Source organism: Lissotriton vulgaris, chromosome 1_1, assembly GCF_964263255.1.
Source record: "Lissotriton vulgaris chromosome 1_1, aLisVul1.2, whole genome shotgun sequence".
NCBI lineage: Eukaryota > Metazoa > Chordata > Amphibia > Caudata > Salamandridae > Lissotriton > Lissotriton vulgaris.
In genome coordinates this window covers 145,379,413-145,451,501 of record NC_141685.1, presented here as the reverse complement: position 1 = coordinate 145,451,501, position 72,089 = coordinate 145,379,413, and the positions used below count along the sequence as shown (strand labels likewise).

Here is a 72,089-nt window from a genome sequence, read left to right as displayed (position 1 = left end):
AAAAAAATAATGATACTTACGTTGTTAAGACTTGCGTTGTAATAACATCTGTGTTGTAATAGCATGCGTTGTAATAGCATGTGTTGTAAAAGCACTTGCGTTGTAAAAGTTTCGTTATAATGGTAGTGCGTTGTAAAAGTTGCGTTGTAAAGGATGTTCCCTCACTCTCACAAATCCCAGAGGACCTGCCTGCCTTCACTTTCAAGACTGTTTCTCCTGTGAACACCGGACGTGTTTAAACTGCAGCTTCTGGTGCCAGCCAGAAACCGAGAATCCAGCCCACTCCACACTCGCCGAATCCGACCCGAGCTCTAGTCGAAAAACACCACAAGGACGTCCCCCCGGCGATCCTGACCCGAGATCCGGCGACCCTCCAAAAGACATCTGTAGCCTCAATTGAGAGGACCCCCCTACCGTGACCGGAGCGGGTAAGAAAATCCGACGTCCAAAGGCACCCCTACATCCGACGCCCCACGGCCTTGTGTGCCCAACCCAGCAGTGCCTAACCAACCTTCAAGATCCCAACTTACCACGCAAAGTGGTGGTCGCTCCTGGAAGATCCTCGTCCACAAGCCTGCAGTGTTTCTTTGTCCCGGAGAATCTCCATTGAAATCAACAGGGCACCCGACCTCAAAACAGCCCCTGCCCCCGGCCGCCCTAGTGCCGCTGAGGGTGCACCTTTGGTCCCCAACTTGCCCCGAGCTAAACCCCAGAGCTTTGCTCCCACAATCCTGTGGCCTGCTTGCCAGCTGCCAAATGAAGCCCCCCTATCCTCCATAGGATAACAGTGGACCTCAACACTCTGCACCCGCCGTCCTAGTGACACTGAGGTTGCAACAACAGTGCATCACTGACCCTGGGTGACCCCCTGAGTCTAACCCCAGAACCTTAACTCCCACAGTCAATTACTTACCTGAGACCTGTTAACCTGTTTTCCCTCCATAGGATAACATGGACACTTTTTCTCCAAAATGTTTCGAAGTGTGGAGTTTTGAAATCTAAAAATATTTTTTTTAATTGCACAAATAACCAAAACGTGTTTACTTACCTGTTTCAAGGGAATGTCCCAGTGCTGAATCTAGGTATCCAAAGCGATACAAAAGCGGATGATGGAGATGATGGACAGAGCGTTTGAGCAAATCAAACACTCACCCCCAGTCAACTGATCTGGGTTTAATCCATCACCATTCTTTAGCTCACTCCGCCGCCCCAGTTCAGACATGGCCATATGCAAATCAGTCTGACCCTGTGCCTCATGGGAACAGTCCAGCCCGAACTGCCAAGCCATATCTTGCCTGGACTGGAAACAAGCATCCTGGGACCGGTTTCGGGTTGATAACCCTCATCAGCCAGGCTATCAAGTGGCAAAGTGAGCAAGGGACTCACGTCTGAGCATACCCTGCCAACTTAGGGCGAACAAAGCGATACAAAAGGGGATGATGGACGGAATCTAGGTATCCAGCACTGAGTTAGAAAAGTAACACGAAAGTAAATTACCTGCAATTTATTGTAGAAGCCCATTCATTTCAATGTACTGCTCCAAAAAGTTTCCAAGTGTGGAGTTTTGAAAACTGAAAATATTCTATAAAAATCATGCGAATAACCAAAACGTAATTACTTAGCTGTTTCTAGGAAATGTACCAGTGCTGAATCTAGGTATCCAGCACTGAGTTAGAAAAGTAACGTAAAAAGTAACTTACCTGCAATTTACTGTAAAAGTCTATTCATTTCAATGCACTGTATTTGCTAAGAGTTGCATACTACTGCTCCCCTGTAAATCAAGCAAAGTACAATTTCTACTGCATAATTGAACTGTGTTCATACAAGTAAATGATTACTGCAAAGTATTTTTATGCTTTCCTGTGCCAGGCTTGCTTGGTTCTAGAAATAAAACAACAATATATTTTGTTATACAAAAACAATTGGCCTAGAGTTCAGTTCTTGAGTGTGTGAATTCATTTGCTGACTGAGTGTGTACATCAAATGCTTAACACTGTCCTCTGATACTGCCTTACTGCTCGACCAAGCTACCACTTTAGAGAGTAAGCTTCTATCTAACTTTAACTGCCGACCTCTGGAGACCCTTGGACTCTATACACACTATACCTCACTTTGGTGCAGTATACAGAGCCAGTTTCTTACAATACCTCACAGTATGTCTTTCTCAATTTACATGTGATGTTGTTGCCCAGTGGAAGGAGCAAGCTGCTCTGGTAACTTCTTCAATGCTGGAGTTACACACCCAGATGAGGGAAATATAACTGCTGGGGTCTGTACTTCAGCATAGCATTGTGAAAGGTCAGAGTTATCACCAAAAAATTTTAACAGGGGATTTTAACACTCATGTGTAGGGACATCATGCAAGGAGTGGAAGATATAGGCTGTGCACGACAAGCAGGCTTACACATGGAACATACTCCCAAGGGTGTTGAGCTTAACTTCATCTTCCTTAAATTTGATCTAACATCTGTAATAAATAAGCTGCCTGTGGGGAAAACAGACATTACTCTCACCTTTATTGGGAGAGGGTGTGTGACAGTTATTGATTTCACCTTTGTATATACCCCCTTTTACTCTCTGGTTACCGATTTTTCTGTGCAGGCGAGTGAATGCAGTGACCACAACCCCATTTGTGTCTCAACAGGCTGACCCTAACACTCGGACACACCAAGGTGGGCGCGGGGCTGGTGTCCCACTTAAAGAGGTGGAAGCGGGAAGGAGCGTAAAGTGGGGGTGTATTGTCCCAGAGCTACTCCACGGGTCCATTTTAACTCGGTGTCTCAGCGAGTTTGCCACCTGTCTCGACGATGAGGCAAGTGCTCCGGACATCATGGGTGCATTTGGATCCATGTCTACTGTCATAAGGAACTTTCTACGGGGCCTGTTAGCAACCAGGTCCACGATGGTTTGACTCGGCGTGCTCCCAGGCTTCCAGGAACCTGAGAAAGGCCTTGGGTGTTAAGCCCCAAGACTGGGTGGCAGTCAAAGGACTAAAAAGAGCATATAAGGCTGCTCTAGCAACTCGCGAGTATGTCCTGAAGGAGGCCTGGATCAATTTTTTTATTTATTTATTTATTTTAGGTTTTTCTAGAGCACGTAGTCACCCAGAAGGTATCCCAGCGCTGAACCTCTTACTCACAGGGGGAGAAAGTCAGGAGAGATAATGGCTCAGGGGAAGAGTAGGGTTTTGAGAGATTTCCTGAATCGCAGGTGGTTTGGTTCTGCTCTGAGGCTCAGGGGGTGTGCGTTCAATTTTTTCCCGTGTTGACCGAAAAACGGCGGCCACCTATACGGGCCTTCTTCACCTTGGGGATCGTGACGAAGTTTCCATGTTCAGAACGAAGCGCTCTCGTGGGTCTGTAGGGTTTGATCCAGTTATTTAGGATTGGGGGGCCAGTGTTGTGAAGTACCTTGTGGGCAAGACAGAGGGCCTTGAAAGTCACCCTTTCCCTGATAGGGAGCCAATGCAGCGTCCTCAGTGCGGGCTTGGCAGATGTTCTGGCCGGGGTGTTCGTTAGAAGTCGGGCTGCGGCATTTTGAGCTTTTTGCAGAGTTTGGAGAGTGGATTCTGGAGATCCCAGGTAAATGGCGTTGCTGTAGTCCAGCCTGGATAAAATTAGGCCTTGGATCAGCAGGAGACGCGACTGGAAAGGCAGTAGAGGGATCACCTTCCTGCAAGATCTAAGTAGTCCGTAGCATGTGCCGGCCGTCTTTCTTGCCTGTGTCCTGAAGGTGAGATCAGTCTCCAGCCACACTCCGAGACTCTTGACCTCCGTCTTGGGGGTGGGGGGTTCACCCATGCAGGCGGGCCAGATGTTAGGGGGGAGGTTTGTGGTGTTATGCCCTAGGAGCAGGATTTCTGTTTTGGAGCCGTTTAATTTCAGGGCAGAGTCACTTATCCACTGATGTACGTTGGAGAGGCAGTCGTGGAGATTGGAGGGCTCTAGCTTGGGGTGGGAAAGCGTCACCACCAGCTGTGTATCGTCGGCGTAGCTGACGATAGTGACTCCAAAGGGTGAGACCAGTTCCTCCAGTGGGGCCATGTACACGTTGAACAACGTGGGGCTCAAGGATGAGCCCTGTGGCACACCACACTGGAGGGAGATGGAGGGGGAGCGACTTTCACCTTCCCAAACTTGGAAGGAGCGTCGGGAGAGGAAAGATGAGAGCCATTTCAACGCCCTGTCTTTTACCCCGATGTTATCGAGACGTTGGATTAAGACCTGGTGACTGACCGTGTCAAAGGCCGCGCTCAGGTCTAGGAGGACCACTGCCACTGATCCTCCTGTATCAATAATTTCCCTGGTCTTTTCTACTGCTGCGAGGAGAGCAGTGTCCGTACCCTGACCTGGTCTAAAGCCTGTCTGTGAGTCATTGAGGAGTTGATTTGACTCCAGGAAGTGTGACAGTTTTTTGTTCGCAAGTTTTTCGGCGACCTTACCTATCCAGGGGAGGAGTGAGATAGGTCTATAGTTGGATAGATCTGCCGGGTCTAGAGAAGGTTTTTTGAGGAGCCCTTTTACGACAGCCTCCTTCCAGTTTGAAGGGACCTCTCCCTGTGCCAACGAGATGTTAATGAGGGCTGTCAATTGGGAGACTATGGTCTGAGAGATGTTTTTGACGAACCGTATGGGGACTGGATCGCTAGGGGCTCCACTCTTGGTTGATGTGAGTGTAGCAATCACTTCCTTTTCTGTAACTGGTCCGAACGACGCCAGATAAGGCTTGTCGGGTGGGGGCGGCGGTTCCTTAGCTCTCTCTATGGAGTCAGGGTTAGCGGCAGGAAGGGAGGTGAGGATTTTTTTGATTTTTTCGTCAAAGAAGGTGGCCAACTTGACGCATTTTTCCTCCGCTGCTTTGGGGTCCATGGGTTTCTGCGAGGGTCAGGGACATGGAGGAGCTCTTTGAGGATGGAGAAGGTCTCCTTGGCTGAACAAGAGGAGCTTTTTATTTTTTCCTCGTAGAAGGCACTTTTTGCGTCGTGTAGGGCTCGTTTGTACGCTTTCATGGAGGATTGATAAGCACTTTTCTCTGCCGTTGACTTGTTTTTCCTCCAAGTGCGTTCTGACTTTTTGCATTCCTTCTTAAGGGCGTTGAGGGCGGGTGTATACCAGGGAGCGGGGTTGATTCTTTTAACGTGTTTTAAAGTATTGGTAAGTGGGATGAGACTGTCTAGGGGGTGGGCTAGCCAATCGTTGAATTCTCTGTCCGCGGTGTTTGGGTCCGTGGATAGAGGGCCGATAGTTTCACGTAATTTGGCTTCCCATTCCTCTGGCACTAACTTGTACCACCGTCTAGTTCGTATCCTTGTTTTCTGTTTGAGTGCTGTTGTCGTTTTGAGTGACCAGTGCATAGGGATTAGCATATGGTCTGTCCAAGGTAGAGGGGTGGGATCCTGGGCGTTTAGGTTTTTGATGTTGGTGAAGATTGGATCAAGGAGTTGTCCTTTCTCATGGGTGGCCTTAGAATTTCGAAGATGGAGATCAGCTGTAGTGAGATCAGCCAATAAGTTGGCTGCGGCATTGTCCGCGGGGTCAAGAAAGTGCATGTTAAGGTCCCCTAGGAGGAGAAAGTTAGAGACTGAGATAGTCTTGAGTGAGATGTGATCCATCAAAGTACTGGTGAATTCTCCTAGAGAGCCTGGCGGACGGTACACTAACAGTCCCGAGAGGGAGATTGATGGTGAGATCTGGATGGTGAAATTACAGTTTTCACAATCTTTGACGGTTCCACATTCAATTCTACATTTAAGATGGTCTTTGTAGAGTATGGCTAGGCCGCCACCTCTACCGACTGGTCTATTCAGGCAGCAAATTTGGTAGCCGGGAGGTGTTGCATTGACCATGGCGAAGTCACTGTGCGGGGTCAGCCATGTTTCAGTCAGAAACAATATGTCTAGCATCAAATCCTGGACGAGGATGTTGGTTTCGTGGGCGTGTTTTACTAAGGATCTGCAATTCAGGAGGCCAAGCCGAAGTCCTTGGTGGCGTTCCGTTTCCTCGGGTTTGTTACAGAGGATACATCCTGCAAAGGGGGCGTCTTCCTTGAGGATGTATTTGCACTGGGGATGTTTTTTTGGGTTCCAGGCAAGCAGTGTATCTTGGGTGTAAGAGATACGTTTCTGCAGGTTGGGCATAGTGTCTAGGCCTGAGGCCGTCTGGGCCCGGACGGGCTTGCCTTTGGCGCGCCTTCGCCGCGCTGACGGCGCGCCCGCTGCGCCCGTCCGCTGTGCGTCCGGTGGTTGCACATCTTTTCTAGATGGAAAAGGGGCGGGAGGGCGTGGCCTAAGAGTAGGCGTGGCCTCGTTCCTCGCCGTCAATGGCGGCAGAATAGTTTGCTTTTTGCCGTTTGGTGCAGCGAAGAGTTCGCTGTTTTTAGGCGGTTCTGGAGCACGCTCCGGTGGTGCCAGACGGGTAAGTGTGGTTAAAATACAAGATTTTCTATAAGTGACACAGGAAATACAATTTTTAAAATCAAAAGATCTCCCGGCTTCCGCCTCAGGAGTGTGCAAGGTTGTGATCAGTTGCGCTGTCGGCAGCGTTTTATACTGCGGTGGGCGGGAGGGCGTGGCCTAAGAGTAGGCGTGGCCTCGTTCCTCGCCGTCAATGGCGGCAGAATAGTTTGCTTTTTGGCGTTTGGTGCAGCGAAGAGTTCGCTGTTTTTAGGCGGTTCTGGAGCACGCTCCGGTGGTGCCAGACGGGTAAGTGTGGTTAAAATACAAGATTTTCTATAAGTGACACAGGAAATACAATTTTTAAAATCAAAAGATCTCCCGGCTTCCGCCTCAGGAGTGTGCAAGGTTGTGATCAGTTGCGCTGTCGGCAGCGTTTAATCTGCGGTGGGCGGGAGGGCGTGGCCTAAGAGTAGGCGTGGCCTCGTTCCTCGCCGTCAATGGCGGCAGAATAGTTTGCTTTTTGGCGTTTGGTGCAGCGAAGAGTTCGCTGTTTTTAGGCGGTTCTGGAGCACGCTCCGGTGGTGCCAGACGGGTAAGTGTGGTTAAAATACAAGATTTTCTATAAGTGACACAGGAAATACAATTTTTAAAATCAAAAGATCTCCCGGCTTCCGCCTCAGGAGTGTGCAAGGTTGTGATCAGTTGCGCTGTCGGCAGCGTTTTATACTGCGGTGGGCGGGAGGGCGTGGCCTAAGAGTAGGCGTGGCCTCGTTCCTCGCCGTCAATGGCGGCAGAATAGTTTGCTTTTTGGCGTTTGGTGCAGCGAAGAGTTCGCTGTTTTTAGGCGGTTCTGGAGCACGCTCCGGTGGTGCCAGACGGGTAAGTGTGGTTAAAATACGAGATTTTCTATAAGTGACACAGGAAATACAATTTTTAAAATCAAAAGATCTCCCGGCTTCCGCCTCAGGAGTGTGCAAGGTTGAGTGGAGGCTAGTACAATGTGTAATAGCTCAAAGTTCTGGGGCATTATTAACAGCCCATTTCGATCTGGAAATAATGCTAATTTACTGAATGTCCAAATGACAGAGGACGATTGGGTACATAATTTTGAGGGTATCTTCCAGTCGGATATCCCTCCAATTGAGGGGCAAGAACGGGTGGAAGGCAAGTCTATTTTCACCACGCAAGAGGTGAGTGCAGGTATTCTGGGTCCATCTAAAAACAAGGCCCCCGCGCCAGATGGGATCCCACCAGATCTCTACATCGTCCACTTAAGAACCTGGGTGCCTGTCCTCACAGCTGTCATCCATACTGCAGTCCAGATTGGCCGCACAAATTCTTCGGCTTTATCGATTATAGTCCCGGCATTTAAAAAGGATTACCGGGACAGTAACTATTGTTATAGGCCAATTTCTCTGCTGGACTCTGTGGTGAAGGTGGTGGGCCCCATGGTACTTGATACACTAAAATCATGGGTTGAGGAAAACAAATAGTTTATTACCTGTTGGTGTAGTTTTGCAGCTTGAAGATCTTTCTGGATTCACTATGCTCTACATTATTCCGCTGTCTTGTGGTTGGGTCCGGAATCGTAGTCTTTTTTAATGTTTTTTTTGTTTTTGTAGCCCAGGTGGGCGTCGACGTCCCATCTTTTGGTGTATTTCCGGTGACGTCGGCACGCTTCCTGCGGAAGCACCCACTCTTGGGTGCCCTCTTCGGGTTCTTTTTTCTCGTGCTCGTTCTGTTACCGAAGTTATGGCAATGTTCCAGTAAGTCATTCACCACTTTAACCTCCAAGGTTCGTTTTTCAAGTATTTGTCCATGTTTTAACCCCATTCCTCTCCAGCCTCATCTTTCTGGCGCAGGTGGGTGGGTTCGCTAGTGAATCCAGAAAGATCTTCAAGCTGCAAAACTACACCGACAGGTAAGAAACTATTCATTTTGCAGCGTGAATCTTTCTGGATTCACTATGCTGTCCATAGACTTTGTAGCTGTTTCTCATGTTTGTGGCGGCTGGGTGGAAGATGAGCGTTGGTTATTGAATATGTGTTGAAGCACCTTTTGTCTGACTTGTGCTTCCTTGTTCATCTGTATGTCCACACAGTAGTGCTTCGTGAACGAGTGCACTGAAGCCCATGTTGCTGCCAGGCATATGTCCTGAATGGGTGTGTTAGCTAGGAAGGCTATTGTAGCTCCCTTTTTCCTGGTAGAGTGGGCACATGCCCCACCTGCTAGTTCCTGTCCTGCCTGCCTGTGGCAGAAAAGTATTGTTTCTGGTATCCATTGCGCAATTGTACCTTTAGTTACTGGTCTCCCCATGAAACTTTTAGCGAAGGACACAAAGAACTGCTTTGTTTTCCTGTGTTTCTCTGTCCTCTCAATGTAGTGCATGACCCTCCTTCTGACGTCTAGGGTGTGCAGAGCTCATTCAGCGCTTGTGGCCGGCTTCTGGAAGAAACTTGGTATCTGTATAGTCTGGTTCATGTGGAACCTGGACACCACCTTTGGCATGAAGTGTGGGTCCGTTCTCATTACCACCCGCTCGCTCACTCTGCGCAGCGAGGTGATCGCTACTTGGAAGGCTGTTTTCATGGTCAGCTTCTCTAGGGATGCTTTGTGCATCGGCTCGAAGGCCCTTTCATGAGCTCCGTTAGGACTAGGTTAAGGTTCCATGCGGGTAGCGGCACTCTCCTGGGTGGTGCAACCCTCTTTGCTCATTCAAGGAATCTCTTAACTACCTGTGATGTGAAGAAACTCCTATATGTTTCTCCTCTTGTGTAAGAGACTACCGCTACCAAGTGAACTCTCAATGAGGATGAGCTTAGTTTCTTTTCGAGCAGGTGCGTGAGGTATCTTAGCACCGTCGAGTACTTCGGCATCTTATGGTGTAGCTTTTCTCTCCTGCACCACAGTGTAAGTCTCTTCCACTTTGATACATAGCATTTTCGTGTGCTGGGCCTTCGCGCCTCCCGAAGCACCCTCAGGGTGCTCTCCGGCAGTTTCAGGTGCACAAACTCTATGTCTTTAGGAGCCACGCTACCAGGCTCAGGGTCTCTGGTTCTGGGTGAAGCACCTCTCCGTTTTGCATGGAGTGTGGGTTCTTCCTTCTCCCGAATCTGTGGGGTGCACACTGTGCCATCTCCATGATTTGTGAGTACCATTTCTGTCTGGCCCACTGCGGTGCGACCAGTATCAGTGTCATGTTGCTCGCTCTGCACTTGCTGAGCACTCTTTGCATCAGAGGTATCGGGGGAAAAGTGTAAACAAATGTTCTCGACCAGTCTATCCATAGGGCATTCCCCAGGGACCCCTCCCCTGGCAGTCTGGATGCGAAGCTTTGGCATTTTGCATTTTGGCGTGTTGCAAAAAGGTCCACCGACGGTGTCCCCCACCTGTGGAACAGCCTCCTCGTCTCTTGTGCATTGAGGTCCCACTCGTGGGATGCCGATGTCTGTCTGCTGAGCCAATCTGCTTCTAAATTGTCCTTCCCTGGCAGATGTATGGCTAGCAGGTCTATGTTGAGCGGGATGGCCCATGTCTATATCTCCTGCGCTAGATTCGAAAGTGGGGCTGACTGTGTTCCGCCTTGCTTGTTGATGTAGAACATCGCTGTTGTGTTGTCTGTTGGATCAGCACTCTCTGGTTGTACAGCCTTGTCTGGAAGGCTTTTATAGCGAGGAAAACTGTTTTTAACTCCAGATAATTGATGTGTCTGACCGCATCTGCTGGTGTCCACAGACCCCTCACTCTGAGTTTCTCCATGTGAGATCCCCATCCCTTCTGGGATGCATCTGTGGTTATGGTCACCGGTGGCGTCAGGGGCTTTCCCATTGTTTTGTTCCTCATGTTCCACCATGCCATTTCTTTCTGCACTGAGTGCGTTACAACCACTAGATCCACCTGCCTTGTAAGGTGTCGATCTGTGCTCCCAGGAAGATTTTTATCTGTTCTGGCTCCATAGAGGATTTCCCCCAGTGGATGGAAAATCCCAGGTCCATCAGTGTGCTTGTCACTCTCCGTGCGTGTTCCTTGCACGTTTTGTATGAGCTTGCTTTTATTAGCCAGTCGTCCAGGTAAGGGTATACGTGTATTCCCTCCCTTCGCAGGTGTGCTGCAACTGTTGCTAGGCACTTTGTGAAGACCCTTGGTGCTGATTTGAGTCCGAACGCCAGGGTTGTGAACTGGTAATGGTCTTCTCCGATGGTGAATCTGAACAGATGCTTGTACCTTCTGTTCATTGGGATGTGCAGGTAGGCGTCTTTTAGGTCTATGGTGACCATAAAGTCCCCGCTTTGTAACTGAGGAAGTACCTCTTGTAGGGAGGTCATTTTGAACTTTTGCGTTCTTATGAATTTGTTTAACAACCTTAGGTCCAGGATAGGTCTCATTGTTTCGTTTACCTTTGGTACCAGGAAGTATGTTGAGTACACGCCCCTTTCTCTGTAATGTACTGGTTCTATGGCCTGTTTTTGCAAGAGCTCTTTGGCTTCCTCTTGAAGTAGCTCTAGCTCTTTCCTTGCCAGCTGCCTTCATTTCGGCTTTCTGTTTGCTGGTTTCCCTTCCAACTCTATGCAGTACCTGAACTGAATGTTGTTGAGAACCCATTTGTCTGTAGTTATTGCTCTCCACTCCTGGGAGAAGTGTTTCAGCCTTCCGCCCACGGGCTTTGCATGCTCACAGGTGTTTAATTCGTGTAACTTCTGTTTCTTGTGTTTTTGCTTCACCCTGGGAGGACTTGCTTGGGTGGGCACCAGGTGCTTGAGCAAGTCACTTGGAGGGGGGTTGCTGTCCCCCTCTCCTGTTCTGACCACGTCCATTCCCGCTCCCGCGAAAGGACTGGCCTCTCTGCTGGTACTGCCAGGACTGTTTTTGTTGCCCATGCTGTGTCTGGGTGTCTGCCTGGTGGGCCTGTTGGAATGCCTGGTGCGATGTTCCCGGTTGGTTTCCACCTCTCCCGTTAGGTCTCCGTGACGGGGTGCCTCTTTTAGTACCCCTGAACTGCAATGCCGCCATGGATCTTGCAGTCTCATTGTCCTTCTTCAGCTGGCTGAGCTTCTCATCTACCAGGGCCCCAAACAATGTTTCTCCGTTGAGCGGGGTGTTGAGGATGCTGTGTTGTACCTCTGGTTTGAAGCCTGAAATCTTGAGCCAGGCTTGTCTCCTTTCCATGATGCCCATTATCATGAGCCTGCTGGCGGTGTCTTCTCCGTCCAGGGCTGTCTTTTTTTTTTTTTTTAAATTTTTGGAAACCTTTATTGTGCATGAAAAAGGAGGACAAATACGGGCCTACAACCGTCAGGCCGGCCACGAAACAGTCGAGCACGAGAGCAAACAATTCAAACCCCCCCAGCGGTATCAGGCAATGTAGCGACAAATAACAGCAGTTACACAATATCGAATCATGCCGCCAAGGAGAAGGAGCAGTGAAGGTTAATTTTAAAAGATTTTTTTCAAAACATAAATCGGTAAAATTAAGTCAAGGAGAACTGAGTCCATACAGTCCGCTTACAGTACATACAGGCAGCAAGAAACATGGCAATAGTGACAACACCCATCGGTTAGGCGGCACAATTCCAAACAACAGGAGCATCAGTCCGTTTCTGCATACCACCCACAGCGCTACCCGCACCTTAGAATCCTCATTACAGACCCAGAACAAGAAAAGAAAAAAGTATAAAGAGGCCATAAATAGGTACCATAGAAATTAACGAAACTAAAACATACCCCCCCACCCTACACACATGCAGAGGCTATGGCCTGCCCCCCCCCCAGCAGAGTGTCTGTCGCCCCATAAACCCGAAATATAGGAAGAAAGAGAAAAGGAGAAAGAAAGAGAAAGTAAAGGCCAAGATAGGAAGAAAGGCAGAAAAGAAAAAAAGCGTCTCATTTGACATATAGGGAGGAAGACAGTTGTGCAACCTAGTCTATAACCCCCCAATAACGAAAAAGGTGGGGAGGAGCCAATAATTATCAAGCTCGCTAACTAGCGAGTAAGGCAGTGGTTAATATCCCAAACGGGCATCGAAATTAAAAGACCTCGCAACAGGTATAAACATGTAGCCCACCTCCAGACCCTCGTGCCGCCCAGGACCAAGATCCTAACAACGAAAACTAGCAAAAGGGTATTTGTACTGCGGTCGTGAAAGAAAGAAACCATCGGAGGTGCCACAGTGTTGAGCCGGAGGCAGCAGGCAACTAAGATGGCCGCCTCGGAACGAGAAAGACAAAGAGTTAAGATGGACGCCACCCGTTACAGACAACCCCCCGTCCCAGTAGTCATTATCGGCAAGTCAGACACCCCAAAAATGGACAGAGCCGATGGCTCGCTAGGTATAAGGATAGTCAATTGAGGCTCCGACCGTGCCGTGAGCCATAATGCAGTAACACTAGGGAGGCGTCGAGGGCGAGCGCTAATCGCTATCCAATAGGTCCCAGCCTGCTGGAAGATTCAACGTGCACTCTGCGGGCGGTCCACACATTCCCCCACACAGCATTCCGAACCCGACCCCCCTCAGGTAGGAGAGCAATGCAACAAGCAAATCGAAATAGAAAAAAGAGCAGTACACGTTATAGCAGTTGCAATCCCGAAATGGGGAGGCGGTGCATGTAGAACGCGACCATTATATCAAACAGTGTGCCAGTCCGGGTGTCAGCCAGCCAGTCAATCAGAACCAGTGAGAGAAACAGCATCAACCTTGTCCTGAACGTCGAAACCCAAGCAGTCTCGGCCACCGCTGTGGGCGCTCTTCATGCAGGACAAAGGAGTAAAATGGCCGCCCTCGGCATAGAAGAAACGGAGGAAGAAGAAGGGAGTGTCCCCAATCGGCGGCCAGAGAAGCGTCCAAGGTGACGGGCTCTACTTCTCCCGCAGGGCGGCACACACTCCGATAGTAAAGAAAGGATGATGGCAGCATTCCCGCAGGCAAAGTCTCAATAAGCAGAGTGGAGGGAAACTTTGTAGCTGCAGCCTCGTCAGTAGGGAAACACTCGACACTGTAGCCAGGGACATGGCCGACCTCCGTGTACACATATTGCAACATTGTATCCTTCTCGGGAGCAGTGAGAGGCAGCAAAGGGTCCGCCAGCCGTGAGTGCCCCATGTCATGAGCAGCGCTGTCGATCTTTCGTGCCAGCTCTCGGGCATTCCTTCGCCACGTCGCCCATAGGTCTACAAATGCCGCCAGGATGTCTCTGTTAGTCAGGGCACTCAGCGGTAGTGGCCGGTCAGGTCTGTTCAACGACACCCTACGCGTAGCCTCAAGCCCCAGGAGAGGCAGGGCAGCAAGTACTGGAGACCGGGGATCGTTCCGGTAGGCAGGCACCATTATCACCCTTACAAGCAGCCTACCATGGGGGGGGGTCGACTCTGTTACCTGACGAAGTAGGGATGAAGACCACCAGAGGCAGCGCGGCTCACAGTCCGGGGGCTGAGCGAGTGAAAGCCCCCTCAGCGGCTGTTGGTGCAAGCGTCCCACGGCGGAGAAAGCGCCTTAAGATGGAGTCCGCTCAGACGGTCCGTCTCAGAACAAAGAAAAGCGTCGCCAGCATAGTCGCCGTCCCACAATTAGACACTCCGTCATGAAATGGGGTCTCGTCCCAGTGGTGAAAGCAATTCCGCTCGTCCCATCCGTCGGTCGCGCTCCGCTCAGGATCGGCCCTACCGCAGCCCTGCCACAGCTCGTTCCATCTCCCCAGTCCAGCAGCGTCAGGCGGGGAACATCGGAGCAATTTCCAGGGGCAGCGTCGGAGGTCGGCTAACTCCACAAGACCACCACCAAATCAGCCGAAAGAGGCCTCAGGAGAACGCAGACTTCCCCAGCGCGTTCGTGACTCAGTTTAAGCTAATGCAATCGAGGATATTTATCAGGATTTGAAGGCGAAAACCAGACGGATCGCGGAGCCACAGACTCACACGTCCGTCCCGTCCGCCATCTTGGCTCCTCCCCCGTCCAGGGCTGTCTTGATGCAGGAGTTTGCCACATTCTTCCCTTCCTCGACCAGGTTTTCAGCTCTCTCCTTGAATGCCTGAGGCATGTTCTTAATTAACTGGCCCAGTTCTTCCAGGATCTGGTACTGGTGTCTGTTGAGCAGCGCGTTGGAATTTGCCATGCGCCAGTGCATTGCGGCATTCCGTTCAATTCTCCTCCCCACGAGGTCCATTCTCTTGCTCTCCTTCTCTGGAGGTGGCCCTGAAGTAGTAGGCACATTGGCCCTCTTTCTTGCTGTGGCTGCAATGATGAAGTCTGCTGAGACCGAGCCCTGGATGTAGGGTGGGTCCTTTGATGAATGTTTATACTTTTTCACCGCCCTGGGCGTGACTGCTTTGCAGGTTGCAGGCTTCTCGAAAGCCTCCTTCCACGTTGCCATAACGCTTTCGAGCATGGGCAGGTACTGGCCCCAGGTTTGCGTGGGGAGCATTGTCTCTAGAAGGAAGTCTGCCTTCTGCTTGTCTTCATCAAGTTTTACCTTTAAAACTGCGGCTGCATTCCTGATGACTGTGTTGTAAGCCCCAATGTCATCGGGCGGCAAAGGCCTCGAGGGATACGTGTCGACGCTTTCCTCAGGGCTCTCAGTGTCGACGTCTTGCCATTCTATCTCCTGAGTCTCCGAAGATGCAGACCCGAGGAGCATCCTGCGGTCGTCGTCCCCTTCATAGTCGTAGTAGGAGGCCTCTTCCTCTTCTGCATCGTCGAAAATCTCGACGTTCTCCGACTGTCCTTCGATGTCGTACTCCTCCTCCTCCGTTATCTCGACCACCTGTTGCTTGGGCTTCGCAGGGATTATGAAGTCTTTCATCCTGGCTACGAACTCCTTCCGCTGCAGGATATTTTCCATCTCAGCCTCGAGCCGTCTCTTCTTTTTCTCCATTTCGGCAGCGTGGTCGGCGTCGAATGGTTCGGCCGGTCTTTTCGGCGGACAGGTCGGCGCCGTCGTCGAAGGCTTCAGTGTCGAGTTGGCTTTCAGGTCCTTCGTCGGCACTGAAGATCTCTTCGGGTCTTTTTCCCTCGGCGTCGAACGCTCCTTTTCGGGGACATTTTTCGACGTCTTTTGCTGTTCTTCAGCTCTCGGCGCCGGGTACTCCTGCTCAGAGGATCCGCTGGGCCTCGGTTTAGCAGCAGGCGCGAAGTCTTCGGCGTCAGCGCTTCGAGGCTTGGCCCTCATTTTTCCAAGACTCAGGGTCTCTCGGGGGTCTAGGGGCCGTAGAGTCTCCTACCTTCTTTGGAATCTTCGTATTATCGGTCTCTACGACCGTGTAGCTATCGTTTTCTGCGGCAGCGTTGTTTTCTTCGTCTGAAGATAGCCCCAGGTCTCGAAGGGACGGAGGCTGACCCTTGCCCTGCATGGTGGCGTTGGCTACCCTCTGCCTCGCTCTGACTCGAAGAGTCTTCGGTGTGAAGGCGGAGCAGGCGTTGTAGTCCTCGCTCTCGTGGTCGATCGGTAGGCAAAGGTTGCAAACCTGGTGCTCGTCCTTCTGCGCGTATTTGTGGTGGCAGTTACGGCAGAATTTGAAAGGAGTGTTGTACATCTCATGCGTTCAGGGGTCCCCCTGAGCGTGCATTGCCCGATGGATGTCTACGTTTTTTCTTCCTTCGTCGTCCTCCTCGATGATTTAGTCTTCTCAATTTCTTCTGGTCCAAAACTTGCGTGTTTTTCTTCTTCTTTCTCCAAAAAAGTCTGGAGCCCCTTCAGGAACGATCCAGACCCAACCGCGGAAAAAGAATCTAAAGATGGCGCCCAAGAGTGGGTGCTTCCGTAGGAAGCGTGCCGACGTCACCGGAAATACACCAAAAGGTGGGACATCGACGCCCACCTGGGCTACAAAAAAAAACAACAAAAAAAAAAAAACACTACGATTCCGGACCCAACCACAAGACCGCGGAATAATGCAAAACAATTTTTTATCCGATATCCAAAACGGCATTCGCCCAGGTCGTTCCACTGTGGAAGTATTTAAACCTGTACATGGTTCTGAACAAATACACTGTGGCTCGTTCCAGCCCCATATACCTAGCCTTCATGGACCTGTCCTCAGCATTCAACTGTGTTAATAGGTCAAGCTGTGGCAGTTGATGTCCTCCATTGGCATTGACAGTAACATCATTTTATTCACCATGATTAAACTGCGGTTGTCCGCTATTTAAAGGACCTGAACGTGTCCTGTCAGCTTGACATCAAGAGAGGGTGCATCTTAGCACCCTTTCTTTTTAACCTTTTTATTTATTCCTTAGAGAAGGCCCTTTCGGCCACAAATGCGGATTGTCCCCAGGTAGGCAAGCATAGCCTGCCAGTCCTCCTATACGCTGACGATGCAGTCCTCTTGGCGAGGACAGCTAGGGGCCTACACCTTCTTCTGAATTCTTTTGCCCTTTTAATGGAGGACTTGGACCTGTTGTTACATTATTCCAAGTCGTTCATTATGCAGGTGGGACCTCATAAAGCTAAGCAGTTCACTTTTAAATTCTGACTTTCATCAATACCAAAGACCAATGTTTTCTCCTATTTGGAGTTGTGTTTGACGATTCCTTGAGTTGCTTACTTGGAAGAAAGGGGATCTAGTGAAAGATTTTGCAGCTGTTTTTAACTTTGCCAGCAGAGGGGGGGAGAAGCCAATAGGGGCTCATTTGAAGACGTATGAAGACAAATATATCTCGAAGGTTAGTTATGGGAGTGAGATTTTGGGCCACATTGGGGTAGGAGCATTGCAAAGTACTGAAAACTCTTTCCTGCGAAGGGCCCTTTCTGTCCCACAAAGCACTTTGTTTCATGTTGTTCACAAAGAGTTGGGAATACCTTTCCCCTCAAATGTACTGGCTTTCTGTCCCCTGGCTTTGTGGCTTAATATTTGGGCTAAGCAAGAAAATACACTTAGCAAAGACATCCTATGGGAATGCCTTTCATTTGACAGTGTCTTACACATCCAGTGGCTCCAGTATATAAGAGTTGGCCTCTCCAGGGTAGGTAGGAACTATTTACTAACCCTGAGCGCAGATGTAAGAGTGAATTTTCACTGGTCAAAGAATGTTTTTTAGGAATGAGCCACTGTGATAGAGAGGGAAATGAGCTGTGTAAGCCTAGTGTGCGTATGTACATCGTGTTAAAAACCGTACCAACCAGCGAACCTTATCTTCTGGGGCTTAAAAGCATCCATAATCATTTTCAATGACCCGGTTTCAGCTCAACCTCATACGCGTTACGTTTTACGGTTCGCTGTTATCTGTACCTTGTACCTTGGAAAATGTTTTATCATTTTATGTATGACTTTTATGGTTTTCTTTTATAAAACCGAATAAAGTTTGTTGATAATGATCACTAGCGGATTAATTTACAGGGTAGCACGGTATCCCTCACAATAACTCCAGGAGGCACAGTCCACACAATGTACATGCGTTGTTTCCCGTACTTCCAACTTTACATGTATCCCCAATCACCTGCCCAAACCTCTCCCTCCTGATGCCAATGTGGTACTCCGTCAACCCGCAGACCATATTTTTGGCCCCTTTGAAAGTGCCCATACAATAAAAATGCTGCAGTTGTAAATACATATCAACTACCATTTGTTGTGTTTGAAACATTTTATTGAATAATAAAACCTAATAAACATAAGCCGATTATTAAAGCAAAACATAACATCAGTTGCCATACACATAAGAGACGGAAGCTGTACACAAAAATCAACAAACTGTAACACAGCAAAGTTATGTAGAGCACAATTCTTAATTTCGGGCAGTCTTTAAAGTTCAACAATAGAAACATTCAAAAAGAACAGAAAAGGAAAGAAAGAAGGTGGGATACAGTGGTTTCATTGTAATGCTTCCTACATATAGAAAAACAAATACTAATTATTTTCCTTAAGCAATAAAGTCCTCACATTAAAATACTAAGAGAAATATATTGAACAATGAACATTTCATGTGTAATTAGAATTTAATTTGAATATTTTAACCTTCTCAGCATTATTTGACTCATGATTACAACCTGAATGCTTTCTGGACAGGAACCGCCTCACATGGGGTTCAAAATCAAATCTTTTCCAACAATAGGATTAAAATTATAAACTTGAATTTCAATTCGATTTATTGATTTAGGCCTTTTTGGAGATCAACAATTTTAAATACATACAAAATCCATACACTTTTGTAAAATTGTCACCTAAACCTGAATTCAATCCACCTTTTGATTAAACACTTCCCATTCCAGCAAGCATCACAGGACCACTTGTTGCTATCTTCCCAATTAGTGATAATGTGTCAGATGGCAACAACAATAAACATGTTTAGAATTTTACCTCCAAAAGCAAAAACATGCCATTTCTGAATCATGGTGCACAATAAAATGTAGGAACAGAAGGGTATCTTTAGGTATAGCATTCATTAAGGTTTGACCAGGCTTGAACCTAGAATTCCTGAACTTTTGGACATTTAAATGTCATATTTTAAAAGAATTCACACACACCCAGCATGAGCTCCGTGAAAAATTGAAGATGATTGAATTGTACTTAGACAATATGTGCGGATTAGTAATCTATTGATGTAAAATACAGTGGTCAGGCAATGCTTGTGGATCTAATCTAATCAGATTTTAACTCCATAGTTTGTTCAATAAAGACTGAGCATAATACTTGAAGGTCCATCTCTCAGATCAGTTCTATTACAGTTTTATTGCGATAACACTAAAAGAGATCAATGATAAATTGGTTTTAAAAGCCATGGGTGGAATTGATCCTTGGTCTAAATCTAAATCATTGTCTGCAATAGAAACCAGTACAAACAGATCAAATCTAAAAGCATTGAATATGTTTATTATAGTGGTTTAGAGTAAACACAGATGACACACATTGTTCCTGAAACTCAGAAAATGTATTGAAAGATTATGATTACAACCTATTTTATGTCCAGAAACCGGTTTAGATTCTTTCCTGTTTAAGTGACAACATTTGCAAACATATTTAACAAAACATTAAAGCTGGATGTCAGAAATTCTGTCTTTAAGCATTGTGTAAGTTATGTGTGATGGTTTTTATTTGATCTGAAGCAACACTAACACTAAATAGGTACGTGCACCGGTTATCATTCAACTAACATTATTAGCAAACTTAATTTGGAGGGAATTGAGAAAAATTGACTCATGTACCAAGCGTTTTAATTTTCAAAAATCCACTGGTTCGGTAATTCACAGAGTTTGCAAATGTTAAACCCCTTTTAGAAATGTACTAAGCCAATTAACAATTAAGAATTTTTAAGGGGAATGTTAATAGTGTCCCTTCTAAATACGTCATACATCCTTAAGGTATGTATTAAGCTTTGAAACCATACGTGAGCTGAAAAAAAGTAACAGGAGGTAGTAACCAAAGGGGAAATTTGTGAATCTGAAAGTAAAATGGGGTGCATTAAATATGCCTTTATTTAAAAGCCATCACAGACACAGTAGTGTGCTGACTCCACAAGCAACCACTTTTAACAAATGGATTATTAATACATGAACCTCAGTATTTCCAATATTGCTGAAATGTAGTCTCTAATATTTTTGTCATGTGGTGTAAATATTTGTTTCTATTACTTTATTTTTCATTTCAATATGGTCATGAAATATACCTATTATTTTTGTCAAACATATTGAAATATCTTTGTCACAATTGTTGGGGCATTCTAAAAAAGTGTTTTCACTCTCTAACTTAAAGCTTCCTAGGAAAAATACTGAAGCGCAGTCCTGCTTTCTCCTAGATCATTTAGCTTTCTCACTAAACCAAGCACAATATTGATTTGAGAGAGGTGGCTGTTGTAGTCATACGCACTGGGGTTAGTTTAGAAAAGACAAATATAGAACTTCCTTTATCTTTAGAAATAATACTTGCAAAAGTTTATGTCCAATAATTTCAGATAATTTACTGATAAAGATATCAGATAAAGATCCCCTTATTTCTTATACCTTGTGGTTTCAAAAATCTGCTAGAATTAACAGACTTCTCTTCTAGATAAATCCAGGTATGAGAAGGTATTAAATGCAATTATCAACTTTCCATTATTTTAACACATTTTCTCAGTGCACAGAGTATTTTTCCTACATTGATCACAACATTTCAAGCAATGGTCTGTGCTTAAACGTACAATGAAGGGGTAAAAATGTATTTCTACCACAATCAAGAAACCCTTGTGTCTATGAGGATTATTGCTGCAAATGAAGACTTACCTAGGATGAAATATCCCTCACCCACCATAGTTGGCATGCTTCCTCATTCGGAATCTCCTCCCACCATTATACCTAGTTACAGTACAGGGTACAGCCCCCTCACTGAGAGGGAGGAGTTCAGGCATGGTTTGTTATAGAGAATGGTATACGAAATACCACATAAATGAGCTCAGGGTAGTGGGGGCAGCAGAGTGAAAGTTAATAAGAGGTCAACATGTTTCAGCCAATGAACCCTCCAAACAGGTGTTTGCGGCTTTCTTCAGGACCTAATCAAAAGTGTTGCTGCTCATTGTACTCACTCAATAACTAGCATTGGCATAGCCAATAGGTCTCGCCTTTGGGACCTTATAAGTGTTTAGCCATGCAGGTCCAGTAACAATGTGAAATAACTTCTCTTAAAAAAAGAAGACTATAAACTAACTAAGTTGGACGTGACTTTATTACTGGTTAATCAAATGTTTCTAGAGGTTTAGTATATATAAAGAAATCCTTTTTTCTATGGCGTGTCATATAAAATTGATGCTCTAAATTTTGGTAAGAGTACACAATATAAAAAAATTCCATACTGCTTTTATATCAATTTACTTTTGAAAGCTTGAAGTGAAAGAGAATTCTAAATGTCATTTGCTTATGAGTAGGCGCTAATTACTATTTCCGGATGACAATGTAGTTAACATTTTTTTGAAAAAGATGCGTTAGAAGTATGGGTAGGGAAAATGGCTATTTTGGCCAAAGGCTCCCCTTTCTATATGCATGCTAGTTTTAATTTGTACACAGAATCAAAATTTTGGCCATGCCCAATTCAAAGGAAAGCATGCCCGCTGAGTATCTCTCCAACATGATCCACACTTCATAAAGGGCTATGTAAGTGTCTGCAGCCTCTTCTGTAGAACAACAGCCAAAATGCCCAAGGGACGCAGAAAGAGGGTGCACTCTGATGCTTCATCATGTACGAAGCCTTTGGCGTTCGTCTGTACTAAGCTAGTGACAGAGTAAGTGGAGTGTTTATTGCCCTCTGTCACTCTACTTCTAAGCACCTACTACAGCTTGTACATTGGTTACTGTAATCTGTTCACCTACATTATGCTTAATATAAAGAGTGCACAATTTCGGCGTTTGTGTCTGCCTACAATGTGGACATGATACAAACAACAGTACCTACTGCAGTGTAGTTCCTATATTCCCAATAGGCTCTGCGCATTGGAATAACATAAACAATAGTTTAAACGTAGGACTGAAGTCGGCTAGGTCTCTATTGAATATGTTAGACTAAATTGTGAATGCCAGCTAGCTCAGAGGTCACTAGAAACTTTCTCGAATTCACAAGAAGGGATTAGTTTCTGACAACCGCATAAACATGACAACTTTGTTCCCCAAGAATAAGAAATATATCTCTAGAGTCGTGGAAATAATAGATTGCTATTTCCCTCAGTCAATTGTGCATGCTTCGTTTCACCAGGATTTGCAGAGAAATAGAGAGACGGGTGTTTTCAATAAAAAAGGTTATTTATTGAGCAGTCTTCTTTCTCATGCAAGAGAAGTGAATTTCTACAATGGCAATGCTTGTTATAAAGTAAAGTGTGTACAGTAAAAAGAGTATTATGAAATAATACTGTAAAGCATGATATGGTTTCTAAGCCATAAGATACATAAAACGGAAAAAATACATATAATGATAAATAACGACTAAAAGTACTCAACTGGTGCTTCTAAAATACGCCTACCCCGGTGTACCTAACCTAAGTCTAGTACGATGGAAGAAGTAAGTGAGGTGTAGCTTAAGTTCAGTATTTTTTGCCAAGAATCTATCCAAGATATCTCTAAGGGTCTAATGAGCTCCGTACCTTGGTTTTAGAATGAAGGAGGTCTTGTATCTCTCTCTCAGGACTCGATCTCCCAGTAACCCGCAAGGGTAGCAGGGTAACACTGGAGCTGGATTTCTCGGCAGGAGAAAAGACAGTGTCTTTTTCAGTGCGTCAGCTGGAGGGTCGGCTTCCTTCGGCACTCGCTACAGTAGGGCATCGGGCAAGTAGTTAGTCGATCTGCTCCAAATCACTGTGTGTTTGCTAGGGCAGATGTGGGTATATTTATACCTGGGAGGTGCCGAGTTTGACGTAAGATTGGACATAATAACGTCACTAAGAACTTGCAGTTTTTTGAAAACTCCATGAATTCTTGGACAAATCAATACTTAAGCAGGGGGAAGTCCTGGACTGCTGAAGTTTAGTTTCTCCAAGAATTTGTTGTGGATTCTAGGAACTTGTGGAAGTAGCCATGCCATATTTGGACTGCATTGGCTATGTCTAAATATGGTTATGATTCTTATGCCTATATAAGGATATAATAAGTTATACCTATATAAGGGCATGAATCGGGAAAAATTACACTAGGGTCCTACATTCGTCTACAACACTACAAGGTGGATGTTACAATTCAACAAGAGTCTAAAATACTTCAGCACAACTGACTTTGCATAAATTTTGTGTGGCATCAGTCTTGATGGCAGGCCAACTTTGTATACATTATTATCAGAGACTATACTTGCCACTTGGATACAACTTTACAAGAGAATTTTATGAATTTTCGTACAGTTGTATTTATATAATAAAACAACCTACCCACAATAATTGATCTATCTATTCATCTTTTTGGGTTCTGGAGTAGCATGCTACTCCCTTAAAAGCGCTTCAACACTTCATCAGGGGTAGCAAGCGCAATATAAATGCAAAACCTTCCCTCTCCTATTCCTCCAGTCTCTTTTTCAACCCAACTAACAGACCAACATGTCCAGCTCACAAATACATTTTATATTTCCCTACACTAATTCACCACTAATCATTTTGGGATCCTGGAGTAGCGTGCTACTCGCCGAAAAAGCGGTTCAAATTGACCCTAATGCACTCTGCTGCTTGCAGAACTCCGCGTTGAGTGGTTGAGTTTTTTTGACACTTTGCCGAGTTCTTCATTGAGGAACACCGCCTAGGCCTAATCTTAGCATGAAAATCTAGATTTCAGTCATATGTTAAGAAACAAGTGTGAGTAGAAACCTTTTGGGTGGAGAAAATTTAAGACATTAATATTGTGAATCTTTTGTTAATTAGTTGATGTTTGCAAGTACTAACACTTCTCTGTGTCAAGTAAAGACCTTGAGAGTTTTGTAACTTTCAGATACTCAAATTGTAGATTTTGTTGCAATTAAAACATTTTCAAGGCCTGAAATTTCTTTGGAGGTTGCATGCGGGCAGCCTAAGTTATCCTGCAAGAATTTCTTGATTAAATCTATTGCAACTACAATATGTGCTCTCTCATGTAAAGTCAGGTTGTTAGAAGCTTTTCTGCAACTCTCATGTGAATTGACAATGTATTTGTGATTAAACCTTATCTGACATTCAGAACACACATACAGCTTTTTTCTCCCGTGTGAGTTTGCTCATGACAAGTGAGACGTAATTTGTGACGAAAACTTTGCTTGCATTTCGAGCACTCATAAGATTTTTCCCCAGAGTGGGATCTCTCATGAAGCATAACTCTGTCTTTCAGATTCAAGCTTTTATGGCATAAGTATTTCTTCAGTGTGGAGTTTCTGGCATTCAGAGCACTCATACGGTTTTCATCAGTATGGAGTAGATTATGGTTAGTGAGGCTGTGCCTATCAAAAAATAGGAATTTCTGGCATTCACAGAATAGGTCATGTTTTTTCCCTGTGTGCGTCTGCTCATGTAGGTGAGATTGCATTTAAAATGGATGCCTTTCTGGCACTTGGAGCACTGAAGTATTTATGATGGTGTGTTTTCTTATGGTGCATGTAACCATCACTACCTCTGAATCTTTTCTGACAATTAGAACACTGATGTTTTTCCCCCAGTGTGGATTCTCAAATGTGCAGTGAGATCAGATTTACGGCTGAAACATTTTTGGCATTCAGAGCACTGATAAGGCTTTTCCCCAGTGTGGGTCCTTGTATGTGTAGTGAGTATTCTTTTTTCACTGAATCATTTCTGGCATTCAGAGCACTGATAAGGTTTTTTCCCCAGTGTAGAATCTCACATTTCAGTCAGGTCAGTATAGCTCTAAGCTGGCCCTGTACGGGGACGACTTGATTTTATATACGGGTGATCTAGGTACAGCTATTTCTCGGATCGAGGAACTGACAGCAGAGTTTGGGGCATTATCAGGATACAAGGTGAACAGATCCAAGACTGAGGTCATGTGTTGGAACATAGATCAATGGTATGGCACTGAGAGTCGGGAGTTTAGATATCTGGGAATATATATTGTGGGGAATTGGATCGAATTCCTAAGTTAAATCTGGACAGAACAACTAGGGAAATGGACCGTTGGTTTAGAAGATGGAAGAACCTCCCATTGTCAATCTATGGGAAAGTGAATCTAGTGAAAATGGTCATTCTCCCCAAGCTCTCCTACCGGTTTTCCACAATACCGCTAACATTCCCTAAGAAAGACATAAATAAGATACAGTGTAAAATAGGTAGTTTTGTGTGGGGGGACAAAGGGGTGCGCCTGACCTGGAAGAAACTCAGAAGAAGGTTATTAAAAGGTGGGTTAGCTCTCCCCGATATTAGTCTATATGTAGTGGCATTCCAGTTTAAGAGCCTACACATTCTACTTACTAAGCTAGACGACTCATCCTGGAGCAGATTGCTGGGAGAGATGGTGAGAGCAGAAGGGGGAAGCGATACCTTTATGTATAAATGTAGATCTCCTAGATTCTTCAAGCGGGTTTGTTTGAAGATACTAAAAACCGCCCTAGAGACATGGTACAGGGTAAGGGTAAGCAGTGGGATTGGGTACTATTCAGACTCAGCTCCAGTTTGGGATTCACCTGGTACCCCGGACTGCTTGAACGATGCCTTGGCAGTACCTATTAAAAGAGCTGGGATTACGAAATGGAAAGAGTTAATGGATGAGGAAGGGATATACCCATGAGAGTACTAGAGGGCAAAGGTAGGGACAGATTTATCAAGATTTAAATATCTTCAATTGGTGTCTTGGCATACAGCGGAACGTGAGGAAATAAAAAGTAATGAGGAAATAGAAAGGTTAAGTGAATCCTTCACAACCATTATAAAAGAAATTTCGGTATGGTATCAACATCTACTAAAGGGTGAAGACACTGGAATAGCTTTGGCAGAGGGGGTTTGGAACAATTCCTCCTTGGCACCACAGGCAGAGGGCATGCTTGAACCATCTTTGAAGACACTATACAAACATTTAAAGCCTGCCTGTCTGAAAAAGAACCATTTTTTCGTGGTCAATAGGCTTTACTAAACTCCTTATAAAATCGGGAAATTCGCCCCCTCACCGCCACCAAAATGCCCTAGATGTCAAGAATTGCTGGCAGATGACATCCACATGTTTTTTGAATGTTTTTGAAACAGTTCTGACATTCAGAGCATGGATAAGGTTTTTCCCCAGTGTGGAATCTCACATGTGCAGTTAGAAGTGATTTACGGTTTAAATGTTTTGGGCATTCAGAGCACTCCTAAGGTTTTTCCCCAGTGTGGGTTTTTATATGCAGTGTGAGATGTCTTTTTTCACTGAAACATTTCTGGCATTCAGAGCACTGATAAGGTTTTTCCCCAGTGTGGGTTCTTATATGGTGAGTGAGATTGATTTTTTCACTGAAACATTTGTGGCATTCAATGCACTGATAAGGTTTTTCCCCAGTGTGGATTCTTATGTGCCGTGTGAGACTACTTTTTTTACTGAAACATTTCTGGCATTCAGAGCACTGATAAGGCTTTTCCCCAGTGTGGGATCTTATATGCACCGTGAGATTGCGTTTTTCAATGAAACATTTCTGGCATTCAGAGCACTGATAAGGATGATCCACAGAATGGGTTATTGAATGTTGAGAAAGACTTTGTTGGTTACAAACCCTTTTCTGGAATTCAGAGCACTGATGAGGGTTTTCCCCAGTGTGGAATCTTATGTGCCGTGTGAGACTATATTTTTTAATGAAACATTTCTGGCATTCAGAGCACTGATAAGGTTTTTCCCCAGTGTGGGTTCTTATATGCACCGTGAGATTGCGTTTTTCATTGAAACATTTCTGGCATTCAGAGCACTGATAAGGTTGTTCCACAGAATGGGTCACTGCATGATTAGAAAGACTTTGTTTGTTACAAAACCTTTTCTGGCATTCAGAGCACTGATATGGTTTTTCCCCAGTGTGGATTCTTGTATGTTGAGTGAGTCTGATTTTTACACTGAAACATTTCTGGCATTCAGAGCACTGAAAAGGTTTCTCCCTAGTGTGGGTTCTTATATGATGAGTGAGACCGTTTTTGTCAATGAAACATTTCTGGCATTCTGGGCACTGATAAGGTTTCTCTCCAGTGTGGGTTCTTCTATGCCGAGTGAGCTCGTTTTGGGTAATGAAACATCTCTGGCAATCCGTGCACTGATGAGGTTTTTCCCCAGTGTGGATCCTTGTATGTACAATAAGTCCTATTTTTTTACTGAAATATTTCTGACATTCAGAGCACTGGTAATGTTTTTCCCCAGTGTGGGTTAATACATGTAGAGAAAGACTTTGTTTTTTACAAAACCTTTTCTGGCATTCAGAGCACTGATAAGGTTTTTCCCCAGTGTGGGTCCTTGTATGTACAGTAAGGTCTCTTTTTTCAATGAAATATTTCTGGCATTCAGAGCACTGGTAAGGTTTTTCCACAGAGTGGGTTAATACATGTCGAGAAAGACTTTGTTTGTTATAAAACCTTTTCTGGCATTCAGAGCACTGGTAAGGTTTGTCCCCAGTGTGGATTCTCATATGTTCAGTGAGATAAGATTTACAGCTGTAACTCTTTTGGCATTCAGAGCACTGATAAGGGTTTTCCCCAGTGTGGATTCTTATATGTTCAGTGAGATAAGATTTACAGCTGAAACTTTTTTGCCATTCAGAGCACTGATAAGGGTTTTCCCCAGTGTGGATTCTTGTATGACGAGTGAGTCTACTTTTTAAACTGAAACATTTCTGGCATTCAGAGCACTAATAAGGTTTTTCCCCAGTGTGGGTTCTTATATGCACCATGAGATTGTGTTTTTTATTGAACCATTTCTGGCATTCGGAGCACTGATAAGGTTGTTCCACAGAATGGGTCACTGCATGATTAGAAAGACTTTGTTTGTTACAAAACCTTTTCTGGCATTCAGAGCACTGGTAAGGTTTTTCCCCAGTGTGGATTCTCATATGCGCAGTGAGATAAGATTTACTGCTGAAACTTTTGTGGCATTCGGAGCACTGAGAGAGGATTTTCCCAGTGTGCATTCTCTCAAATTCAGTGAGATGAGATTTATGGCTGAATCTTTTTTGGCACAGGTACCTTTTTCCCCAACTTGGGTTATTTTGCTTTGATTGAGGCGGGTTTGAACACTGAAATTGTTCTCACAGCCCGTGTTTTTAAAAGGTGTATTCCTAGAGTTAATATCTCTACATTTAGTTTTCTCTTGCTTATATGCCACGGTAAGAGTGAATCCGATTTTAGAGTTGGGCTTGTTTAGATAATGTTCAGCATTTATCTCTAAAAGATATTGTGTGCAATCTTCTTAACACTTGAATTGAGCAAAATATGTCTGGATGCAGCCCTGCAACACCAGTCGAAATGTTTGTAGCAGATAATAGTCTTTTGGTTATAGCCTCTCCGGCAGCAACTTATTTTGTGACTGAAGTTTTTCTCAAATCTATTTGTATAGGTTCTTAGCAATGCAGTGATAAGGTGTTAGTCTGATATTTAATGATTAAACTGAGAAGTACCTTTTTGCACTGGCATAATGGCAGTAACTGAGAACGTTAAAACATGCAGAGTAATATTGTGGCTCATCAGTCGCAGAACAACAGTTCCTTTTACCCATTCTGTGTTTGGTGTAAGGTTAAGGATTGTAGTTCTGAAGACAATGATTTATTTACATTAGCTAGCGCAATGGTGCTCATTTAATCCATTTTTATATTTAACAGTTTTAAATATCACTCCTGCACAACAGATAAGGTTGAGGTGATTTACATAGAATTACAGAACAGTACACAATAAAAAGGAAACAATCTGAGATGGTCATGAACACAATAAAGTGGTGAATTTTTAAGGTTTTCGCCAGAGTAAGCAGAGTGGGTCGAGGTGTTATATCCCGAAGCAGATAGTCTCAAACTTGCGTAACTGGTTAAAAACGGTTGTTGAACAAAGGTGATTTTCCAATCTTTTGGTTGTTAGCGTGTCAGCTTCGGAGTCTTCTTTCAGTGTCTTTTCTTTGATGGTTTGCAGAAGAAACCTTTTGTTATATCTTTCTTTTATGCAGTGTGTGCTTCCTCTCTAGAATTACATGATGCTTTAGATAATGCGACCCTCTGGGTGAGTAGTGCGCTAGGTAAATTTTTTTGACTTGACTTGTTATTCTGTCATGCTGAGGCAATTTGTCTTTCTGATAATATTTCGGATGAGGATGTGGTGATTGGTCTTTCTGGCACTATTTTGGATGCTTTGTGGACAGATATGACTTTGCTCTGGGTTAATGAAATGCAACATTAGAGACTTCACTTACAGGTATAATACTTTCCTCAGCTCCCACTTCCTCGCTACACCTAGATTTTGGAAATTGTTTAAACTTAGAATGCCGGATGTCCTTCAGTTTTTCAAAATAATCCTTCTTATGGCACTAACATTCAGATGGCTGGTGCTAAATCTTGCTTTCTTCGTCCGTAATTTCAATCACCTGTAGTATTAAAATTAAATAGTTAATACATGTAAATATCTCCAAAAATAATTTACAAGCCATATCAAAGCAGAATTGCAGAATTTTGAAAGTGTTTAGCTGTTCTTCAGACAGAGCAGAGTGAAGAATGGTAGCCTGAGAGACCTTGGATCTAGGAGTGAGGATTTGTAGAATTTCCAACATTTTATTAAACTCAGAAAGGATACATGTACCCTATGGACTTGTAACATAGAATCCCAAAAGCAAACATTAAAGCCATATGGACTGGCACCAAAAAGATATTTAAAATAGAATACTATTAATTCATTTTTAATGTAGATATTTAGGATGGGAATTTCCCCCCCACGGACAACAGGCGTTTCCCCCTGTCCTGAGTTACCACCTACTTGTATCTGGTAACCTGACTTTTTCGCTCTGCCGCACGTAAACCTATTGTGTGTTGCGAGGACTATGCCTAGACCTATCCCTCAACTATGGTCCAGAGTATGAATCAAGAGCAACGAAATTAAGGAGTACTTTCATGTGTTCATTTTATTCCCCCTGATAATAATTTTTTAGGCTTTTCTGCACCTGGATTTACCGGGTGCAGAAAAGCAGGACACCATTTTTTTCCAGACAGAAAAATTAGACTGAAAAGACACACAAGACTCTGGGTGCAGCAGAAGCAGCCACGACTTATGCTGTTTTTTTTTTACTAACTGGGAGAAACACACAATTCTTCCCTCTGTTATAAAATGCTTTCCTCTTCCCTCCCCTGCTTCACCCATCTCCCCCCAACCAACCACATGCATATAAATACCACCTGCTTAAAACAAGTGGTTAATAAAAGAAGAAAAACACTATGAAATAGTGAATGGCATGTGGTTTGACAGACAGAAGAATCTGTTCCTTGTGCAACTCCCCAGTCCATGGCGTCAAACTTGTAACTGGACGTTACTGGGGTAAATCTACCACAAAACAATTACATGAGATTTTTCTGCCACCCCAGTACTGTGCAACTTCTAACAAGGGACTATGAGAGGTCTTGGACGGGTCCTGTGACCTGGAGGGTCACACCAAGTGTGCCCTTATTTAAGGCAGAGGACTGCCATGGGTTTACCAGATAGAGCGGTGGTGGCAATGCACCCTGTTGTAAGGATCAATAGCCTGATGAGATCTTTGCACCATGGTCAGTGGAGTGGCTTTCTACTGACACACCCATGTAATGCTCCATTTCTATACCTGTGCCCAAACTTTGCGCTAACATCAAGTGCATGTTTAGGGTGTTGGTGTGCGTAGCATAAATGCAATGTGAGAGTGCGACAGAGTAAACTGCATCTCCTGCCTGCCAGTTGTGTATACAAGTGGGACCATCTATACCTCTTTTATACCCTAGTTCAAAGTCCTCTGTTACCAAGTAATAAAGTGCTCTACAAATTACTCAGGTGTCTGCTGTGACACCAGGGATGGTGTCAGCCTGACAGTTTATCTAAGTTGAAGGGACATCACCTGCAGGCTGAATTACTTAATGGAGAAGCTGTGTACCTGTCCTGATGAGCCTAGAAGTCTGCCTAGAAGCCTGCCTGTCCGGTAAGAAAGGGAAGGGAGTTTGACTATCCAGCAGGAGGACAAGGCTGTCCTGGAAGAAGCAAGGTCTGACACATCCCCGTTATCTGTAGGGCGAGCCGGAAAGCCATCCAGAAGGACCAGCTAGTATGAGGGACACCCACCCCCCCACCCCAAGACTCTCCTAACAGTTCAAGGCAGAAAATAAAAGTATACGACAACGTGATTGTTGAGGCCCAGTAGGACGATTGCGTGCTGCCAACAGGCTGTTCAAGGTTGCACTTGTCAAATTCCTAACACAACAGGGTCTGAATCTACTGACTTCCTGGAGAGCCTGTGTTGGGCTTTTAGCTGCTGAATTTCTGACTACTCTGTGTCAGAGGCCCATGAGGGACTACAACTACTCCAGTGTCTATCACCCTGTCTGAGCTTATGCCTGTGGTCCAGCCGGCCACAGTGTGGGCTCAATTGCTGACGGTTTGGCCTCCAGAGGGGCTGCACTTACCGACAGGCCAGGTGTGACTGCTACCTTGTGACTGCTGATCTTCAGGCAACTGCAAAGAAAAGACAGAGTGGGTGCCCTACTGAATGCAGCCCTACATCCAGGACAAAAGCACTCCACAAAAGCCTGCTGGTGGGTCATTGCTCTCTCTCGAGTCTTCGGGCGTGCCATTCAAGTGTCGTGAAACAGGAAAGAGACCCAGACAAGACTGACTCATCCAGTGAAAGGGTAAGACACTTACAACAGAGCATATACACATTGGGGTGACTGGAGTGACAGAACTGACCCTATACTATATTCATGATACCCCTTAATGCCGCTAGAGGGGAAGAGGGGCTCAGAACCGGACACACCTGTCTGTAGCACATGGTAGTCTGGCATGCCTGCACTATCTTTTCAGCCAGACTGTCCATAAAGATGATTTTAGGGCCACTACGCACATAGCAGGGGGAATCACAGACCATCCGCTGGTGGAGGTGCAACTCGATGGTCTGGTAGTGGACTTCATCCTACCCCGAAGGGTTGATCCGTGATATTTAAAAGACAAGACGTTCAAAGCTTGTATGAGAGATGGAGCAGACCTCTATTTTAAGGAGAACGGGCGGCCTGTTGAATCAGCTTGCGTGCTATAGGATGAATTCAAGCCAGAGATCCTTGAGGACACTGACAACAAGGGGATGGAAATACTGGGAGAGACTTCCTGAAAGACCTGACCCTGCCAATGCTAACGAATGAGGATCGAGACGCACTAGAGCAAGACCTGACAGTAGACTAAATAAATAAGACAATAAGAACCTTGCAAACAGGGCACGCGACGGGACCTAATGAGCTCCCCTTAGAATTATATACAAGCATGATGGATAAAATAAGGGAGTGCCTCCAGAGTAGGTTTCGGACTACCTGAAAATAAGGGCGTCTCCCAGAGGACCAAAGAACGTCTGAGGTGGTGGTCATCCTAAAAAAGGAAGAACTAGCAACTGAGTTTGGGTCTCATAGACCTATCACTCTGCTTAATTTTGAGACTAAGGTCCTTGCGTAGGCCCTGGTGATCTGCCTGCGGACAGTAGCTTTATGCCACACCAGGGAACGCGCTTAAATCTCCCGACACCTTAATGGAGTACCACATGCAGCAGGGGATTCCTTTGCTCGTGTATGTGGCCCCTCTAGTGTGCATGCACGTCAATAACACAGTCACCCGAGTCTTTGCCGTCCAACAGGGATGTTCCTTGTCTCCTATGCTCTTCACACATGCGTAGGTTCACCAGGACCTCTCATAAGGGGTATTCCAGTTGATCAGGAGTGGGATGAGAGAATCTCCCTCTATGCTGACGTTTTGCTGTAGGACACGTAATCAGCCTTCTTGAGTGAACAAATCCTACACATTTTTCACATATTTGGAGAATATTCAGAATATAAGATCAATTGTAAGAAGTCCTTAATATTCCTGCTGGTGGCAGGGACCCTGCGGCTGCACTCTAGGTGCACAGTTCGGTGGCACTACATGGCTTTAAATATTTGGTTGTGTTCATTACAAGAGAACCACAGGCAGGAACATACTCCCGAAATTAGACTGGCTTCGCAGGGATGCTCCACAATTGCGGGCGCTCCAGCTCTCCTTATTGGGTGGGGTGGCCCTATGTAAAGTGATGACCCTCCAGGGCCTCCTGTACATCATACAAAAAACGTCCTTTAAGATCCCACCAGACATTTTCTTTCAAAAGATAGGGTGAGAACTTTTGCTCCTGTTGTGGGATGGTGGCATGTCACGCTGAGTAAGGTGCAGAGGGGAGTTTATTAAGGTGGGCTGGCGGTTCTGAGCATTCTCAAGTATTACTGGCCCACGCAGCTGGTGGCAGTCAACAACTGGGTTTTTGCGGACCGTGAGGAACCTGCTTACCGGGTAGATAGATTGGCCATGGGCAAGAGAGGTTACCCCACCCCGGTGTTGTATTGAAGAAAGCTTGAGGGCACCCTACCTACTCGTAGCCAAACAGTGGTAAGGGTGTGGAGAGAGGCACCCAACCTTCGGAGAAGAGGGAGCGTCCGAAGACGAATCAGCGATTCGACGCCTGTCCGGCACCTTAGAGTCCGCCGCCTGAGGCAGGATGTCATCACCATTGGCACCGAAGGAGACGCCGGACAGGGCTCCTCCAAGTCACGCAGCGCCGGGGACCGGAGCCGAAGTGGCTAAGGGGCGGTGCCGGAACGGCACCAACTCGACCTCTGACGAGGCAGCCGCCTGCGTGGAGGGACGAGAGGGACCAGGGGAGTGACAAGAAACCCTCTGCCAGCCTCGACCCAGAATGGGACGTAGGTGGTCTGCCGACCCATACGGCGCCGCCAGGGTCGATTAAACCTCCAACTCGACCTCCGACAGCCACCTGCATGGAGGGCCGAGAGGAGCCCGGAGAGGGGCGAAGGGTCCCTGTCCAGCCTCGACCCAGAGCAGGACGAGGAGGTCTACCGACCCCTGTGGCGCCACCTGGGCCAACAGGCACCGGCGCCGTAGTGGCGTCAGCTCAGCCATGTACAAGGCTGTTGCCTGTCTAGATGGCCGAACAGGGCTCAAGGATGTGACCCGAGCCCCGCTGACCTCCCGTGACACCAGAGGGACTCCCACAGGAGTTTGCAGTGAGGCAGAGGAGCCATGGTCCGAAGGAGAGAGACCCGAAGGGCCAAACCCCAACAGCACCACATCCTCCAAGCCTGGAGACGTGCCAAGCGGTGCCGAGGTGCCAAGGAGGGCCTCGCACAATGCAAGGGATCCACTGACGTCCTAGGAGGGGAAGGAGAAGGAGATGCCAGCGAGGCCTGCAAAGCCGCTGCATATGTCTCCATCTGGGCTCTCGACGCTCCCTCACAGGGAAACGGTGGATAGGAGGACGACACGCGGGGCTGCATTACCCGCGGAGAGCCCGTGCCCCCGGCAGGCCGAACACCAGACCCCGGGGACAAGCTGCGACATTTACCCACTGGGGAGCGACGCTCGTGCGACATCGGAGAGGGATGAGGACGGCCGCTTCTGATCCATCTGCGGAGGCTGATCGAGGAGATGAAGCCGATCTCGAGAGACGCGCCGAGAGTAGTTTCTTCCGGCGCTCCCGTCGCGACTTTGGCTTCAACTGTTGGCACGACAACGTAATTCTACATTAAGGAATCTGCAGCTAGTAGTCTCTATCCAATACTGAGGCTTGTGTGCCTAGTACAGGTTTAATCTTACGGTGTGTGTGTGGGTTTATTTGAACCTTGTGGTTTAATCTGCACTTGTTGTTTATGCGGTGTTGTCACATCCTTGTAATTATAAAAGGTATGTTACAGGCAACTAGGTGTCTCTTGCCCGTGACTTCTGAGAAAGTAATGGTTCACAGTTAACAGCAGCAACATTCTAAAATGTCAAGAGCCTGATTTACTGATTTGCTGGCCGGGTTATTCAGACACAAACGTGACGGATATCCTGGCTGCCGTATTACAAGCACTACTGAATATAATAAAGGGGAGCCTTGTTTCTTTCTTTCGTACTTTCTATTTCTATTGTTTTTATTATCTTTATTTTACTCTTTTTGTTCTCTTTCTTACTGCTTTTTCTGTTTCTCTCTATTCCTGGTTTATCTTTCTTTCATTTCTCAAATTAAGAGTGCTCAGCCTCCTAAAGCATTTTAATCATTCATTTGAATTTATTTTTTCCTGTCATAGGGATTATTGCACAGATATCCTTATAAGTAGGGTCTTATGAATTCTGCATGAACCTTTTTACTAATGGTCCTAGTTGAAGGTGTCATTTAGAAGTTAAATACATGTTCAATATTCTTGATATATAGATCCTTTCGATGAGGGTCTCTGATGCTATAATTTAATAATGCAGGAACACTTCACGGAGAAGAAGGCCTTGATAACTCTTATGAGATAAATAAGTTGATTCACAACAGGGTATTCCTTTTATGGCTTAATAAATTCCATGAATCAATTACGTACGCCAAATCTCCGGACAAAAGTTCTGTTCCTGGCTGCAGCCAGGAACAGAACTTTTGTCCGGAGATTAGGCGTACTTACATCCTTACATCAGGAACGCCAGTATTGACTATTCTCACATTATTTGATTCATGGAATTTATTAAGCCTGTGGAATGACAAATGAATCATAGACGTTTAGCAACCTTGACTGTCTAGGAAGATATCTACACCATGGCCCACCAAGATACCATGGTTGACAGTGTCAAAGGCGACTGAGAGATCCATTAGCACCAGGACCTGAGGAGTACCCCTGTCAGCGCTCTCTCACAGGGAGTCCAATACCGCTAGTATTATGGTCTCCGTTGAGTGGGCAGGCCGAAACCCAGCTTGGTGTGAGTCGAGATAATTGGACTGTTCAATAAAATTGGACAGGCACTTCACCACATGAGCCTCCAGTACCTTTGCCAGGCAGTAATTCAACAAGATCTGGGGGTCTGCCCCTGATTTCTTCAGAAGGAGAACCACAATTGCCTCTTTAAAGGCCTTAGGGACACAACCTGGACTAGGGACTCATTCAGAAGAGAGTGGGCTGGGCCCAGGAGGCCGGTGAAGGCTTCTTTTAGGACGTGTGATGAGCAGGGGTCCGTAGGGGATCCAGATTTTAGACGAAAGGTCCTGGAACACCTGTGTACAGTAGTTCTCTGCAATCTTCTCTGCTGGTGCACATCAGTAGTGCCCGGCTCTTCTTAGGTCATCAGGAACTGAAGTTCAGAGACTGGGGATGCCACCTGAAAACTAGATTTAAGGGCGCTACAAGGGAGTGACAGGTGGTGTCCAGCCTATGTACTTACTATGACTTCCCTGGTGACTTACAATATCCAGGAATCGACTAGGATATTGCAGGGGCATCAGGGACATTTCATGCAGATATGCCCTCACAGGGGGGAGAGGATGTGGTGCAGCAGCCAGAGCTGCCAACTTGGGAACTGGGGATCCGGGTTCAAGTCTCTGCTTCAGGGCGACATCCTGTGATTCTGGGAAAATCACTGTATCTTCCGGTGCCCATAGACAGCGTCTGTAAACCCTCACAGTTGATGAGCTGCAATATATAAATCTGCGAACTTTAACTCACTGCCTGAGATATGTGTAAGACATCCCTCTAGCAGTGTTCATGGGAATGGCACACAGGGATGTGTGCCAGGTCGGCTCTTCAGTTTTGTCAGTAGGTGACGGAGTCTGAATTTAATAATTGTCCCACTCAGTAAGGAGGGATCAATCACCCACTCCCCTTCTTCTCTGTTGTCTTCAGTTGTGTGTGCGTCCTCCGGGTGATGCGACATCGATGCCACCGGAGGGGGCGGCCTGATGATCGATGAAGGCAGAGGAAGAGGCATCTGTGGGCCAGATGAGGCCGACTCCGAGGGAGGAAATCGGCGGTAGTAGTCATCAAGCACCTGGTGCAAATTAGTGAGGAGAGACATGGGCATCTGCACAGTTGGATTCTCAAGTGGTGGTTGAGTATTAGGCTCAGGGTAATAATCATATCCTTGGTCATCATCAATATCTTGTCATTTGATGAGAAGCTCTGAAGGAGTACGAGCAGCACGGAACCGGTTATCCTCTTCCGAAACCTCCTCATTAGCCCCATAGTCAAAAAGCTCCACAGAAAGATTTGGAGATGGTTGAATTGGCAATAGATCCAAAGAAGAGTTCCTACGTTGGCATTGAAGTAGGGAAACATCCTTCGTTCCTGTAGGTGGCAAAAGTGTTGCTGAAGATTTCAAGGGGACTAGACACATCAAAGCTGAAGGTGGAACCAAAGGATGCTGCTGCCGACTCAGCGGTCGACGACGAAGAGCGTGGTTGAAGTTCCGTAAGGAAAGGCGTCTGTGCTGTTGACGAGGCAACCGTCGATGAGGCAACCGTCGACGAAGCAGGTGGAGCCTTGAGAGCCATCGACCGTCTCGTCAGCGAGGAGGCATCCGTCGACGACTGACCGGAGACAGATCTCTTTTTTGTCGACGAAGAAGAAAAGGTGGTTGAGGAATAGGAATTCAATTAGGCCTTATACGGGGACATAGATTGTAGTTTCTTAGTACTCACCGTGACGTAGCTAATTAACATGTTATGTACGTTTCTATGGCACCAGACCCTCTTTTAGTTATACTCTGTCCTCTTTTATGAAAATCGTACTCTAGTTCCTCCTTGTGAATAGGTTAGCTTCACTCAAACAGGACCGATGCCATTTTGAACTAGCCAATACGTAATACGGTTTTCTCAAACCTCCATGGTGCTGCATTTCCACGTCTCCACGTTCTCATGAGAAATAGCTTAACATGTAGTAAGCATCTGCTTCTGCTTTGGGCTCGTCAAGGTTGTAGGAGGGGGCCGGCCAGATAAGCACATTCTTGCAAGCGCTGTGCGGACTCTCACCGAAACTACCAGAAGGGAGTTGACCAGTGTGACCTTGTTATACTGAGCTTAGGTGGAAGCTGGGTATGCCATATATGGGCATATCTCTTGCCACCTCCTGTACCAACTTGTACTTTTCCATCTTAGGCAACGGTTGCAAATTGTGATAGTATATAAGTATTGACCTGACAATGTGCCAGCAGTCTCTCGGCAGACCTCGGGGTGTGAGGTCGTTGGGAGCTCCTCTGGCAGAGTATTATTGGTTTAATAAACGCTTGAACTTTCTACACTGCCAATCGACTGAATATTGATGAATGATATTTGGTAATTGTAAGTATAATTCTTTTAGGGGTAAGTGAAAATTTCGGTACTTCAGTTGGCGACTCTGCCGGGACTCCGCGTTGGGATCCCCCTCCGTATCTGGAAAATAAGGGGACATTAAGAGGGGTGTTCTCGGTCGGGGGGGGTGGACTGACCAAAGAAAGAAAAACGGTTGCTCCGCTTTTCCGATCGGGAGAAGCCTCGGCTGCTAGTGGCCCCTCGCCGGAATCCTACGGGTGAAACCCGGAAGAACAGATCGATTGGCAGTGGAGAAATTTGCAATCGAACCTGAGTGCACCAGGTGAGTGTTTCGTCTGGTTTTGTGTCGGATATTGTTCTGCATTTGGTTTTGGAATTTGGTGGTTATAGACCACGGAGATCTCGGTATTTTGGAAGGGGGTCTGATGGGGCAGTAGTGAGACTGCACGGGCGGATGCCCCTATTTTTGTATTTGATAGAGATATGACTACCACGCCTCCGTGTGACCGGTGAAAAGTTCACACCTGGCCGGATCGCCCTCTGAAATGCTGATGGTCATGCTTAGCTAGCACTCGGACAGATCTGGAGCGGTGCTTGAAAAAGCGGGCTAAGCCAGCATAGTCCGGGAGGTGAACCAAGAAGGCCATTGGATGGTCGGTAGGTCGGTCTGTGGTTGTGAAAAACCTGTGTGGCTATCTCTAGGCAGCCCTTATGGTGAGGCTGTTTTGATCTTTGGTTCTCTGACTTTGGAATATACCGGTTCTCCACAGACGAGAGTCGACGGGCTCCGTTTTTGATTTGGGCTAGCATTGGTTCATATTGGTTCGTTTTGTCTGTATTTTATCTGTGTTCTGTTTTCGTTTACTTGCGTTCAGGATTGTCATATGTCTTTTGGGGTATGAATAAGTGATTGAGTGAATAATTGAACATGGCCATGTGTGTGTGTGTGTGAGAATATTGTAAACAATAACTTATCTAATTCCTTCCACAGCTACAATTAGAACGTAGAAAAACAATGCCGTGCTTCAGTAAACGATGTTTTGGCTGTACCAGCCGAAATAGTACTAGATTAGATGAAAGTCAGCAAGCCCCTCCGGAGGGAACTCCCAGTCATGACTTATACTGTAAGCACGGGATTGGATCTTTGGTGATCAATCGTCTATGGCACAAATACACCAAGGGTAATGTAGTATTGCAGTGGCCATGAACAGGGTCTTTCGACCAGAAAAAGATCAATTATTTGCAGGAACGTCTGTTCGCGAAACGCAGCAGACAGTCCATGTTCGATACCCTGAGGACATGGCAGAAAGAGGCCACCCGTAGAAGAATGAGAGCTGAGAAATTAGTAAAAATGAAGCAAGGACAGACCATTACTCAGAAAGCAATTGAGCATGACAAAAACCAGACAAAGCAGAACATTGAGTACCTGGATAGACAATTTCGGTTGGAGGTAGATAAGAGTTATGTTGCCCGTAAGGAAGCCAAAGATGAGATAGAAGATCTGTTGGACGTTCGCCCTCCTCCGCCATATGCCCCAAAGCATATATATCCAGCGATGCCTCTCTTAGCACCCACAGCCCCTGTAGTGCGTACACAGGGAGGAGCCCCGCCCCGGGCTCCCACAGAGGTACCGAGCACCATTGCTTCCTCTGCTAGGAACTTAGCCACTCTGATCCCCGACACACGCCAGCCCCTTGGGACGGCGGGCGTCTCCCCAATGGTATTAACAATGCCTCGCCCCATAGGGACTTCCCAGTCAGCCAGCGCGACCCCCGAAAGTAGGAATCGAGCTCAGATTGGAGATTCAGAAGGCTCGCACATTAGGCGACTATTTACGAGAGGGTCTGTGGGCTATGGAGAAAAGGAAGCCATAGCCGACCAAGCAGTTAGATGGATGTCCAGTGATATATATACTTTGACTGATATATGGAGTACTATGAAAGATTTTGAGCCAGTGATGCAACAGACTGCCCTGCAAAACATGTCCCGATTTCTTATTGAGATCTGGGAACAGTGTTTTGGGGAAAAAGGATTGGCCCGAGGATTCTGTATGACATTAAGGGCCATGCCATAGATTTGAATTAAGCCCAGAAGAGGTGTATAAGAATGTTGACACTCTGGTGGGTTATCGAGGCAGACTATTTTCGCGTTTCCCTGAGTTGGGAGTCTCAGCACCCCATGAGTGAGGTGCACCCCATTTATCACCCCGAGATAACTGAGCTGCGCAATGATCAGAATGCAGTAACACGGGACCGAGTAGAAGCCAGGTTTCAGGAACAATGGGTGTATACGCCATGAAAACGAAGTGAAGTGTTGGCTTTAAAACCCCAACTTCCAGACCCCCGTAAGAATCCCACTGCCTACTATAAGGAACTAACGGAAGCAGCGTCTTCCGCTGTCATGACTCGAGCAGATATTGAGTTGTTTTTCGGATTGTTGGTTCCCGTAGATATATGGCGGCAGGTCCATGATACTCCCCACGCGGCCGAGTTGGGGGGTACCTGGGAGAAGCTTAAGGCGTGGGATCAAGACCGTAAGCCGGGGAATAAGCCGAAGGCTGAAATAATTGCGTTGCCGACAAAGATTATAGCCTATATGCATACCTTGATTCCTCCGCGGAAGGTGGATTGGGATAAACTGACTGCTTGCAGGCAAAAGAAAGATGAAAGTGTCTCCGATTTCTTTACCAGATTCGAGGGAACTTTCATCGATTTTAGTGGTCAGGACCTCGCTAGCGAGGGGGGAATATGATTGTTCGTGAATAGATTTGTAACAAATCTGATGCCTGAGATTTCAGCCCGACTACAAGCTGCTGAAAGTACGTGGACTACGTCCTCCCTTTCTATCATATTAAGCATGGCTCAGTATTACGAACACAGGGAAAACGAGAGTAAGGATAAAGTTGAAAAGAAAGCTAAGGACCTTAAAACTAGAGTACTGTTACAGCAAGTCATGAGGGGTCGAGGAACAGGGAGAGGAGCCAGAGGGCCCGTGTCCAGCGGGCTGGTCTCCAGAGGAGGAGGAGGTCAGAACTCCCGATGGGGACCCAATCAGTGCGCATATTGCCGACAGGAGGGCCATTGGAGAGATCAGTGTCCGTTGCTGTTAGCACAGAACGGAGCTGTCCGAGGAAGGGGTCGAGGACGAGGCGGCCCGGACCGTAGTGATATGCACAGAGAAGAAGCAGTAAAGGGAGATCACGGGCGAAAATATTTCGATAAACCCCAAGGTAGGCAATACTACAATGAAGATTATGGGTACGAAGATCAGGATAGATTCGGAGATGTATAGGACAGCCAAGGACAGAGTGGGGGCCAAGTATCGATACGGGTCAATCAACAAGGACCCTATGTGACGGGGGAGTTGATGGGAACCACCGATAAGTTCTTAATTGACACAGGAGCAATGAATAGTTCGGTTGCTCGCTCGTTGGTCCCAGGGGCCACTCTGTCTGGGCAGAATAACGTTTCAGTGGGATTTTCAGGAGTTCCTGTCATAAGCCCCATCTCTCAGCCTCTCCCCTTTGCGATTGCCCGTTCACCATGGACTCTCCTTTCCTTTTAACTTCCAGTTGTGGAGAGAATCTTTTGGGTTTGGATATGCTAAAAAGACTGAACGCAAAAATACATTGCTCTCCAGGTGGTGTTTATTTGACTATTCAAGATCCAAATGTAAGCGGGAGGCAGTGTTTTGCTAAGAATGACCCATTGCCGCCTGAATTTGCAGGCATATCGCCCAGCTTGTGGGCGACAGGAGATGCGGATGTTGGTAGATTGGATATCCCTCCTGTCCGCATTACATTAAAGCCCGGTGCTAAGTTGCCTTGCATACCCCAATACAAGATCTCCCCAGCGGGAGAGTGAGCTTTGCTTTCTACAATACAGGATTTAATTGATAAAGGGGTGGTAGAAAAAACGGCATCGAACATTTGTAATAGCCCTATCCTGCCTATTTTGAAAAAAGCTCCTGAGACAGGGACATCTGAACGTGTTGATGTATATCGTTTTGTGATTGACTTACGAGAAGTTAATAAGATAGTGGTGCCCCAATTCCCAGTGGTGTCTGACATCACTACCATCCTTACTATGATACCTCCCACAGCTATGTATTTCTCTGTAATAGATTTGAAGAACGCTCTCTTTAGTATCCCTATCCATCCCGATAGCAGGCAGATCTTCGGTTTCTCATTATCTGGCCGAAGCTTTAGATTTTATTGCGCTCCTCAAGGTTATACCGAAAGTCCTAGTATCTATAGCCAAGCCCTTAAGGCGGTCTTGGATGACCTGTCATTGCCAGATGGTAGCGTGCTCTTGCAATACGTTGATGATATATTGATAGTGTCTGACACTGAAGAGGGTTGTAAAGAAGCGACGGTTAAATTGTTGCACCATCTGGCAGACAGAGGTAATAAAGTTTCCTTGTCCAAGTTCCAATATTGTCGACAGGAAGTGACCTACGTAGGCCACTTACTATCGAAGGAGGGTAGGTGTCTATCACCTGAGCAAATTACTACCATTTCTAACATGCCTGTACCTTGTACGCAACGTGAAGTCCGGGCTTTTCTTGGCATTACCTCTTTTTGTCGTCAATGGATCCCTAATTTTTCTCTTCTTGCTAAACCTTTGCTACACTTAACCACTAAAGATGTGCATGAACCCCTCCCTTGGACCGATGAATGTCAGTCTGCTTTTGCTTCTCTGAAATCTGCTCTATGTTCTGCTCCTGTCCTTGGCACTCCTGACTACCGTAAACCTTTTGTACTATATGTGCACGAGGTCGACGGTTGTTTGCTTTCAATGTTGACACAGGGTTTTGGTGGTAAGCAAAGACCGTGTGCTTATTTTTCGGCCACATTGGACAACGTGGCTAGAGCACTTTCCAGTTGCCTGAGGGCCACGGCGGCTGTGGCGGCGGCCATCAGGCAATCAGAAGGGCTTGTTCTAAATTCTAATTTGACCGTGATGGTGCCGCATGCTGTGGATGCATTACTAAATAAAACCAGGACACAGCATCTGACAAGCGCGCGCCTCACAGGTTATGAATTGACTTTGTTTGCTCCACATGTGACAATTAAGCGTTGTGCCACATTGAATCCGGCTACACTGTTACCCCTCCCTTCGGGGGAACAGGCGAATGATGTCCAAGATTGTATTTTCAGGATAGAAGAGAAAACGAAGGGAAGAATCGATCTCACAGACGTTCCCTTATCTGACCCCCAAGGGGAATTGTATGTGGACGGTTCTTGTTTCAAATTAGCAGATGGCACAATGACAGCTGCATACGCAATTACAACTCTAAAAACAGTAGTTGAAACATTCCGAATACCCCATCGATCGGCCCAAGCTGCTGAGTTGATGGCTTCACTACGAGCCTGCGAGTTGAGTGAGGGATTAGAGGTCAACATATTCACGGACAGCCAGTATGCCTTTGGCGTGGCCCATAGTTTTGGGAGGTTATGGAGGGAAAGGGGATTTTTCACCTCACATGGTCAGAAGATACAGAATGGACCCTTGGTGTTACGATGACTTGCAGCCTTGACTCTTCCTAAGAAAGTAGCAATTGTAAAATGTAGTGCACATAAGGCAGTGGTGGATGAAGTGGGAGAAGGCAATGCTTTTGCAGACCAGGTAGCTAAACAAACAGACCAATCCATGGTGTCTTCCATGTATGTGAACTCCTCTGCAAAGTGGGTGGAGGAGTCCGACCTGTTTGATAATACTATTGAAAGTGTGTGAGAAATTCAGAAAGAAGCAACTTCAGTGGAGTTAGACAGATGGGAGCAGGAAGTAGGAAGATTGGATGAACTTAACTGTTGGGTGGATCTGGCAGATAGGCAGCGATGGTTGCTGCCCAATGCTATGGTACAGGCTGTCGTTACTATGGCCCATGGACCAGCTCACGTTGGAGCGAAGGGCATTTGTGCCTTGTTGGATCCAGTTTGGAATAACCCCCAATATACAGAGAACAGCTATACGTCTTGTTCAATATTGCATGATTTGTCTGCAACATAACCCGGGTAAAGGAGAACCTGTTTTAAGTGGGAATTTTGCACCCCCGACATTGCCCTTTGAGGTACTCCAGATGGACTACATCCATATGGAGCGCGTCAATAACTTGAAATATGTATTGGTGGTGGAATGCGCCTTTAGCAAATGGGTTGAGGCGTACCCTACGAAAGAAAATACTGCCCTAGCCACCGCAAAAGCCCTTATAAAGGAGTTTATCCCATGCTTCGGATTGCCTCGCTTGATCTGGTCTGATAACGGCGGGCATTTCCATGGGGCCCTTGTGCAATGTATATGCAATGGGCTCCAGATAAAACAAAAGTTTCATGCGGCTAGGCACCCCCAGTCAGCAGGATTAGTTGAGAAATATAACGGAATACTGAAATTAAAGATGGCAAAAATACAAGAGAGCACTGGTTTAAAATGGCCTGACACCCTCCCGTTAGCTCTTATGTCCCTACGGGTTACCCCTCATTCACGCTCTGGCTTGTCTCCCTATGAGATGGTGTTTGGGCGACCCGCTAATGTGTGACGCGTGCCTAGACCAAGATCATTTACTGATGTTGAATATCCTATGTTGATTGATTACCTGTATACTCTGACTAAAGACCTTCGTTCTGTTCATCAGCAGGTAGCGTCTGTACTGCAACCCCTGCCAGAGGGCCCCGGACATCGCTTGGAACCCGGCCAGTGGGCGTTGGTCAAGATATGCGATCGGGACTCCAGCCTGGCTCTGAGATGGTCTGAGCCATATCAGATACTCTTGGCCACACGGACGGCAGTGAAGGTGGACGGAAAACGACATTGGATCCACGTGTCGCACCTAAAAAGAATTCCTTTTCCACTTCCACACGACCGGCGACACCCTGATGGAATCCTGACCCAAGAGGGTGAGAGAGCTGTTGCCTTGATACCGTTCTCTGATGCTCGTGAAATTGGAGCTGAAGGAGAGATAGGGCCGGACGGGGCAGTCCCTGGAGAATCAGCAATCGCCCCTGGCCCTGTCCGTGTTGATCTGGTTGGCAGCGGTTCTGATGAAGGTATTGCACCTTCCCCTTTCTTATTCTCTGATCAGGAAGTGCTGTGTGAGAAGTTGGCCTGATATGCAGTGCTCACTATTCTAGTGATCACTATGCATCAGTCCAAACGACCCTTATGGTGATTGGTTGTAAGTCAACCTTTTAGACCAGCTATCCTAGTAGCGTGGATACGAGCAGTCTTCGGGCTAAACTCTAGAGGGCGTGTTAAGCAAGCTGTTATACCATCACATATACCCCTTGAACACCAAGTGAAAGGACACCACACAAGTGTTATGAAAATAAACAGTGTATTTATTTAAGTCACAACAGCCCTGTACTCTTTATGAGGACAAGGTACTAAGCACACAACAAAACTCTTATGAAAATACTTCAAGTTGCACAATTTACACAAATGCCCGAGGGGCACGAAAAACCATATATTATGGAAGTGGAATGCGAAATTACTAGCAGGTAAGTACTGTACTAATAGGCTTTGGAATCGCTAGGACTACGTTACTGAACCTTCAGATTACTAGTAGGAGGCCTAGGGGACTCTGGTGCAGAGTGTGCACTCTCACGCGGGATGCGGGACAAAGTCTATGGGAGCTAGTAAAGGCAAAGTTAGTGTTCTCGGGCGAACCCGATAAGGTAGGTCGAAAACGACAGTGACTCTGGACCCTTAGATAGTGAGGCTATGCTGGGGCACCGAAATGCCGAAGTTACCTAGCCCAGGGGCTGCGGCTGCATAGGTCTGTTTAGACGTCGGGAATCCTAGCTGACGAACCAGGAGCCTGAAGAAAGAAGTTGCTGGCAGGCGACCAGTGAAGATAGTTCGAAGTGATCCAAGCCTGGATCGAAGATGGATGACACCTGAAAGCAGAGGGGACCAAGTTCGTGACTACTAGCCAGTAGTCAGTGGGCACCAGGAGGGCACCGGATGGTAGTCACCTTGACTAGGTGAGTGGGCGACGCTGGGCTCTGCAGTCTCACGGACCAGGAGGTGTTGTCGGCGACCAGGATGGAGGTACGAGCTGTCCCACAATGGTTGATGCTGTCGGCGTCGCTGGGCCCAGGATTGGGGCAACAAGCCTTGGCAAATTCAAGCCCACGCGGTGGACCTAAAATGGCATCTTGAGTGGACCAGGAGGGTCCGGGGTGGTCCTCTTTTGGAAGGGAGCAAGGGCCAGTCTGGAGCAACCAGACCAGCAGCGTTGTTGTCGTCGGGCGTCGTCGAGAAGGCCACAAGCCAGCGGGCTAGTAGCCAGACAACGCGGTGAGCAGCAAAAAGCAGAAGGGCCCCACGCAGATCGTGGAGATGCTGGGAGGCTGGACTTCGGTGCTGGTGCTGCTCAGGGTCGGGGCTTCTCGGACCCCAAAGCACTCATCAGAGGATCCCTCGGCGGTCGTGCTGGATAGAAGTCGTGCAGTTCTGATGATGGCCGGTCCCTCGAGGTCTCGTCGCACCTACGGTTCTCAGCTTAGCTGTAGAGGTAGGTAGAGGTCAGAGGTGCCAGGGAAGCCGGGTCTCGTCGAGCTGGGCAGTCGGATTCCGGAGGAAGGACGTGCAGCAAACCGCAGAGTTCTTAGATGGTGCCTGCGGATGCAGGGTGACTACTCCTTAGCCACAAGGGAGAAATCTTGAGAAGAGTCGAGAGTTCCTTTCGTAGAAAGTAGTTTCTTGATTCAAAGATGATCTAATTTGGAAGGGTCCCCGCTCCTGCCTTTATCCTAAAGAAAGGGGTGGGTACGCGACTAGGTCCTGCCCTAGGGGTGGGACCAGGAAGGGGGGTGGTTACACCCCTCTCCCATGCCGGACTTTCCCCAGGCCAGGGGCTGGTGTGCCCCTGGAACTGGTTCTAGCCGGCAGATGCGTAGTGAGCACCGGGGTGCCACTTGCAGTCACCTTCCTGTAAAGCCCTGCCTACCCAGGATACACAAATCCCTGTCTGGGATGGTGCTAGCACCGCCCCTGACAGGAAACCCTTTGTCCAAGCTCTCCTCGCCGGAAGGACTCCCACCAGCAGGAGGTCAGACTCGTGTCTGTGGTGGCAGCATCCATTTTGTGGAGCTGAGGCTTCAGTTAACTTTAACCGGGGTTCACAGTTACATACATGTCGTGTCCCTCTAGAAGGGTGGAATGCTAACCCCGTCGCCAGAATTGGCGAGGGGTTAGTATTCCAATTCATATGACACCTTACTCGACATGTTTTGATAAAGCGATACCAAAGATAGCATTTAACCGCGAGGATTATAATGCACTTAAGAGTATATGGTATGCGTTATCATGGAATAGCTATTAGGACTTGGTTCCGCAAGCTGCAAACGGGCTCAGCTCATGCCAGAGCACCATCTCACACGATTCCAAGCACTCTGCCTTCAGGATTGTCGAGGCCTGCCATAGGAGTGACTGATAGGAATCTGTGTGTCCATTTTTAGGGTTAGATATAGGTATACTATATCTAAAGCAAAGGGTGATTACACCACCTTGCCCCAGCTGTCGTGCAGCCAGTTGTGTCAGATTTAGATGGCCATCCAGGGGTGGCATAATACATGCTTCAGCCCCTGGTAGGCCCTGGGTACACCTATGCCCTGAGTTACAGGGTCTGATAAGGTGGCCCAGTACCAATTGGAAATGTACCTAAGGTACATGGAATCCATTTTAGAGAGAGAGCAGTAGGCCTGGGGTCCTGATTGGCAGGGTCCCAGGCCAACTAAGTCGGAAAACCAGCAAAACACCAGGCAAAAAGTTGGGGGTAACCATAGTCAGGTATCCACCTTCCTACAGCCCGGTCATATCCGATACAACCTGCGGCCAAGAAAACATCACAGTACCTCAGATGACACTGTTAGGCGATAAGGAAAGACTTGGAAAAAAGTAGGGCTTGCTAGATTCTAATCTGTAGTACTGAGCGGGACACTGGACTGAACTCGTTGAGTGCTAGAACATTGATATTGTGCTCTGTTCAGAAAGAAAGACTCTGTTCTTGTCAACTGGCCAGGTTGTTTGAGTAAAAATTTCTTTCGGAGGATCTGCATCGTGGGACTTCGTTGGATGTGCATATAAGTCTGCCTGTGAGGCTTTGACGGACACAGGGAGAAGAACCCTCTGCAGGAAGGTTGTTTTGGCCCAGCTTGGCTCTTTTGGACTTTTAGCAAGGAATGTACCCTTTTGGTCGTATTGTACTTGAGGAGGAACTCCCTTTTGCTCCTAGATATTTGCCTTTTTACGAACCAATGTTTTCTACTTGGACCATGCGTGTGAAAATAGCTTTCGTAGTTATAATAGCAGTTATTTTAGCAATTTTTATGGGTGTTTTCATATACTTAGAGTATAAGCACCCGATGCAATCAATGATGATGTCGACTGTTGCTCCCCCTGAGCATTTTATGTATACCTTAGCACCCCACAAAGAACGACATCGCCAGACCTATGCGAAAAATGTATTTGTAGAAATGCTTCACCAAACACACAGCTCCACCAACACCACTAACTGCTGGGTTTGTGGACTTTTGCCTTCTGTGGTGCACAATCATGATCTGTTCCTCTCACTACCTCTCTCCTATTTAGGGAGCTGTGAAGCCTGGTTCAAATTGTTTTCTGCCATGTACAATCATTATATAGGAAACCACAGGCAGTACACTTATACTGAGAAAGACTATAATATGATTTTGGCATACATTGAGGAACATCAGGGTTTTAACCCACAAGGTAATGGGGGACGGGGATCTTTAGATCCTCAGGCTTGTATGAACAGGTATATGGAGATTCGGAATAGTACTTGGTTACAGGTGAACTCTAAGATTTTAACCAATTTAATTCTTCTCAGTATTTCCAGCTTTTTGTTGATCGAAATGTTACAAGCGAACGCATTGTACCTATTCCTATTTTAAATACTTCCTCTGATTTCTGTGTTCAGGGGATGGGGCATGTACAGGTTGGTGACAGTGTTTGTAATTATACCTATCGTATGAAAATCCTTAGCAGTCCTCCTTTGTTGACGCCACCCAATGTGTATTTCGTATGCGGAGAAAATGCTTACACTTGGTTACCCCGTGGTTGGGCTGGGCACTGCTATCTGTCTTTCCTGTACCTGCCTGTATGCATAGCACCATCCGACTATCATAGAACACATCAGTTACACTCAACGAGAGCAGTACCCATTAGGCAACGTAGGCAGCTCATAGCAACAGAAGTTGATCAGACTGACACCTCCTTGCAGCAGTTCACGGATTTCAGCAAAGGCTTGGTCCCATTCTGGGGACCGATCTTTAATAGCAGAGAAATAAGAAGGTTGTCTAGAATAGTAGAAAATGTCATTAACATCACTACTTATATTATGACCAATGTTACAGTTGAGCTTCAGGCGACCAGACTCGTTGCGCTCCAAAACCGTATGGTTTTTCTCAAACCTCAAACCTCCATGGCCTTGCATTTTCACGTCTCCCCGTTCTCATGAGAAATAGCTTAACATGTAGCAAGCAGCTGCTTCTGCTTTTGGGCCCGTCAAGGTTGTAGGAGGGGGCCGGCCAGATAAGCACATTCTTGCAAGCGCTGTGCGGACTCTCACCAAAACTACCAGAAGGGAGTCGACCAGCGTGACCTTGCTATACTGAGCTTAGGTGGAAGCTGGGTATGCCATATATGGGCATATCTCTTGCCACCTCCTGTACCAACTTGTACTTTTCCATCTTAGGCAACGGTTGCAAATTGTGATAGTATATATGTATTGACCTGACAATGTGCCAGCAGTCTCTCGGCAGACCTCGGGGTGTGAGGTCGTTGGGAGCTCCTCTGGCAGAGTATTATTTGTTTAATAAACGCTTGAACTTTCTACACTGCCAATCGACTGAATATTGATGAATGATATTTGGTAATTGTAAGTATAATTCTTTTAGGGGTAAGTGAAAATTTCGGTACTTCAGGTGGCAGACGAGTGAGGCTTCACCGACATCATGACAAACGTCGACGGAGAGGACGCTGACGACATAATCATTGTAGGTTGAGGAGAAGAGAAGGTGGAAGTTGTCGTTGTAGCAGTGGCGACGGAAGTCATCGTCGACGAGGAACCCATTTTTTAGGCAAATTTGTTGCAGGAATAGACTAAGACGCCTGAGACTTAGAGGCAGATCTCGGAGGCGTAGAGGGCATAAGTGGTCCCTTAGAAGGAGCAGGAGGCCTTTTTGAGGAGGAAGTCTGGCCTACATGAGTAGAGATGTGGTGTTTCTTGAGCACCTTAGCCTTAGCAGATACCATCTCCGCCTCACTAGCCCTCTTCTTAGAGATGACAGTCCTGAGAGCGGAATCACTCTCAACATCTGATAAGGGATTATCCTTAGTCTTGAGTTTCTGTAAGCACAGAAGTAGACGTCCCTCTCTGTCTCTTAAAGTCTTTTGAGGAAAAGTCCTGCAGATTTTACAATCTCTCACCTGATGTTCAGGGTGGAGGCAGTAGATACACTTTTTGTGGGGGTCTTCAGAATGACGCCGGAATTTCTCACAAGACTCACAGTGTCGGATAAGTGACCTCTTTGTAGTAGACAAAGCAGTGAAGATATTCTGAAGAGTTTCTGAAGGGAAAAGGTAGAGGTACTGAGCAGAGCTCAGGGAGGCTCCCTTCACACGACGTGCGGTAGAAAATCTGAGAGCCTGAGCCTCTGAGGGGAAGGTTCCAGAGGGTGCTGTAGCCTGATTGGCTGGAGTTTGTATCATATCTAATGACTTGGACAAGTTATTAAAGTGGCAACTACCCATTGTCTGTATCTACTCGGGTCCAGAGATATATCCACACTCGGGATCTAAGGTCGTCCCATTTGAATACCCTAGCTACTTCGTCCTTTATACGCTGAAATTGAGGGGACTAAGATTTGCAGTCCTGGCCCCTCAATTTTGTAATACTCTCCCTCAGGACATTAGATCAATGATATCATATCCTCAATTTTGGAAACTCTTAAAGACCTGGCTCTTTTGCCAGGCTTATGAATTAATCACTTAGTGGCAGGACTCCCTTGTCCGCAGCGCCATGAAACCTTGTGGTGTGCGCGCGCTTTATAAGTATTTTTAACATAACATAACATTTAACATTGTCTAAATGGGACAATCTGGAAAGTCCATCTGCATTGGCAGTCCCAGGTCTCTGTTTCACTTCAAAGTATATTCCCTGTAGGGAGATGGACTACTTTAGCTGTTTGGGATTTCCACCTTTCATTTGCATTAACCATCGGAGAGGCCTGTGGTAGGTTTGAACTAGGAAGTGAGAGCCAAACAGGTTTGACCTAAACTTCTCAAGCGACCAAGCCACAGCAAAGGCATCCATCTAAATGGCAGTTCAATGCTGCTCCCTGGGGATTTCCTTGCCCTATCTGTCACTTGCATGCCTTGATAATGAGGCCTGCACTTCTCAGAGCCTCCAGTACTTTCCTAAGGTGGATCAGGCGATCCTGCCAGGTGGAGCTAAAGACAGAAATGTTGTGTAGATATGCTGCACTCAAGGATTCCAATCCAGCAAGGGCTTAGTTCACCAACCTTTGAAAAGTGGCAGGAGCATTTTTCAATCCAAAGGGCATTACAGTGAACTGACAATACCCATCTGGGGTTGAAAATACAGATATTTATTTTGCTCCTGCAGTCATGCGACCTATCAGCCAGTACTCTGATGTGAGATCAAACATACTCAGATACTTGGCTGCTCCCAACCTGTCAATACGTTCATCTGCCCATGGAATTTGGTATGCATTGCTTTTGGTCACAGCATTTATGCCCCAATAGTCCACACAAAACCTAATTTCTTTCTTACCATCCTAGTTATGAGGCTTGGGGATTAAGACAACTGGGCAGTTCCAGGGGCTCTCAGAAGGCTTTAGAACTCCCAATTCCAGCATCATGCTTACTTCAGCTTTGATGCTCTCTTTCACATGTTCAGTTGGCTTGTATGTTTTATTCTCGAAAGGTAGTCTTTCATCAGCGTCTACATCATGGATACACCAGTTAGTCTGGCTAGATATCAAAAAGAAGAGCTCAGCAAACTGATTTAGGACTTGCCTGCAATCAGTCTCCTGATGTGCAGGTAGAGTGTCTGACAAGACCACGCCTTCAATAGACCCCTCTTTCGGATTGTTGGACAGGTCAGGGACAGGTTCACTCTTTGCTTCCTGATCCTCATCTGGAACCATGAGCATGGTCACATCTGCCATGTCATAATAGGATGTAAGGCGGTTGACGTGGACAACCCTCTTATGATTCCTGTCAGAGCCATGGTCTACCAGGTAGGTGACCGCCCCTTTTCTTTCTAGTATAGGGTAGGGTCCACTCCACTTACCTAGCAGAGCCCTAGGAGCCACAGGACCCAAACCCCACACCATCTGCCCTGGCTGAAACTCAACCATCGCAGCCTTTTGGCATTACCGGAGCTTCTGGAGCTCTAGGCTGGCCGCAACGTTTTGGCTTGCTTTTTCCACGTATTCATTCATCCTCATACATCCTGGAGCAAAAGCCAAGCACATAGTCCACTATATCTGCTAAGGTTCAACAAGAGGTTTCTCCAATCCCTCCTTCACAAGGCACAGTGGTTCCGACAGGAAACCCAAACAGAAGCTAAAATAAGGAGGACCCCACTCCCTTCTGTGGCCCTTCCCAATAGGCAAAAAGCGGGCATGGAAGTAAGACATCCCATCTTCTTTGGAATTGTTCATGGAGTCCACCGATCATGCCCCTCATGGTCTTGTTAAATCCTTCAACAAGGCCATTACACATAGCAGAGTGGCATTGGCCACACTGTCCAGGACATATGCAGCGGGGGATCGGAGGTCCCACATTTGGACCCCTAATATTATGCTGTTCAATTGCAACACGCAGCTCGATGGCTCAACACAGTCCCTAGTTGAGAAATGCAGCTCTTGGCGGGAATGGTGGAAGCTGGTTGTCTTCCAGAGCTGTTAATGGAGGAATCGGGAACACCAAGAGATACTCCATATATTGTGCGACAGACGGCCAGAGTATGGCAATGGTTTGAAGTGAGAGTACTTAAGCGCGCACCATTCCATAGGGAGCTCCCAATCTGGATATTAAAACCAATCAGGCAGATGGCACTCAGTATGTCCTTCCAGGTATGGAGGAAGTGGGCTACAAGCAATAGGGTGAATTGTACCCAGATTACACTTATCCCCTTTAAACATGCCCGCAAAGAGTTTGGTCTAAGCCAGGGGCAATTTTTACAACATGCAGGCTTGGCAGCCACAACTAAGCACACCTGTCCATGCTATTCGACAGCTCTGCCGCATACTGAAGCCTTGAGATACTGCTAACGTATGGAGCGTGTAGACACCTAATTATGCATCTTTACAGAACAATGCGATCAGATACAGTAGGCACTACACAAGGGGCCGGAAAGGCCTGGAATTTAGACTTTGACATTCCGATGGAAGATCAAGACTGGCAGCGGGCCTATGAACTAATATGCATGGTTTCTACTAATGCCCATTTCTGACTGATACATTATAATTTTCTGCAAAGAACCTACTTAACGCCACAACACCTTCATCGAAGGTCTTGCCCAGATATATGCTTGCGCTGCAACACTGTGGGGTCTGATTTCTTACATTAACCATGGTCCTGCGATGAAATACACTCCTTCTGTAGTGTAGTTGTTATTTTCCCAATAGGCCCTGCGCATTGGAATAACATAAACAAGCGGGGCTTTCCCAGGTTGCTGAGTTTTATCTTGTTGAAGAACTCGGAGTGTAATCTAGGAATCTTAGATAGTGGCTTCTGCTGTGTCATTTGCTCTAATGAGCTGCAGAGGAAGCTGCAGAGGAAGTGATTCTGAAATGTGGCTCTGTTCGTGTTAGGCCAGAGACGAGTTTCTGAATGATTACTCTTGATCGTTTATGCCAATATAGGGGTACAAAGGGATTATAGCCGTAGAGGGGCATAAAGTCACAGTATTGATCAGGGTCCTAGATTAGAACGCAACACCCACTCCACAAATTTATGTCCATCAATTTACTAAAACTATAGCAAAAGATGCATGTGTAACATTACCCATCCCAAAATACATATTTGCATTTGAAATGGCGTATGCGTAATACGTGGTAATTTTGGTACTGTACGTCTTTAAGCATAGAAATCATTCAAAATTATAGCATATGTAATCAATGAACGATTTTGCGAAAAAAATGTACACATGAAATATCTCTTAATACAGAAAAGAAGGGCGAGATAATTTCATCACATATAAATGCATTGCTGTAAAATGTGCAGGAGGCTGATGTAAAGTTATTATGTCTCTAGATTTACCTAAAAATAGAAGTAGAAGCTTCTGTTCTTTATGAATAGGTCTACTTTAAGCAAAGAATTTTCGTGCCAGAAAAAGGTAATTATTTTTAAAAAGTGTTCAATTCAAAAAAATTCTTGTTGAACGGGGGAAATAGAGTTCCAACGCCTTTTAGCAGTTTTTGTTGATCAAAACTGAAGGCCGAATTCAGAGTTCATGGGAACGCTGTGTGTCGGAATGCTTTTCTAAATTATTGTTTCTGTTCGGGTGAGAACATCATATCAGACAGGCTCTCAAAGAATTGGTCTACAAAATCAGGTGACAGTTCGACTAAGTTCGATAGTGCTGTAACTTGGCAGGTGTGAGAATGATTTCTGTCATCAAAGTCTGGATCGGCAATGCTCACAGATGGTCGTACCTGGGTGATGTTGCTTTTATTTTTCGCTCCACTGTCACCACCTAGTCGTAGCACAGGAGTCTCAACGAATGCCGTCATCAGGATTGGTAGCCGCTGGGGACAACACAATGCGTGAGCCGGACTTAGCAAAGTATCGATATCCATTGGTACTGCTGATGGAAGTGCAAGACAGATGTCCAACACGCACTCATCTCCGCATAGCATACATCGAAGCACAGGTAAGATGCAGGTCTGCCATATCGGTCTGAATGAAAGAAACCAGGTCAAGTTTAGATCTCTCAGCCTGGCCAATCCAAGGACTCTAGTTATTCTGTCCCGGTAGCGTATTGCTAGGATCGTTTCTTCCATACTTGTAGGAGTCATGTCTGAGCTTTGGCTTGCCATATCGGAGCAGGAGGGTCAAAAATAAAATGCCTGCTACAAATCCCAAAAATAGGGGTATGCCGCCAAAGACTGAATGGACAAAATTAGGAATGATTCCCAGAATTGCTTGAAATGGTGTTAGCAGTCCCGTAAAAATCGTCTTAAATATGCCTGGGATGCCTGTGGCACTAGACATGTTAAGGAGTTGGCTAAGCATTTCTTTGAAATGCACGGGGCAATTTGTTGATAAAAGGTCATGAATCTCAGATGTTGTCCTTGCAACTTGGAGTTCATACGTCTCTTTTGATGACGTGATGGGCACTGTTGTCTGCAAAAGCACAGACTTCATTCTGCTTAAAGTATCAATTCGTATAGAAGAGAAATTCAGATGAGGCCATAAGGGAGTCTCAGTGTCTCCAGGGCCGTTTGGAAACAATGCTTGCATACAGCATTTGACCATGGATGTTACGCTTACGAGATAGGCTTTTCCTGGCAAAAGGCCACAACATCTGTGATCCGTTATTAGAATGTAACTCCCATTTGCGAGTTGCATAAAGAAAGGCTCTATCTGTGTTGCAGGTGTGACAAGTTGGTGGCATGAAAGGTTGTTAGAATTTCCTTCACAGGCTACATGTAAATTAATACCCTGGCACAAAAGTATACCGCTTAGTGAATGTTTACAGTTTTCACCACTAAGAAATACATTTTTGTTGCTGTCACTATAGCATGTGTGTTTGTATGGTAATTTCCATGTTGACTTAATGTATCCTTTACCCAATCATTCAGCCATTCAAGGCACTGCTTCCCTACACTGTATGTTGTTACTATCCCTGGATGTTGTCTCTGGGAGTATCTAGGGTCTTGTCTGGTCATTGTTAACCCCTGTGTTTTATTCAGGAATCTATCTTGACAGTTGTTTGTGTCAGTAGGCCAGATTAACCACTTTTTCCAATCAGGATGTGTTCTGTTTAAATGTAAAATTTTAGATACGTCAATCTCAATATCTGTTGTTGCATTATCAGGTATTGGCTTTGGAATAGACGGTTTGTTAAGGTCTTTGATCTTAGCTAGGCCAAGACAGGTTGTTTGTTGGATTATTTCATTTAAAAACATTATTTGTTCTGGGATCATGCAGGCTCGAAATAGTGCTTCTAGGCCTTGTACCTGCCACTCTTTTGTACCCCAGATTGTTTTTGTTTCAATGTTATTTTTCCAATAATCAAAACCAAATGCCATCATTTTTTCATAAAATGCTTCTGAATATATCAATTTAGTATTTGTCAGCATTGTTTTCAATCCTGTTTTATCTAACAGTTTGTAATAAAACGTTTCTGCATCACTGGTGTTAAACCCTGAGAAGTACTGAAATTTCTCATAGAATGTTTTAGAACTGCTTTTAGGTGGTGTAGCACAATGTTCCCATTGGTTATACTTAAAAACATTTCTAGGCTGCGCAGATTTATGCAAATAATGATCACCATAGTGTGTGTAGCAGAACATCTGTTCATAACTAGACGAACCTTGCAAATAATCATGATCTGTGAATCTAGCTGACATTACTAAATCAGACATCATATTATTAATACTTTCAAAGTCCCAATCATCAGAGAATGTACTAGGTTTTACAAAGTCACTTAACGAAACCATGAATTGATGAGGATACTTCAGGATTTCGACCGGACCATATATTTCCTAGTCAGTTTTTTCCCATACTACCCCACCGGGTATTGGAATGGCTGTGACATTTACTGTTGACAGTTCTCTTTTCTTCACGTGCGATGATCTGTGTGGTTTGAGGACTAAGTTGATGTTCTGACTTGCTGTGTCCATTGTACTATATTTTCCCTCAATTAATTTTCCCAAAGTATCATGATGAGCCAAAGCAGGAGGAAAAATACACCTAGACCAAACCAGAACTAAATAAGGTAAATTTCCTTGAGTTGATGAAAGAGTTCTGTTGCTTTTTCTTTAAAAGTCTTTTTTGTTTCTCGCATCACTTCGGGGTTGCTTTGATCCTCAGAAAAGTTGTCGAAGTTGATGAAGTAGCCAGAGGCAGTTCTGTCAATTGTTGGAATTGTTCTTTCAATTTGTCTTTCGGTAGCACATTCTGATGCCACATCATTGTAGACTGGTGTTTCTTAACAAACTGTTTCAATCTGTGTCTCAAGAGGCACGAGTTCCATGGCATTATTGCATAGTCCCTCTCTGTGCACTGCAGGCTGATCGAATGTGATTAGTCTTTCAGTTTGAACCTCTTGGATTGTTGCACGTTTGGGTATTCTGTTGTTTCTCGGGAGTTCACTGGGCCTACTGTTGATTATAGGGCACATGCTTGGGGTTTTACCAGGTAGATTGATACAACTCTGTTCTCCTTTTTACCAGCAAGGGGCGGTAGTACTACTGATCTTGTTCTGTTGATAGCTAAGACAGGTACTGCTTTTCGGTAAGAAGGCCCAAATTCCTTCTTCACCGCTATTTTTTCTCTGACTAGATCCCCAATCTTTGGAATCCAGACAGGCCTTGCTGGGGCTGGTGGTGCCTCGTCAGTGGTAGCTGGCTGTTGCTTTAACTTTATGTTGCTTAAGGATTTTCTTGTTTCGTTCAAGTCCTGTAAAACAGCCACACAATCTTTGATGTCAAAGTCTGTTTTCTTATCTTCTACCACTGATACCTGACTATCTAAGTCCTGAATTCGCATTCTAGTTCCGAACAATAGTTCGTATGGGCTTTTAGAGAATTTCTGGCAAGTTGTTTAGGCTTAACTGGACACTTATTAAATGTTTGACCCACCCAGCACCCGAACCTAATACCTTCGCTGTTATAGATTGCTTTATGTCCCCGTTTTTTCTTTCTACCACACTGTTCCCTTCGGGGTGTGACGGACAAGAATACCGCAAGCCAACGCCCATGCTGGCCATGGCCTCCTTATAAGCTCGAGAGCTAAAAGCAGGACCTTGGTCAGAATGGAACATGGAAATTGCGTATGTGCCGATAAAGACTTGCAGATCTTTTATAACCGTACTGGCGTCAGCCGAGCGCTGAGGCCACATTTTTTAAGTGGATTTAGCCTTGATGATATACAATGGGACGCGTTTCTCTTGTTTGATAGCGCGGATAGATCGCCTAATGCTTTCTATTAGGGCTTCTGACACTACACTGGCCGGTTCTCCACTGCGATCTCTGTTGCAGTCTTCACAGTTTTTTGAAAATTCATGAATACCTTCACTCATTTCCGGTCACCAGTACTCTGATTCTAATTCTCTCAGAGAGTCCCTGATTGTTTGGTGTCTCAGACCCAACCCCATATGTGCTTCCTGTAATAGGAAACCTCTCCGCTTCATGTTTGGAATTACCCTATCCCCCACTCCAGAGATTCGAGCAAAAGGAACGGAGTTTGCATCAATTACGTATGCATAATTGAGTGGATAGTTCACGGATAGTGCTGCACAGTCGCCTTTAACGGACGTTTTGACTGCCAGCATGGTTTCCCCGTCTATGTATTTTTCTGAACGCTTTTTTGTGGCTACGGAAGCCGGTTTAGTTGCTTCCACTATGGCTGTATTAGCCAATGAATTCCCTGCAACGTGAACGCCATCACGTTGATGACTTAGAGTGTGTATCACGTGAGTCTTTTGTAGTTCTTTCTCTAAAAGAGCTACCTGTTTCCAGAGCATTTTATGCTTTATTGTGCCACCTGTGCCATCTTTGCAATTATTTTCAATCCAGCTCTGCAACTTATTATTGTAAGAGTTGACGCATAAATGCGAATCGCACACGATTAGTGTCGGGAATTCACGTTCTGCATTTTCAAGCGCCATCTTTAAACACCTGATTTCAGCTCTCTGAGCCGAACAGTACTTCACTGATTCAGTTTTTGTTATTTTCGGTCCTAATTTACCGCTCAGCCAGCGACCTTTAACAATCGCACAGGCTGCATCGTAGGATTTGCTCTCTACGTTGAAATGCTGTACCAAATCTATCTGTATAGATTATACAGGCGTACTGTGGGAGAGGCAGAAGTTCGATTGGCAGAGGATATTCTTCTTCATATTCTAAACCATTCAGTTTTTCGAATTGTGGGGCGAAATAGTATTTCACATCTTCCGCTCCTAGAGAATCTACATACTGTATCCATTTCGGATCCAGTGACACTGTAGGCAGGTTTACTGGGCTGAATAGCGCCTCGAAGGCGGATTCCGCTGTGAGGATATTAATCCTTTTGCCATGTGCTAGTTCTTGTTCATTCGCTAATGCAGTTTCTACTGCTTTCACAGTATTTTCTGTTGGACTGAATGTTTTTTCTGCTTGTGTGTACAAGTGAGATTTAATTGAAATTGGTACCTTTTCTCCCTCATTAGAGGTCAGGTACGTGAATCCGCATCTTCCTGGGATGACTCGGATTACAAGATTGCGTGTGTTGTCACGTGTATCTAATTTTGTTTTTGCTAACATGTCTGTTTGCAGTGATCTCCAAATTTCTGTATGTTTTTGAGTCCAATTGATTTGTTTAAAATCAGGTTTAATTAGTTCGTAGAGAGGTTTAACCCTCTCCGCGTAATTTAGAATGTAAGTTCTACAGAAATTCAGGAAGCCTAGAATCGATTGTAAGTTCTTCAGCGTTTTTGGAGCTTGGAGTACAGCGCACTTCTCTAAGAAGTTGTCCTCTAGGCTTTTCCCTTCACTTGATAATTCGTATCCTAAAAATAATACTGTCAGATGGGCAATTCGGGACTTTTTGAAGTTGAATTTGTAACCCTCTGCTTCGAACCCAAGTATAATGGTGTTCACTCTTTTCAAGTGAGTATCCAAGTCGTCGTCTGTGAGATAGATATCATCTACGTAAGATAATGCCTCATCATCATATATTTGTAGTAACTCTGTTACTCTGGCTGAGAATAGTCCTGGGCTGTTCTTGAATCCCTTTGGGAGCCTACAGAAATTTTTCTGTGACCCCATTACTGAGAAAGTCAAGTATCTGCTTTCTGGTGCAATGTTTTGACAAAAGAAACCATTAGATATGTCTAATGTCGTTTTATATTTTTTCCTAACTATGTTATTCATTAGTGCAGCACTATGCGAATTTTGTACTGCAAAAGTTTTGCAACATGCATTAAGGTGTCTGTAGTCCAAAACTAGACGATATGAATTGTCTGGTTTGGAGACAGGAAACAAAGGATTGTTCATTTGAGAGGTGCATGTTTCAATCACCCCCTGGTATTCAAGTTGATCTAAAATCTCCCTGACTTGTTTTTTAGCTTCTTGCTTAATGGGATACTGCCTTTGTGCAGTCGGTTGATTTTTTAACTGGATTTTGTGAGGAGGAGAGTCCTCATCCCATCCTACATGATTTTTGTATAATGCCGGTGCCTGGGCTACTGCCCATTTCCTTGCATAAGTATGTTTTTTGTGATCGGAATGTGATTCGAGAAGGCAGGCATAATCATTTCTTCGCCACGAGGGCACTCCCTGACAAACTCTGGGGGCCAATCTTTTTCAGCTAACAGAATGTCATAGCCTTTTGAGAGTTTATCCCAAAATAGACCCCTTATTTTCCTAGTCTTATCACCCTCTATACGCAATGTTATTTCATATATCTTATGGGGCTCGCTAACTCTGGTGTCGGCAGTTTCAACCTGAATGTATTCATTCGTGTCCACTGTCTCCAGATGACTCATCAGGATCTTGCGAGCTATACTGATTTCTGCTGCACTGTCTAACATTGTCTTGCCCACTCCCCGTTTTTCAACTGTGTCCTCAGTATTCTCGGCATGTTCGATTACTCTAATACTGGCTACCTTCTTTTTTGGAAATTGAGATTTTTTACTCTGAGCAGGTTCCTTGTCTTTGGACTTGGTGTGCTCTCCTGGGTCTGACTGTCCTCTTCTTTCCGATTTCTGCGAAAAAGATCGAGAGGGACGTGTATCAATACTTTGATATCTATCAGGCTTCTTCAAATTATCCCTATTTCTAAGGTTATATCTTTTCTCAGAGGGCTCCCTCTGGGGAGACTGGTGTTCTCGAGTCGGAGTTCTTTCCCTCCGTCGAGGAGACCTTCCTCTGGACTGGAAAACTTTTTCCTTGGGAGTGGATTGTTTATTTCCATCCCAGCTCTTTTTAGGAGTGTTTGAATTATTTTTAATAAATAATTTTACTAACTCTCTATATGCCTTTGTTAATTCTCTTATGTTAACTAAGAGTTCTTCACTTGACATTTTATCAATGTCCGGATGTGGTGTGTAGCTGGCTAGAACCGGCCACGTTGCTCCTGGTCTACCTAGTGGACAGAGCCTGGTAATATGATCATTGTGTTATAGGGCGCCTTTAAACCAGAGCAGGTGCTCTTGGTATTTTAATGGGATTTCAGTCTCCTCGAAAGGAGCGTACTCTTCCGGTGGATCCCCTACTATGTAGTAGTGGAACTCGTGTGTTGCGGCGTTTGCCGCTGGAAATTTTATCCAAGAATAGAATACCTCTGTCTGCCGATATTCGTGTGCCTCTATCACGAAGACGACTGTGCCACCTTGTGTGGTCAGTCCATTTTCTATAAGTTTTGACGTTATAGATTTTCCTAAATGTGCGGGGATGATTATTGCACCCGGTTCATTAGTACCGTCGGGACCCTGCTGAGTCGCATCTACTGCGGGTGCAGCGGTTCCGTTTTCTCCTGGCATTGTATAAATGCAAGGTTTGCAGAGCAGGTCTCCAAGGAGACAAAGATTAGGTGCACAATATTTTGGAACACTGTATCCTTCAACGTTGAATAAACCAGAGCTTTACATAGGAATCTCTTCCTACTAAGTTCGGGCGGATTTTAAACTTTTACCCACTCCAGACGTCTATTGGAGTATTTACGGGAGAAAGGGGTCTGTGTGAAAAATGCATGACTGAGTTATTCTAACGTCTTGCGTTAGTTTTATCGCCTTACCAAACGTTTGGGCGCCATGTAGTGTAGTTCCTGTTTTCCCAATGGGCCCTGCGCATTGGAATAACATAAACAGTAGTATGGACGTAGAAGTGCGGATCTTCCAGGTCTCCACTGACTATGCTAAACTTAATTGGGTGTGTTACCAACTAGCTCAGGGGTTACTGGAAACTTTCTTGACTGAATAGGAAGTGATCAGCTTCCCTGGTACAGACAAGAAGGGATTCAGTTTTCCAACAACCGCATAAACATGACAACTTTGCTCCTTAGAATAAGAGTCAATCTCTAGAGTCGTGTGAAACAATAGACAGTCATTTTACTCAGTCAGTTTTGTGCAGATTACTTTCACCAAAGTGCAGAGAATAGAGAGACGGGCGTTTTCAATAAAAGGTATTATTTATTGAACAATCTTTCTTCTCGTACAAGAGAAATGAATTGCCACAATTGCAAGACTAGTTATTATAAAAAGTGCGTACAGTAAAAAGAGGATTGCAAAATAATACTGTAAAAGCATTGATATGGTTTCTTAGCCATACAATGGTTTAAAATGAATAAAACATATATACATTCATATATACATTTGGCTAACGTACTCAACTGGTGCTTCTAACTACGCCTACCCCAGTGTACCTGACCTAAGCCTAATACTTGGGAGGGAGTAAGTAAGTAGCAGTTTTAGTTAAGTTGGTTTTGCCAAGGTTTGCTTCAAGAATTCTCTCTAAGGGTTTAGTCAACACCATACCTCTGAAATAGAATGTTGGAGGTCTAGTATCTCCTTCCAGGGACTCGATATCCCAGTCACTCGCAAGAGTAGGATGGAAACGCCGGAGCTGGATTTCTCGGCAGGAGAAAAGACAGCGTCTCTCTCAGCGCGTCGAGGAAGAGGAGGGGCAGTGTCCGCGGGCAGCTTGCATCTGCTGGGCTCTGAAGGGGACAGCTGTTCTGCTCCTATGTGCACCACACCATCGTTCGCTGATTTCGTTGAGGCAGCGATAGCATCAGTATCAGCGAGGCAGCGTTTGCTTAAGGCAACGTTGGTAATATTTATACCTGAAAGGTGCCTGGTTTGACGTAAGTTTTTGGACATAAGACGTCAATAAAGATGTCACTAGGAAGTGATCGTCTCTTAGTGCTCATTAGAGTTCTATTACTAATCAAAACATAGCAAGCGGGGCTTTCCCAGGTTGCTGAGTTTTATCTTGTTGAAGAACTCGGAGTGTAATCTAGGAATCTTAGATAGTGGCTTCTGCTGTGTCATTTGCTCTAATGAGCTGCAGAGGAAGCTGCAGAAGAAGTGATTCTGAAATGTGGCTCTGTTCGTGTTAGGCCAGACACGAGTTTCTGAATTATTACTCTTGATCGTTTATGCCAATATAGGGGTACAAAGGGATTATAGCCGTATATTGGCATAAGGTCACAGTATTGATCAGGGTCCTAGATTAGAACGCGACACTTCTGGCAACTAGCTGTCGAAGAAATGGTTCATGCCACACAACTAAGTATTGAGCTGACACCCAAATGCTGTTTATTAGGCCTCTTTAGATACGAGAAGGGCGCTAGATAACCTATGCATTTGGTCAGTGGCCTATGGAACTGGCATGAGGTAGAATTGCAATCACATGGCTGCCCCAGCATGCCCCAAAGATTGCGCTTTGGCATAGAGATGGGCCTCTTCTTCTATGGCGGGCGCTTCTATCTCGTGTTGGTCAGATTCTTCCCAGAAGATATCCAGAGTGTGTTGAATGCTTTGGCGCTGCCTCTCTCGTCATCGAGCCTGATGATCGGGTAGAGTCCTCTTGGACCGAAACGACTTACAAGCATCACAGTCTTCCTTCTTGTGCTCCGGAGAGAGGCACAAGTTACAAACTTGATGTAGGTCAGTGCAAGGGTACTTGGCGTGGCACCCAGGACAGAAATGGAATGGAGGCCGTTCCATTTGCAGATGGCTGGCCCTACGCAGCAAGGCCCGACGGTTGCCCACGAGGTTTTCTATCGAAAATGTAGAGTTTGTGGATCTATTTGAAACACGGAGAACAGGGAAACGGGTACTGAAACAATACCGTTGAGGGTAGAGTGGTCTGCGGGGAACCCAAAGAGCGGTTTTGGAGTACAGCAATACACATCCGAACCCGTTTGGGGTAAAAAACAATCTAACAATGGAGTTGATGCCCATGCGCACTATAACCGAAAGGTGGAGTCACCTTACCTCGTGACTGGAAAGACTTCTTCAAAGAAAAACAACTTGCAAACATCCGGACCCAACACAAGATGGCAGGAGTATGCAAAGCATGTGCATCTACAGCACAAAAGCCTCAAACAGAGGACTAATGCCACCAAATCCCAGCCGTGGTATCTTGTCATGTTGTGGCTGAGGGTGCCATGTGATGTGGCAGGCTATAGTGCTTGGTGTGATTTGGTCATTTTTGACACGGTGGAGTGCTGAACAGTTAGGCAAGTTTTGATTTTCTTTGTTTTTGGGATCGTGTTAAATAGTGCGGTACCTACCGTGTGATGTAAATAAATTACATTGCTAATATACTATGTGGGGTGAGTGTTATTTAGGGCCGAAGCCTTGCTGATTATATGCAGAATAACAGGTCTGGGAGGTCACTACTGACTAGGGCAGTTTAGCAGCTGCACAGGCCTTGGGCATTGATCCTATTGAGGATAATATGTGACGGGCCACTGGTGACTGGAGCTAGCAACAACGCTGGCCTCTGGTATTCATTACAGGCAGGGTAACAATACATGTCAATATTGACTGGAACTGATTGGCAGTAGAGTTAACCTCTGGTTTTGAATATTTGCAGGATTTAAGGTACAGGGGTCACTACTGACTGGAGTTACTTAGCAGGATAATAGGTCTCAGGGAGCCAATCTTGACTGAAGATTGTTAGTATGATCACTAGTCCCAAGGTGCTACTAATGACTCAAGTTGGCTAGAATGATAACAGGTCCCAGGGGGCAGTACTAACAGGCGCTGGCTAGTAGGCTTACATACAGGTCCAAGGGGCCACTACTGACTGGAGCCGGGTGAAAGGATAACAGGCCCAAGGGTGGTGGGGGTGCGAGTGGCACCAGTGACCGGAGTTGGCTAGAAGCATTGACGACCTTTGGTATTGATTAAGTGCAGGATTCCAGGTCACAGGAGGCACTGCTGAATACGGCTGGATAGCAGCAGTGGTGGCCTCTAGGAAGAAGGAATTGAGAAAGCATAACTGGATATACTGGTTTCTTTAATACCGATAATTGGTTACACATGAATGCCACAACGTGCATTGATATATTGCATTACCAAATTACAATATTGTTATATTAAATTTTATTTTTTTGAAAACCTTTATTGATGCAATCAAAGTAGTACAAGCGTCGGCCCACAACCACAGGGGCTGGCCGCAAATTGGCAATTCAAATCGAAGTACATACATTTGTAAGCAATCCCGGCGATCTCTACGAAGATTGCAGCAGGTGAGTAAATGCATCATCAATATAATAAACATACTAAAGGTTTCATTTTATCTTTTTTAAGAGTCAGTAGTGGCATTATTATGAAAGGCGTCACACCATACTTGAAAAGTAGTCAGAGACGAGGGGGGTGTTACGCACTGCATTCAGAAAACAGGCCTCAAACCAATACAATATTGATCACGCAACAGACTGGGAATAAAAATATGTCTACTAGCAAGCGATAAAGTGCGAGCACCCTCCCGTACATCCACCCTCCAGAGACAATGAAATAAAAGCTGGTGTAGACGCCCCAAGAATCAAAGAATGGCAAAAGGAGAAACAGCCAACCCACTGGGAAGAAGAAAGAAAGGAAAAGGACCATAGAACAAAACAAAGTAAAATAACAAAACCCCCCCAACACCTGCCACCCTGCACCCCTGTATTGGCTACGGCCTACCCCACTAACAGCGTGCCTGTCGCCCCGGAACTACCCTAAAGAAAGGAAGAAAAGCGGAGGAGGAGAAGAACAGACACACTCCCGGTCTCCCTTGCCCCCCGCCAGTGGTGACCATCCCAGGACATCCCACCCACTGCACGAAGCAGATATTACCCCGGAACCTGGGGGGGACAGCAACCAAACCACCCGCCCCCGTTACAATATGAGGTATAATCCCGACTCAAAGCACAAGACGCAGCAAACCCCAGGAGCCAAAATCAACCCTGACCAGTACGTTCTCTGCGGTAGTCCTTGCCGCCCGATCCAAAGTCTACATACGAAAATCAAAGCGTTCAATACAGTACTAGACAATGGGGTCAAATCGAAAATAGGACATCACCAAAATAAACCCTGACCAGTACGTATCTATCCGAGAGTTCTCATCGCCCAGTCCAGAGTCTTCATGAGGAGTTCGAACCATTCAACACAGTACAAGACAATGGAGTCAGATCGAAAACAGGATACAAGATGGCGGCATCCACAATTCCGTCCGGGAAGGATGAGAAAAAGCGACGAGCTTCTCAGATAGTCGCTGAAGAGCCGGTCGTGGCGAGCAACACTTTTAGCACCGATGTTCCGTCGAACGAGGATTGAGGAGGGAAAGCCAGCATTGATCTCAAGTGCGCCATCCACCAAGCCAGAATCATCCGAGTGGGCTGAGGCAGCCTTCCGCTCGGGGCTGTAAGAATGACAAATAAAGGACTCCACAGGAACCACAGGTTGCTGATGGCGTGTCGGGGCATCTTGCACCGGTCTGAAACAGGCCTTGGTAAGCGGTACAGACATTCGATCGTAAATGTCGGCAATTTGAGAGTGGAGCGCCCCTTGTTATATTAATTTAATGTGTCTATTCGCCCTAATATGTCTCCAAAGTCACATGATTCTATTAGGGCCCAGAAGCATATTATTTAGTCATTTCCATCTTCACACTTTCCTGCATCTTGTAGTAAATTGAATAGTGACAAACAAGTGTTATTTCCAGAAACAGTGAATTCTGCAGCTTGTCTGTGTATCTTTTATCTGCACCTCACGGACTCCTCACATTTCTCTCTCGAGAGAGAGAAGATCCTGTCTCCTACTCATTAGTGTTGTTTCAGTAACTGTTTCTATCACGTGTGCATGTTTCCTTGACTTGTATTAGGAGAAAAGTGTATAAAAATACATTGTGTAGCATTAACATTGTATACTCCACCTTGCTTTAGGGTGGATGCTCTCGTCCATTGCAAAGACAATTGTCACTTGTCAGTTTGCTTGGCCTTTTGCTATTTTTGCATTAAATGTATGATAGATTTATTGGCCTCCCGGTGTGCTGTGTTTTATTTTACATAGCACAAGAGATGCCGAGGAAAATGACAGTCCAGTACACACATTCTTCATCTAAATCAACTCACAGTATACTGTTCTGGAGGTTCAGTCCCACAGACATTATCTCTAACTGAACACCCTAGGAAGCATGTGCTATTCAATCCAGTTGCCCTCTGATGCGGCGTCCTCGCTATTGGATAAGTCAGTTTGCCCTGAATTTTAGGAGGGTTGCCGTATCTAGTGCACTCTGTTAGACAGCGCTCACCTGTGGTAGTAAGATGTTAATAGGCACCTTATCACCTATGCATGGTGCAGGGCTTTGAGTTACAGAGCTCCTCACGCTGTGGATAAGATTAGATCACATTTACCCATGTTCCCATATTTGGTCCTGATGAAATGCCAACAGATTGCTTCATGACTACACACGGCATAAAAAAAGTTGACCTGAAGTATAGACCCCAGCTTACCAGCAGGTCCATAGGTGATCGATACTTTCACACAGTGATAGGGGCCATTAGTTCCTCAATTTCTCTGCCACTGTTTTTAATCTCAACATGGACCAGGAAGATCACATTAACTATATTGTGGCAACTGGTCGATAGTTGATCTTATATTCAGACTTCACCAATCTCACATCTTATGACACAACATCCTCTGTCCTACTATGCTAATCCGGCGTACTTAATAAAAGATCTGCAACTAAGTGCCCTCTTGTGGTGCCTGCCAGGCACTGTAGCGCCGGCCTGGTGAGGAGTATAGCCAAGTGATGAAGCATGTCACCTTCAGGTGAGTGAACGCAACTTGCCTTAAAAGCACATGCTTGCTAGGGTGTCTGCGTTCAGTTACAGATAAAGTCGCTGGGATTCAACCTCCGGAACAGTATACTGTGATTTGACTGTTATATTTTAACAAATGTACGTAGCAGATATTGGCCCTTCCTTGTTTCACAAAAATGATCGGATACCTGCCTCAGAGCGCACTTCTTACAGACGAGTATGGGGTTATCATGTTGGTGCGACAAGCTCCTTACCTGTGCGAGTTATCCGGAACGATGCAGGGGGCAGACCCAAACCAGCCACACATGGAGATCAATGACAAATACTGAAGAATTAACTGAGCTTCCAAGCTGGTGACCATCACTTAATTGACCCTGAAAATAAAAGACACATTTTTAGTATTCTCGTAACTCATGACCATAAAAAACAAAGGTTATAAATTCAATATTGTGTCAAATACTTAAAAAATGGAACTGGATGTGCTGAATCGGATGTTGCCCCAGGTAATGTGTGACCCCTTCCACCAATATTGCTTATGAGACTTGTAGTTTTGGTTTTCTCATTAAATGGATGGGCTCTAAAGTCCCAGTGTTCTAAGCGATGTTGGTCAAAATCAGAGGCCTGAGTGAGGGTGAATGCAAAAACAACAATTGATGGACAGAATGCATAACAATGTCATACATTCACCCCAGTACAGAGATCTGGGCCTAAATCCATCGTTTTGTAGCACTCCTCACCACCCCAGTTCAGACATGGCTATATGCAAATCAGCCTTGACCCTGTGCCTCATGGGAACAGTCCAGCCCGAACTGCTAAGCCATGTCTTCCCTGGACCGGAAACAAGCTTCCGAGGATCGGTTTCTGGCATGGTCCAGGGAAGACATGGCTTGGCAGTTCGGGCTGGACTGTTCCCATGAGGCACAGGGTCAGACTGATTTGCATATAGCCATGTCTGAACTGGGGTGGCAGAGTGGGCTAAAGAACGGTGATGGATTAAACCCAGATCTTTTGACTGGGTGTGAGTGTTTGATGGGTTCAGAAGCTCCGGCCATCACCACCCCCTTTTGTACCGCTTTTGGCCACCATAAGTGTGGCAGGGTATGCTCAGACGTGAGTCCCTTGCTCACTTTGCCACTGGATTCAAGCAAGCCGGGCTGAAGACGGCTGGAATGCCAGAAACTGGTCCTCGGAAGCTTGTTTCCGGTCCAGGGAAGACATGGCTTGGCAGTTCGGGCTGGACTGTTCCCATGAGGCACAGGGTCAGACTGATTTGCATATAGCCATGTCTGAACTGGGGTGGCAGAGTGGGCTAAAGAACGGTGATGGATTAAACCCAGATCTTTTGACCGGGTGTGAGTGTTGATTGATTCAGATGCTCCGTCCATCACCACCCCCTTTTGTACCACTGACTGAGGATGAAGTATGACATGTTTCTGCTTAGCAGTGAGATGAATGACAGTTCCCCAGCCCTTCCATTCTTTGACAGACAGAGGCTCGTTGGCCGTTCATATTTTTTTGCTTTTTTTAAATAATCTTTATTGAGAATTCCTGGTACAAAGAAAATATATATTCAAATTCATTATTCCATAAAAAGACAAGCGTTATCATTCATATTTAAGAAATACATGACTTATAAAAGCCCGAGTCAGATGGTAAAAGCATATAAAACATAAGCATCAATTCTTAGCTAAAAGCTGCAGAGGGGTTAAAATTCCTAGTTAATACATAAATGTAATTACTTTTTTTTAAGTCTTGAGTCCCTCCACCTTTCGAATGGTGCCCAGATATTCCTGTCCATTTCCTGAGTTTTTTTACCCTCATGACCATACAAACATGACTCTATATTGTGCATTCCCAACATTCTGGCGAGCCACATTTGAAAGGATGGAGCTGTGGTGTCCTTCCAACCAGTGGAAATAAGAATCCGGAGTACCGCCACTGAGATAAAAACCAGAGCTTCTGCTTCTTTCCTCAGCTTCAGCTTATCATCTGTACCTAATAACATCAGGGTACGGGATAGATTGATTTTAAGATGTAGAAGCCCCTCCCAGAAATTCATAATTTCCTTGCGAATTGGGGCTAGCATGTCACAGTGGTAAAACATGTGCAAAAGGTCTGCGGGCCGGAATTGCACTTGGAAAAACAACAAGTGATGGACCGAATGTGGATCAATGTCACTTGGGGCATCTATCGTCTTCCCTAACACCCCTGACAAACAGCTTAGCTGGGGTGTGATAAAGATTAAACAATGTTTTGTAATGCTGTGCCCTCAAGTTGGAAGAACGAAATAGTTTCCTATTTAAAAGTAGGGCTTGATCAAGATCAGCATCTGGGTCTCCAAATTTCAACGCCAGAGAGGACTCAGATTTCTCCAAATCATCTGGCGCCCCTAACAGCAGATGATTGTATACTATTTTGATCTTTTTACCCCCTTTTGATAGATATTCAATCATTGAATTATCAGTTCCCAAAGAGATCCTAGGTCTAAAGGCCGACAAAGTTCGTACAATCTGGCCATACATAAACCAAAGATTTGGAGGAATACCATACTTCTGCTGGATAATTTCAAACCCAAGGATGGAGTCTCCTTCCATCGATGACTACAACGAACCCCTGCCACACTGACCGCGGATCCGAGCACTCGCCTATACGGCTGTACACTGACATACCTAACGACACTGTACTCCCAATGACACGTCCTATCCCTTCCCATTTCTTTTTCTTTTTCCCTTTTTTTTGCAAGTTGAGCCAAAATTGGCATCGCCTGCTCGGGATCAGAGGTTATTACTGCCAGATCGTCGGCATAAGCCAGCAGTTTATTTGTATAGCCATTGAGCACAATTGGGCTGATCTGCGGACAACCTAAAATCCTCTGAATCAGGGGATCAATATATAATGAAAAAAGAATCGGAGAGCAGGGGCACCCTTGACGTGTCCCCCTCTTAATTAAGATCTTGTCAGAGCTCTCCCCCATTACTTGAACTCGGGCTACAGGATCTTGATACATTGCTCTTAGAGCTCTCATAACCTTAGATCCAAAACCTCTGCCAGCCAATATACCCCATAGGTATTTCCATACCACACGGTCAAAGGCTTTTTCCGCATTGAGGAGGATCATGGCCATCCTCCCCCCCGCGGCATCATGGGCATCAAACAGTGCTATAGCTTGTCTAGTGTGATCAGTCGTACCTCGCCCAGGAACAAACCCATGCTGCCACGGAGAGACAAGACCGCCAATGATCCTTCCCAATCTTTTGGCCCAAACTTTTGAATACAACTTTGTATCGGCATTAATGAGTGAGATTGGGCGATATGACCCAGGGTTTTCTTTTGGTTTCCCCTTCTTGTGAAATACGATTATGTTTGTTTCTTTCCAGGAATCTGGAATTATACCTGAACACAATATACCATTAAAGAGGTCCAGCAGCAGTGGGGCAATCTCGGTTTCAATGCTTTTGTATACCTCCAGAGGAATGCCGTCGGGACCTGCAGCTTTGCCGGCGGCTAGCTCCTGTAGAGCCGCCCTAATCTCATTCATCGTTAAATCCTTATCCAGCTCTTCTCTCCCCCGTTCATCCAGTACCAGCCCTTCATCAGCACTCTCCTCACTAGGGCAGCTAGAATACACCTCCTCATTATACAATGATTGATAAAAGTTCTTAAAGACCCGTAATTTATCCTCTGGTTCGGTATAATCCCCACCCTCCTCCTGTATACTAGAGATCATATTCTTGACCTTATCTTGTCTAATTTGTAACGCCAGTGCCCCACCCGCTTGCTCCCCTGTTTCATAACGCTTGGCCCTTGAGGTTTGATAGTCGCTAGTTGCCTTCTGAGTTACCATTTTCTGAAGTTCTGCTTTTATGATCATCAATTTAAGTTGGCTCTCTACACCTTCCTCTCCGAGTCCAATATCTCTGACATGCTGTTCTTCTGCTTCAGATAATTCCCCCGTAAGTCTCTCTACCTCTCTTCTATCCTCTCTCCTTAGCCGTGCTGAACAGCTTATGGTTTCCCCCCTTAGAACGGCTTTAAATGCGTCCCATATGCCATTT

At 45.7% G+C, this 72,089-nt stretch overlaps 1 protein-coding gene across 1 annotated transcript; it reads right to left on the bottom strand.

The window, feature by feature from the left end:
- Positions 1-22,068: 22,068 nt before the first annotated feature.
- On the bottom strand, positions 22,069-68,419 carry LOC147737852 (uncharacterized). Its single transcript, XM_086947809.1, has 2 exons — positions 68,289-68,419; positions 22,069-29,305 (listed from the first exon to the last, which is right to left on the bottom strand). The coding sequence occupies exon 2, from the start codon at positions 27,369-27,371 to the stop codon at positions 26,082-26,084; it is 1,290 nt and encodes a 429-aa protein (XP_086803935.1). The 5' UTR covers positions 27,372-29,305; positions 68,289-68,419; the 3' UTR covers positions 22,069-26,081.
- Positions 68,420-72,089: the final 3,670 nt, after the last annotated feature.

What these genes read in the sequence shown, in the direction of transcription:
- LOC147737852 (XM_086947809.1), bottom strand. Translation starts at nt 27,371, where the DNA reads ATGAGAATCCACACTGGGGACAAACCTTACCAGTGCTCTGAATGCCAG.